Genomic DNA, 72,089 nt, shown 5'->3' on the forward strand with positions numbered 1-72,089 from the left:
GAACATATCAAGGTGCAATTCTGTGCAACAGTAAAAACTGGCCCATTAGACCATAAAACAGGCTCACAAGCAGCCAAAGACAGGCTCAAACGCTGACCTGTCAGACCAGAACGTCAGTACTAGGGTGACCAACCGTCCGTAAATTTCACGGACTGTCTGTAATTTGGACCTCACGGCCGCGAGGATCCCTTTTACGGACGCCTTTTGTCCGTAATTATGGCCATTACGAGAAGCCTCAGCCCCTGATGGGTTTGCATCGCACTCCTCCTAGAGCACAAGAGCAGTCCCACCCCGCCCATTGTCATTATGTATGCCGGCTAATTGCCACATACAGAATGACAATGGGGCAGTATGGGCTGTCAAAGCATGTGGCGGCCACCTCGTGCCTCAGTGTACAGCATGCCATTCTGTTAGATGGATAAAAGGTAAAACAAAAACCAAAGGAAATGATGGACGGAGTGTTGAACATTGCAAGCACTCACCCCCAGTCAACTGATCTGGGTTTAATCCATCACCGTTCTTTAGCCCACTCTGCCACCCCAGTTCAGACATGGCCATATGCAAATCAGTCTGACCCTGTGCCTCATGGGAACAGTCCAGCCCCAACTGCCAAGCCATGTCTTCCCTGGACCGGAAACAAGCTTCCTAGGACCGGTTTCTGGCATTTCAGCCGTCTTCAGCCAGGCTTGCTTGAATCCAGTGGCAAAGTGAGCAAGGGACTCACGTCTGAGCATACCCTGCCAACTTATGGCGAACAAAGCAAAAACCAAAGGAAATGATGGACGGAGTGTTGAACATTGCAAGCACTCACCCCCAGTCAACTGATCTGGGTTTAATCCATCACCGTTCTTTAGCCCACTCTGCCACCCCAGTTCAGACATGGCCATATGCAAATCAGTCTGACCCTGTGCCTCATGGGAACAGTCCAGCCCCAACTGCCAAGCCATGTCTTCCCTGGACCGGAAACAAGCTTCCTAGGACCGGTTTCTGGCATTTCAGCCGTCTTCAGCCAGGCTTGCTTGAATCCAGTGGCAAAGTGAGCAAGGGACTCACGTCTGAGCATACCCTGCCAACTTATGGCGAACAAAGCAAAAACCAAAGGAAATGATGGACGGAGTGTTGAACATTGCAAGCACTCACCCCCAGTCAACTGATCTGGGTTTAATCCATCACCGTTCTTTAGCCCACTCTGCCACCCCAGTTCAGACATGGCCATATGCAAATCAGTCTGACCCTGTGCCTCATGGGAACAGTCCAGCCCCAACTGCCAAGCCATGTCTTCCCTGGACCGGAAACAAGCTTCCTAGGACCGGTTTCTGGCATTTCAGCCGTCTTCAGCCAGGCTTGCTTGAATCCAGTGGCAAAGTGAGCAAGGGACTCACGTCTGAGCATACCCTGCCAACTTATGGCGAACAAAGCAAAAACCAAAGGAAATGATGGACGGAGTGTTGAACATTGCAAGCACTCACCCCCAGTCAACTGATCTGGGTTTAATCCATCACCGTTCTTTAGCCCACTCTGCCACCCCAGTTCAGACATGGCCATATGCAAATCAGTCTGACCCTGTGCCTCATGGGAACAGTCCAGCCCCAACTGCCAAGCCATGTCTTCCCTGGACCGGAAACAAGCTTCCTAGGACCGGTTTCTGGCATTTCAGCCGTCTTCAGCCAGGCTTGCTTGAATCCAGTGGCAAAGTGAGCAAGGGACTCACGTCTGAGCATACCCTGCCAACTTATGGCGAACAAAGCAAAAACCAAAGGAAATGATGGACGGAGTGTTGAACATTGCAAGCACTCACCCCCAGTCAACTGATCTGGGTTTAATCCATCACCGTTCTTTAGCCCACTCTGCCACCCCAGTTCAGACATGGCCATATGCAAATCAGTCTGACCCTGTGCCTCATGGGAACAGTCCAGCCCCAACTGCCAAGCCATGTCTTCCCTGGACCGGAAACAAGCTTCCTAGGACCGGTTTCTGGCATTTCAGCCGTCTTCAGCCAGGCTTGCTTGAATCCAGTGGCAAAGTGAGCAAGGGACTCACGTCTGAGCATACCCTGCCAACTTATGGCGAACAAAGCAAAAACCAAAGGAAATGATGGACGGAGTGTTGAACATTGCAAGCACTCACCCCCAGTCAACTGATCTGGGTTTAATCCATCACCGTTCTTTAGCCCACTCTGCCACCCCAGTTCAGACATGGCCATATGCAAATCAGTCTGACCCTGTGCCTCATGGGAACAGTCCAGCCCCAACTGCCAAGCCATGTCTTCCCTGGACCGGAAACAAGCTTCCTAGGACCGGTTTCTGGCATTTCAGCCGTCTTCAGCCAGGCTTGCTTGAATCCAGTGGCAAAGTGAGCAAGGGACTCACGTCTGAGCATACCCTGCCAACTTATGGCGAACAAAGCAAAAACCAAAGGAAATGATGGACGGAGTGTTGAACATTGCAAGCACTCACCCCCAGTCAACTGATCTGGGTTTAATCCATCACCGTTCTTTAGCCCACTCTGCCACCCCAGTTCAGACATGGCCATATGCAAATCAGTCTGACCCTGTGCCTCATGGGAACAGTCCAGCCCCAACTGCCAAGCCATGTCTTCCCTGGACCGGAAACAAGCTTCCTAGGACCGGTTTCTGGCATTTCAGCCGTCTTCAGCCAGGCTTGCTTGAATCCAGTGGCAAAGTGAGCAAGGGACTCACGTCTGAGCATACCCTGCCAACTTATGGCGAACAAAGCAAAAACCAAAGGAAATGATGGACGGAGTGTTGAACATTGCAAGCACTCACCCCCAGTCAACTGATCTGGGTTTAATCCATCACCGTTCTTTAGCCCACTCTGCCACCCCAGTTCAGACATGGCCATATGCAAATCAGTCTGACCCTGTGCCTCATGGGAACAGTCCAGCCCCAACTGCCAAGCCATGTCTTCCCTGGACCGGAAACAAGCTTCCTAGGACCGGTTTCTGGCATTTCAGCCGTCTTCAGCCAGGCTTGCTTGAATCCAGTGGCAAAGTGAGCAAGGGACTCACGTCTGAGCATACCCTGCCAACTTATGGCGAACAAAGCAAAAACCAAAGGAAATGATGGACGGAGTGTTGAACATTGCAAGCACTCACCCCCAGTCAACTGATCTGGGTTTAATCCATCACCGTTCTTTAGCCCACTCTGCCACCCCAGTTCAGACATGGCCATATGCAAATCAGTCTGACCCTGTGCCTCATGGGAACAGTCCAGCCCCAACTGCCAAGCCATGTCTTCCCTGGACCGGAAACAAGCTTCCTAGGACCGGTTTCTGGCATTTCAGCCGTCTTCAGCCAGGCTTGCTTGAATCCAGTGGCAAAGTGAGCAAGGGACTCACGTCTGAGCATACCCTGCCAACTTATGGCGAACAAAGCAAAAACCAAAGGAAATGATGGACGGAGTGTTGAACATTGCAAGCACTCACCCCCAGTCAACTGATCTGGGTTTAATCCATCACCGTTCTTTAGCCCACTCTGCCACCCCAGTTCAGACATGGCCATATGCAAATCAGTCTGACCCTGTGCCTCATGGGAACAGTCCAGCCCCAACTGCCAAGCCATGTCTTCCCTGGACCGGAAACAAGCTTCCTAGGACCGGTTTCTGGCATTTCAGCCGTCTTCAGCCAGGCTTGCTTGAATCCAGTGGCAAAGTGAGCAAGGGACTCACGTCTGAGCATACCCTGCCAACTTATGGCGAACAAAGCAAAAACCAAAGGAAATGATGGACGGAGTGTTGAACATTGCAAGCACTCACCCCCAGTCAACTGATCTGGGTTTAATCCATCACCGTTCTTTAGCCCACTCTGCCACCCCAGTTCAGACATGGCCATATGCAAATCAGTCTGACCCTGTGCCTCATGGGAACAGTCCAGCCCCAACTGCCAAGCCATGTCTTCCCTGGACCGGAAACAAGCTTCCTAGGACCGGTTTCTGGCATTTCAGCCGTCTTCAGCCAGGCTTGCTTGAATCCAGTGGCAAAGTGAGCAAGGGACTGTTCAACACTCCGTCCACCATTTCCTTTGGTTTTGCTTTGTTCGCCATAAGTTGGCAGGGTATGCTCAGACGTGAGTCCCTTGCTCACTTTGCCACTGGATTCAAGCAAACCTGGCTGAAGACGGCTGAAATGCCAGAAACCGGTCCTAGGAAGCTTGTTTCCGGTCCAGGAAAGACATGGCTTGGCAGTTCGGGCTGGACTGTTCCCATGAGGCACAGGGTCAGACTGATTTGCATATGGCCATGTCTGAACTGGGGTGGCAGAGTGGGCTAAAGAATGGTGGTGGATTAAACCCAGATCAGTTGACTGGGGGTGAGTGCTTGCAATGTTCAACACTCCGTCCACCATTTCCTTTGGTTTTGCTTTGTTCGCCATAAGTTGGCAGGGTATGCTCAGACGTGAGTCCCTTGCTCACTTTGCCACTGGATTCAAGCAAACCTGGCTGAAGACGGCTGAAATGCCAGAAACCGGTCCTAGGAAGCTTGTTTCCGGTCCAGGAAAGACATGGCTTGGCAGTTCGGGCTGGACTGTTCCCATGAGGCACAGGGTCAGACTGATTTGCATATGGCCATGTCTGAACTGGGGTGGCAGAGTGGGCTAAAGAATGGTGGTGGATTAAACCCAGATCAGTTGACTGGGGGTGAGTGCTTGCAATGTTCAACACTCCGTCCACCATTTCCTTTGGTTTTGCTTTGTTGGCCATAAGTTGGCAGGGTATGCTCAGACGTGAGTCCCTTGCTCACTTTGCCACTGGATTCAAGCAAACCTGGCTGAAGACGGCTGAAATGCCAGAAACCGGTCCTAGGAAGCTTGTTTCCGGTCCAGGAAAGACATGGCTTGGCAGTTCGGGCTGGACTGTTCCCATGAGGCACAGGGTCAGACTGATTTGCATATGGCCATGTCTGAACTGGGGTGGCAGAGTGGGCTAAAGAATGGTGGTGGATTAAACCCAGATCAGTTGACTGGGGGTGAGTGCTTGCAATGTTCAACACTCCGTCCACCATTTCCTTTGGTTTCGCTTTGTTCGCCATAAGTTGGCAGGGTATGCTCAGACGTGAGTCCCTTGCTCACTTTGCCACTGGATTCAAGCAAACCTGGCTGAAGACGGCTGAAATGCCAGAAACCGGTCCTAGGAAGCTTGTTTCCGGTCCAGGAAAGACATGGCTTGGCAGTTCGGGCTGGACTGTTCCCATGAGGCACAGGGTCAGACTGATTTGCATATGGCCATGTCTGAACTGGGGTGGCAGAGTGGGCTAAAGAATGGTGGTGGATTAAACCCAGATCAGTTGACTGGGGGTGAGTGCTTGCAATGTTCAACACTCCGTCCACCATTTCCTTTGGTTTTGCTTTGTTCGCCATAAGTTGGCAGGGTATGCTCAGACGTGAGTCCCTTGCTCACTTTGCCACTGGATTCAAGCAAACCTGGCTGAAGACGGCTGAAATGCCAGAAACCGGTCCTAGGAAGCTTGTTTCCGGTCCAGGAAAGACATGGCTTGGCAGTTCGGGCTGGACTGTTCCCATGAGGCACAGGGTCAGACTGATTTGCATATGGCCATGTCTGAACTGGGGTGGCAGAGTGGGCTAAAGAATGGTGGTGGATTAAACCCAGATCAGTTGACTGGGGGTGAGTGCTTGCAATGTTCAACACTCCGTCCACCATTTCCTTTGGTTTTGCTTTGTTCGCCATAAGTTGGCAGGGTATGCTCAGACGTGAGTCCCTTGCTCACTTTGCCACTGGATTCAAGCAAACCTGGCTGAAGACGGCTGAAATGCCAGAAACCGGTCCTAGGAAGCTTGTTTCCGGTCCAGGAAAGACATGGCTTGGCAGTTCGGGCTGGACTGTTCCCATGAGGCACAGGGTCAGACTGATTTGCATATGGCCATGTCTGAACTGGGGTGGCAGAGTGGGCTAAAGAATGGTGGTGGATTAAACCCAGATCAGTTGACTGGGGGTGAGTGCTTGCAATGTTCAACACTCCGTCCACCATTTCCTTTGGTTTTGCTTTGTTCGCCATAAGTTGGCAGGGTATGCTCAGACGTGAGTCCCTTGCTCACTTTGCCACTGGATTCAAGCAAACCTGGCTGAAGACGGCTGAAATGCCAGAAACCGGTCCTAGGAAGCTTGTTTCCGGTCCAGGAAAGACATGGCTTGGCAGTTCGGGCTGGACTGTTCCCATGAGGCACAGGGTCAGACTGATTTGCATATGGCCATGTCTGAACTGGGGTGGCAGAGTGGGCTAAAGAATGGTGGTGGATTAAACCCAGATCAGTTGACTGGGGGTGAGTGCTTGCAATGTTCAACACTCCGTCCACCATTTCCTTTGGTTTTGCCTAAAAGGTAAAACACCCATGTTGCAACGTGAGAAAACATTTTACATAAAGAAGCCTGTGAAATAAGTTAAAAAGAAAGGGTTATAGTTCTTTCACTGTCTCATCATTTTAGAACTGACTCATTTTCAATATTGTATTCATCAAAGCCATGGTTGCTGCTTTTTTATTGTAAGCAACTAACAACCATTGACAAAGCCAATAGTCCTGGCTTGTTGTTGCTGTAATGATACTTGCTTTAATATATATCTGGATGCAAATACAAAAACAACATAATACCAGTCGGGCGGAAAACTATGCTAAGCACATATTTTTAGCCAAGGTGTTTTAAGCTACACCCCTAATGACACCAAACACCCCTTTGAAGAGACCCCCCTCCCCTCCCCCCCCCCCACTTTGTTTACCCTACTTAAAGCACTGGAAACAACACCATGTCACAGTCACCTCACGTCCTGGCACTGTGCATGATGCATGACTCATGACTTCTAAGTTTTCAGGTTGCCTATGTGAAGGGGCATAGTGAACCCTACCCCCACCCCACCCCTTGCTTTAGGAACTACAGCAGGGGGGAAGTCATTGATGGGCCTCTTCTGTCTGCAACTCTGCAGACAAAGGCTCAGCTCAGAAATAATATGAAAAGGTGGGTGAGTAAATAAGTGAAGGAATGTGTGTATGGCTGGATGGATTAGTGAAATGATGAAGGGATGAATAAGCGAGTGAATGGATAGATAGTGAAAGAAAGGATGGATGAGTGAGTAGAAGGATGAATGAGAGAAAAGGTAAATAGAAGGATGTATGGGTGGAAGAGTAGATGGATGGGCAGGAGGGTGGATGGGTGAGTAAAAGGATGGATGGATGAGTGAAAGGGTAGATGATGGGTGAGTGAATGGGTGGATGGATGAGTGAAAGGATGGATGGATTGATGAATTGTTAAGTGAAAGGGTGGATGTAAGGATTGATAAGTGAGTGAAAGGGGGCAGATGGACAAAAGGATGGCTAGATGAGTGAAGAATTGAAAGGGTGGATGGATGAGAGAACGGATGGATGGATGAGTGAAAGGATGAATGAGTAATTAGGTCAATGGATGGATTCATGAATGGATGAGTAGATGGGTTGGTGGGTGTAAGGATGAATGGATAAGTGAAAGAGGGGTGGAGAGAGAAAGGGAGGATGAATGACTGAAAGGGTGAATGGGTGGAAGGATAAGTGACTGGGTGGATGGAGGAGTAAGTGAAAGGATGGCTGGATGGGTGAAAGGGAAATGGCTGGATGGATGAGTTAATAGATGGATGGGTGGAAGTGTGGATGGATGAGTGTATGGATGGATGGGGTGAAAGGGCGGATGGATGAATAATCGATGGATGAGTGAAAGGGTGGATGGAGGGATGGATGAGTGAAATGATGGATGGAAGGATACATGGTGGATAGGTTTGCAAATTGTTGAATATGTTTGGATATAGATGGGCACACAAATGGAAGGACAGAATGAATGTTGGAAGACTGAATGATAGATAAAAGAATGATTACACCTTGTAGCACCCATTATCTTAAGTAACATTTCCTATACATTGACTTTCACGTTTATATGAGTCATTGTCTCTATATAATGTGTGTGTGATGTAACGCACTCTGACACCCTGCCCTACATACTTGGGATGAGTAACACCATAAAAGAAATTAAATACGTGTTTCCCTGGGAGGCTGGAAGGGGGGGGGGGTGGTTTTGTTACTGGGGGCTGGCACTACAAACTTCCTTGTATATCCAGTAGTTTTCAATCAACAATAAAAGCCGCCTCACTTATATTCAGGTGTGGTTCACCATTATCTGGTGACTAATGTACCTGCTGGAGCGAGATGCAAGTTTTGAATCGTCTAAGGTAGCAAGCTGCGGGCATACTTAACAAGCATTGGCATAGCCAATAGGTCTCGCCTTTGGGACCTTATAAGGGTTTAGCCATGCAACAGTAGCATAACTAAATACTTATAAGGTCCCAAAAGTGAGACCTATTGGCTATGCCAAGCGGCCGTGAAAGTGATCGCGATCAAACATGAAAGCGGCCGTGCGGCCGCGAAAGTGTAAGTAATCGCGGTAAATCGCGCCTCGCGCGCCCGCGCACATGCACTGTAGCTCTAGGCTGGCCTGGTAACACTTTTTGGAGCCCTCTTATTAAATTCACAAAGCTTGAATTTAAAATAAATTAGTTTTATTCAGCATGGCACGGCAGACCTCCTTCCAGCTCCAGACTCCAACAACCACTTAGTCTTTCTCTGGAACATTACATCTACAGTTCCACACTAGAACATAGAACAACGCCTGAAGATAAACACAGCGCATGCCAGGAATACAGTGATGTTACATGCGTAACCAAATAAGAATACAACACATTCCCCTCCTTTGAAAGAAACAAACACAAAAGAAACTTAATAAACAAAACTAAAATAACATAAAATAAAACTAAAAAGAAACAAACAAGACACAACCCCATATAAGCAACTAAACAAAATCATTAAATTTTTTTGGAAAATATTTTACACGACTAGATGTTCTGACATTTAATCCAACAGGAACTTTTCCACCCACAATGTTAGAATCACCGGAAACCCCAACATTGTACTCATTGTCACGAATCATATTTCCTGACACCGGATTAGAAACAAACCTGTTTAGACTGGGAGGGCACTTTGCCACTCTTCTGACATTCCAAACCTTCCCATCTTGAGTAGCTACAGAGTTTTTAAAGACTCTTTTAATTTGTATAGCTTTCCCAAATCTACTAGAACCCTTACAAAGAATACCAGGTTTTTTGATCCTAACCCAATCACCCTCTACAAATGAAGGTGATTGAGTTTTCCATTTTTTATCAAACCACGCACAAGTCTTGCCTTGCTTACTCTTAACCTTCAAAGAAATGTCATCCACACAAACATCGTTAGAGTCTACTTTCGTGCACTTTTCTCTAAACCACCACGGACAAATCTTTGATGCTGGCTCCCTTCCCTTCAACAATTTAAACGGACTGACTTCTGTGGTGGTATGAGGAGTAATTCTGAACAACCAAAGCTTCTCTCTAACCCTGTTTAACCAATCATCTCCAAACTTAACTGAATCAACCACAAACTCCTTCAACACTCTATTAAACCTTTCAACTTGTCCATTTTCATGCGGTCCATAAAGAGAAGTGAAAACAGGTTTTATTCCACATTCACCAACAAAATCCTTCATCTCAGCCGACTTAAACTGCACTCCATTGTCTGTGACCAAATACGAAGGGCAACCTTCACGTGCAAACGTCTCTTTTAAAAAATTTACCACAATTTCTGTTGTAATTCTATTTACAAACTTTACCTCCGGCCATTTTGAGTGGTAATCCACCAACACCAAAGCAAACCTGCATTTCTCTGGAAGCATATTAAACGGCCCTGAAATGTCAAAAGCTAACCTTTGCCAAGGTACTTTTGGCCATTCCACCATTCTTAAAGGTGGAACTCTAACGCTCAACATTCTTTCACTAGACACACACAGCTCACACTCTCTTACTATTCCATCAATAAATCTGTCAATTCCAGGTCACCAAAAAAAATTCCTTACTAAACGTTTCATTGATGAAATACCAGGATGTGTTTTATGTGCAACTCTAAGGATAACTTCCCGCATCCCTTTAGGAGGAATACATTTAGAATTCTTGAAAATAAAATCTCCTTCCACCTCAAGTTCATCTGCAACCTTGCAAAAAGACAATAATTCTGATCTGATTTGCCTTTTATTAGGCCAACCCTCCATCACAAACCTCCTGACCTCCAACAAATCCTCATCCTTACACATGCATTCTTTCCACAATTCCTCACTGATATCTTGAAATTGCACTGGAATTACATCACTAATCTGAAACACAAAATCAACCTCTTTCACAAAATTCACACCACTACTACTACACGGTAGTCTTGACAAAAAGTCAGCTGTAACATTTTTTTTTCCTGGTACATACTCTGTCTTAAAATTGTACTCCTGTAGCCTTGAGGACAACCTAGCAATCCTAGCAGTTGAATTCCACCCTCCACCAGAAGAAAGGATGTTTACTAAAGGCTTATAGTCCGTCCTTAACGTAAACTTGCTACCCCACACATACAATTTGAAATGTTCAATACCCCAAACACACGCGAGTAACTCTCTTTCAATTACGGCGTACTTTCTCTCAGTCTCATTGAGTGTTCTTGAGGCAAAAGCCACGTTCCACTCTTCCCTTCCATGCCTTTGCGATAACACACCCCTAATACCGTACAAACTTGCATCTACAGTTATGATGCATTCTTCCTTAACACAAAAAGGCTTTAAAGTCGGTGCTTTCACAATATCTTGCTTGATGTTTTCAAAAGCCACCTGTTGGGTACCACTCCATTTAAAATCGATATTCTTCCTGAGTAACTCTCTCAACGGCTCCATTTTGTTTGCAAAATTCACTACAAACTTACTATAATACTCGCACATGCCAGCAAAACTCAATAATTGTTCCCTGTTTGTAGGAGCCGGAGCATTGATAATGGCATCCACATTTGACTTCTTAGGAACTACCCCATTCCCAGATAATGTATGCCCCAAATACTCCACGGACTTCTTATACAATTTATATTTACTTTCTTTGAGCGTGAGGCCATTCACTTCCAACCTTCTGCAAACTTCCTTAAGGTGTGAATCATGTTCTTCATTATTTTTAGAAAAGACCAAAATATCGTCTTGAAAACACTTTACAAAACGGTCGACATCTCTAAATATTCTAAACATTACCCTTTGGAACACCGATGCCGCTGAGGCTAATCCAAAAGGCATTCTGGTGTAACGGAAAAGCCCTTGTGGGGTAATAAATGCTGTTAGATTCTTTGACTCTTCAGAAAGACAAATCTGATGGTATGCCGAACGCAGATCCAAAGTTGAGAATACATTAGCTCCTTCCAACATAGATACCATCTCATTTATATTTGGGAGAGGATGGCAATCAATCACTATGTTAGAATTAAGTGATCTGAGATCAACACATACCCTTAAATTTTTATCAGTCTTGCGTACTAAAACAACGGGTGAAACCCACTCTGAAGATTCGATCTCTTCAATAATGCCCTCATCTGTAAGTTGTTTTAACATCTCTCTAAGCTCTTCTCTCACATTTATGGGTACTCCTCTTAGTTTTTGTACAACTGGGCGCGCATTTGACTTAAGAATGATCTTGTGTTCAAAATCTTTAAGTTTCCCTAAATTTTCACAAAATACTTTCTTAAATTTGTTTACCAAATTTCTTACTCTGACATTTTGATCCACCACAGCAATATTTCCTATTTCACACTTGTCCCCTAAAATGACAGGATCCTCTGCTCGTGGATTTAACATAATGCCCAACTTCCACTGATCGCGCCATCCTAAAACATTAACTCCTTTTTTCGCAATGTACAATTTAATATCTGCAAATCTGCCCTTGCACTGTAGCGACACCTTGAAAAAACCTTCCAAATCAATCCTTGTGCCATCAAAACTTTCAGCAACAACATCATTAGCATGTAGAACTCTTCCAACACAAACATCTTGCAATCTTTCTCTGAAATAATCTCTTGAGATTATGGTCCATGGCGAACCAGAATCAGCCATAAAATGAAGTTCAACCCCCAAAACCTCTACTATACATTTTGGAGCCTCCAACCGTATCTCTTCCTCTCCTACTGAATGCTTATTAATGATTGAAACTACAAATCCTCTTTCACATTCGTCGGACAACTTTTCTTTTCCTTCTCCATCCTGCACTACATCTGTACCACTAATGGTCGAGATAGAACCAGAAAAAGATGTGGAAGCATTATTCCTCCTTATCTCCCTGCAGACTGTACTAAAATGGCCCATTCTCCCACACTTCCTACATTGTCTATTTATAGCGGGACAACCTACAAAAGACGCAAAATGTGACCTACTACCACATCTGAAGCACATATTATGTCCTCCCATATTCACATTACTTCTGAACTGGCTTCCACCATTATATTTATTGCTTATGCTTCTCTTTTGGGCAACTTCCATACTGTCTTTCTTCAACTGCGTATTGTTCCCAGAACTATTCTTCAAAGCACACACTTCTTCCACACATTCTCCCTTCTTAGTACTCTGCTTAATGGTTTGCATCCAGCTTTCTGATTGTTCCACTGCTTTCGCATTAGCTATTGCTTCTTACAGACTAGGGTCTCCCATGACCCACAAATTTTCTTGTACTTTTTTGTTTTTTACATGTACAATAATCTGATCTCTAATCATTTCGTCTGCCATAACCCCAAACTTACAATGTACACATAAAGATCTTAACGACGTTTAAAAATCGTCAAAGGATTCCTCCTCCTTTTGTGCTCTAGTATAGAACTTGAATCTGTTCAGAGCGATACTTGTCGTTGGTTTGAAACGTTTTTCAAGCCTCAGTAAAGCCTCATTGTAAACATTCAAATTCTCTTCCCCCACTTGTGCAGTCATTTGTGGAAGTGCTCTGAAAACGTCTTGTCCTTCCGATCCTAAGCAATGTAGAAGGATACTTTTTTTCCTCTCTGCACCCATACGTTCTCCATCAATAGCTTTCATGTAGGTTAAGAACTCTTCTTTCCACCTTGACCATGGTAGTGGTGGGTCTCCTTTACTCTGTAAAAACTTAGCTGGAGGCATTTCTTTTACTACACTAACTAAGTGTCAAATGACAAAACCCCAAAATAATTAACGCAATAATAATGAACCCAACACCCAACTACCCTTACGACCAGGTTAAGAGTTCAAGTCACAAACTTTATAGAAAATTGAGAAAAACAAAACAAAATAAAAGAAGATATAAGGTTCACTCCATAGCAAACACCTCGTGTACTTCCCTAAACCAGAAAGGTAGAATGGGATGCTTGTGGACTTTCAACTACGACCTCTGTAGGCTTGATCCGTGCTTAACAGGTGCATAATAGAATGAAATCCCACCTTGACATCTTTTCCTTTATACTCTTAACTCTCATCCGCTCAACGCCCTAAACGATTACCGGCCCTTTTACTGGCTTTTCCTGCCAAACGAAATGTTTCCTTGCTCGCGTTACACTCCTTGTTGTGCAGACGCTCTTCTTCTTTCCTTGCTCGTGATGTTACTAGGCAACCTCTGCAAACACCATTAGACGTCACAACGTGTACGCCTGACGTGCGCTCTCACAGGTTCCCCTTCCGCTTGTCGAGCGCGTTGCCAGGAAACGCCCACTGACGTGCAGTCTCTCACGTTCCTCTTCCGCTTGTCGTAGTCGTTGCCAGGAAACGCTGAACCCGTCCTTATGACGCGCTCCTGTACGTCCTTGTCACGCTCGCTCTCCTCAGTGCCTGGATACACCGAACACTCCTCGAGCGTTCTCTCTTGGTAAAGTACGTTACTACTTATGTTTTCCTTTGAAAATGTCGACAATTACTTCTGTGAATTCGCCTCTTCACACTTTCCTCTCGCCACAATGAATCTTCTTTCTTCCTCTTCAAAGCTCCTCTAATAGCACGACGTCCTTCTCTTTTACTTTACTTTTCCCTTTTCTTCTTCACTTTTCTTCGTGGATTCTTCTGCTCTCCGTACCCGTGCCTTCCTGACAGGAGAGACTTAAACTCGTCGCCAATATTAAATTCACAAAGCTTGAATTTAAAATAAATTAGTTTTATTCAGCATGGCACGGCAGACCTCCTTCCAGCTCCAGACTCCAACAACCACTGAGTCTTTCTCTGGAACATTACATCTACAGTTCCACACTAGAACATAGAACAACGCCTGAAGATAAACACAGCGCATGCCAGGAATACAGTGATGTTACATGTGTAACCAAATAAGAATACAACACCTCTCAATAAGTCTCGCCAGACCAGCGCATGCGCTGGGTCAGGCGAGACCTAAAAACTAGAAGTGCACGATTGTCTCAACCTATTCTAAACTTATTTTGACTTGTACTTAAGTGGTGGTCTATTTACTTATTCTTATACTATTGCACGACCTCCTCTGACGTGTCTGTAAAACTTACCTTTTGTCCCAAAGTTTTGTCCTGAATTCTAACCTCTGGTCCTGAATTTTGACCCTTTGTCCTGAATGTTTACACTCACCATCCTGAATTTGCACCCATGCCAGTCCGTCACCCTAGTCAGTACTGCCTGATTGCCCTGTAGGCCAGTCCGGCCTGTCCTGCGGGTATCCAGCATGCCCTTTTAACGCAATGCATGCTCTCTTATGAACATTTTTATACAGAACCAAAATGAAAAAAGTCACACTAAATACTGGGAAATCACATTCGGTTTTTAAAGAAGAAATTTTGCATAATTCCACAATTTTCATACATTTCCCAAAAATGTGTGAAAATAATTTGCCAATTTTGCACATTCCTGCTGACTTGGGAATGCACGTGGTAAGCAAACTTTACTGTAAGCAGTAGGGGCAGTGTGTTTTTCCAGTAGGCCTTACCACTTGGTAAAAATGTCCCAATGCTGAGTATTGCACTGGGAAGAACAGCAGAGAGGCAGGGCACAAATTGGGGGTACACACAGGTACGTGGCGTCCACCCACTACTTTTACATGGTGGACGCCGTCCCCCCTGCCAAGAGGTTGGACGCCACATAACTATGCTGAACTTGTCCTGTTGTAAGACACTGGGACATGTTCAGCAGCGCCTGCACGTTGTCTGCTTTCAATTTCCAGCAGCAACATACGTGCAGGCACCGAGGGGTGTTTTTTTTTTCTCAACTCCAGCCAGGCCAAAGTTAAGGGGCCATCAGGCCTCCTTTTGTTTTAATATCTTGACTGGAGGTGGCCTGGAACATCACACAAATGTAAATCCCACAGAGGGGAACAAAGGCACACAGCTTGCTATCTCTTCACAGGTACTTAAGAGATGCATGTTTTTGCCTTTGTTCTGTCCCTGTATGTAAGTGCAGACACTGTAAGACTCAGATGGGGTGGTCTGTCCCAGTATTTACACAAAATAATTTAAATAGCACTATTTTATTTCTTTTATAGAGCTACGTCGTGACGTCATGTGCTGTGATGGCCAGCGTCATAATGACACTTGCTTAATGTCTAACTTGGTCAGTCCCCCCACTTCTTTTTATAGGACTTGCGCCCTGCAGAGAGGGTGTGCTGCTTTTTTCCCTAGGCGGTTTTACATCCTGATATTCCTGCAGGCCTTAGAATGAGTTCCTTCGTGTGACATTAAGATGAAAAACAAACTTGAGATGTCAATATCGGTGCAGTGCTGAAAAGGGAGAACCGCGCATTTATTTTTTAGTGCGGCAGAATGCGGAATGCGATGTTGTGTCTAAAATCCATAGCGCTTTGAAGTTGTGCCAGTGAGGTGTAGCATAAAGGAGTATAATGCACAATGCTCGCCTCTGATCTTGACATAAAATCCATACTTCACCAAGATAGCTTGCCACTGCTCGGGTAACGCTTTCGCCTGCCACGTCGACAGAAGCATGATAGCTTCGATCTCTCTGTTCAAGTCAAGATGTTTCAGAAATGGATTTTAAGTATTTTGTCCATGTTGCTTATAGAGACGGCGTTCTGCTCGGGCTATGGTTTACAGCAGCGGCTCTTGACCTTTTTGCTTCTGTGACCCCAGTCCCCCTGAATCAATACTGGAAGCCAGGGACCCCCACCATAGCAATTTCTGTGATTTGAACCTTTAAAAAAAAAACTAGAAACGATAGAAACAGAATTACATCAAATACTCAAACTATGGATTTTTTTTTAATTCACAAGAAAAAACTTATGCAAAAATCAACATTTTAATTTTTAATCAAATTGTTCTATCTAGCGTTTCATAATGCAGTTTTATTTCTAAAAGATGAAGTAATGTGCTTGACTCCACCATGCTCCAAATGAATGCTCTCTTTGGCTGCATTTACCAATGCTCCAATAGGTGCAAACCAATCGTCCATACTAGATTCCTTTAGCTGTAAGAGTGCTGCTCCCACATATCAAGATAAGGATACTAACTGAAGTTTTGGCCACCAATTTCAAATTCCCCAATGCAAGGCATTCAAAAATTTTCTTTGTTGCTTTTTTATGCATGTATACCACCTTTATCTGTTAATATTAGTCGCGGACCCCGTGAGTAGGTTTTGAGGACCTCCAGTGGTCAGCGGACCACGGTTTAAGAAACACTGTATTGTGAGGTCTGAGAAACAAGGTCGCCTTTCTTCCATCTTCAGGTCAGTGGTTCAGCGGGCTAAGGCACCCACTGCAGGGATATGTGCTTGACCCTAGTGTCACACGTTCACATCCTTCGGGGTCAACTCAGCCTATCATCCATTTGAGGTTAACAAAATTACTACAACTAACCTGGGTACCTAAAGACATTTGTTATCTGTCAGTAGCACCAAGAGCCCCACTTGTGGTGGAACATGAGCTCATTAACCATTTTATGCTAAGGTACTCTGCGGTCACTTTTCTTCCTGCAGCATTTTGATCCATTTGATAAAAAGATGTATATGCTTGGCCAGGAGCTGAGTAATGTATTGGAAAAATACTTTACACATTGACCCGTACTAAAATCTAGGAGAGCTTTCAATGCTAAGATCCAACATAGGGGCCAAAAGGAAAACACGCATAAGTAGTATGCAGATGTTACTGTGTAGTTTACCTGACAGACTGCACTCTTTTTTAAAAAAGCTGTGTAGGGAGGGGACTAGAGGAGGTCTTCCAGATTATGGGCCTGATTTAGAGTTCTGCGCATGCTTAATTGCGGGGATGACAGAGGTATGTATTTGGGGGAGTATCACCGTTTTTTACATATTCATAATTTACCAGTTTCCCTCTGAAGGTTTGTAACATACTAGGCTCTGAACCTAAGTCTCTGGCTCTTAAGGTCATGGATATATACACTAATACCCACAGCTATACTTAATATAGAGTCTGCAGCTGGTTGAGCCAATGAGGGACCTCATTACAACTGGCACATCAATCCCAATGTGGAAGGTAACAATGTTTCTGGCAATTCAGAAAACAGCCAACTCCGCCTTATAGTAATGCTATAACTCATAAGGACAGTACTGTATTCTTGAGCCAGAAAATATACAATAAACTTATCTATAGATTTGCCTTTTTTGTTATTTTTATTGTATAAAGTAATTTTTTTGTTATACATAAGTCTGTATCTATGTCCAACTGGTGCAGAGCAGACTATGGTGCTTTGACCCGAGAGGATCTTCTGTTCTCTTTGAGTATCAGTGTTGAAATTCATCAGACAGACTATGGTTTACCTGGTGACTACCGCTGAAGTGCCTGCCCCGCCCCCCATCCCCCTCAGTATCCGGGGATCTACATTGACCGAATTTTCATCTGCAGATCATTACCTCATCTGTATAGCTGGATACATTTGATACAATAAATCAGCCCCTGTTTTCAGAGGGAGTCGCCACATGTACAGCACTCTTGAGACCTCGATCGCTTCGACCTTAGCTGCCTAGGCTATCTGTGTTGGGCTAGTCTCTCATATCTTTGTGGAATCCAGATAGACGTTACATATCTACTGCGGACAACACCCGTCTTCCCTCTCTACGCTGTTTTAGCCCTGGTTTTACAGAGCCCTGCAGAAGGTGGCCCACATTTTGGTCTTGCCCGAAACGCTCATCTGCACTATTATAAGTTAAATAGGAACCAGGAAAATGCACAATCATTGCAATATCAAAATATTTGATTAGTTGATTGGTATATGGTGTATATTACTGGCAAAAGTGTATTCATCATTATCAATTCTATTGTATTGTACCAACAAATCTATCAGCGACCATACCCCGCATTTTATGATATTGCCTGGTTCCACAAGTTATACTGGTTTTAATGTGTTCCTGATTGAAAGAGTATGAATGAATAAAGTATGATTGGTATATGTTTGAATGTGAATGCAATATTTTAGTGAGAGTGAAATGTCGGTTTGCATATTTGTTTTGACATTATTTGTAATACATGTGTAATACATATATAGCAAATTTGCAATTTAAATAAAGTTGGACATAAATACAGACTTATATATAACAAAAATGAACTTTATTCATTAAAAATAACAAAAAGATAAAATTATATACAGTATTGTCCTTATGGTTATGAGTTATACCAATACTATAAGGTGGAGTTGGCAGTTTCTTTGATTGCTTTTCTCTATCCGGTTCTCTTCAGGAGCCCTCTTATGTATAGTGAACAATGTTTCTGGCCCCATCAGGATTACGAGTCCCATGGGAACACCAAGGGGTGGCAGTCTTTCACCCAAAAACGTTGTCGTCTGAATGGCGGTAAAACAGCAAATGCCAAAGGAAATGGGGATTTGGATATGGTATTCCCAATTACCCTGGTAATATTCAATTTCTCAATGGACCATCAGAGTCTAACATGTAATCCAACAATATTTTTCCCCTCGGCCTGGACTTACTGACGCCATTCCCGTGGTATTTGTAACACAGGCAGGACTAGCAAGAGAAATGCATGCACATTTTCTGGTATACTTGAGGTGGGCATCTAAGAGGCCACCATCATGAATCAGTTGAACAACTGTGGGTATACAAACCTGCCAACTGCAACTATGCAGAAATTAAGGGTGACCACATGCTGCAACGTACAATGCCTGTAGGAGGCTCTTAGGGGACTAGACCCTCCATGTTGTCTCGATGGCCATATCCTAACCTTGATTTATAAACAAGTACTGACCCAATTAGCCCATGAAGACCGGGGTATACAAAATGGAAAAAAACTATGATTTTGTGCGACTCTTTTGCAGCACTACCGTGGATAGTTAGTCACTGGTAATATAATGAACTTTTTAAAAACAAATGACAAATCATTCAATAATAGATGCAAAGAAATGAAATCAAGACCTCACTTTTCTTAACTGCAATTGTATATTTTTTGTTCACCATTACTGGCCAAACATTGTAAGATCCCAATGTTCACACCACCATTAAGTTAAAAAACCACCTTCCATTCACGGATCCTTCCTTCACCTTTAACCCTTCACTGATTTTATGGATCCGCAATGTGAGTTCAAACTTGATGGATCAAATCCAAAAATCAGGTATCTTCATTCACGCCAATCAGAAGAGAAATAAAGCAAGTATCTATAATTTTCATATCATATTTATTTTATTTTTATTTTAGTATCAAAAACACTTACACATACATTCAGTCACTCCCACTCATATCCTTCAGGAATAAATCGTGCTGCAAAATTTGAAACCATTGAAATGAACAATTGAGAAATATCCAATGTCCTTGTCTGAAGGACGCAGCCAGGTTCATATTTCACTACTTAATGACCCAGCACCATAGGAGGAATTAAGGGTCACATTCCTCTTCACTTAATGTAGGTCGAATTCAGGTCATTACTAAATCTTAAATACCAAAGTGTTCAACATTTGAACCTGAGGCGTATTTTATCTACTGGAAGAAATCCACACAAAACAGGGACTCTAAATGATGAACAGTTAAGAAGGCACTTTGTCATTTTGGTTGAAGGATATCAGTACTATTAAGATTCCTAATTATAGAAATATCCCAGGCATGGACAGAATTGCTGATTTCACAAGAGGCATAGAAAGCAGCTTCATTCTTTTTCGAAGTGAGTGTGCTTACACACTCAAGATGTGATAAGAATGCATTGCAATAGGCATAGATTTGAATATGCACAGAACTAAAGATGTACCATTCAAATTAATGCGTATATTTCTTAAAAACAAAAAATAGAAGGAAATAATGTATTCTTTCTTGAATAGCTCTTTATAACAGAATCAGCTCAATGTATTTGTTATTTTAGCAAATCAATAATTGTACGCCCAAGTCCAATAAAACACATTATGAATAATAGAAATGACCCAAAAACTGGTGCACATACTCAATACAAAAAAATCTCATAAAGCTATAGTGCAATAAAAATAGAGGAAACAGATCAGCCATGTAATGTTGATTAAAATATTTGAAATGTATGTTAACATTCAACAAGAATATACAGTTGATCTAACATCAGCTATTAAATTGTGTGGTGATCTGCAAACACGAGCAAGGCCGACTCAGCGTTGCACCTTCATAGGTTGGTAAATTGCATACAATCACGTTTAACTGTGATAGAAGGGCTCATTCAAGACAACTCTATGCTCTTGGCAAAAAGTAGAAATTGCATGTCTTCATGGGCATCACCCCACTGCCAGACAGAATGCCACTCTTAATTGGGAATTCTATTCCCAATTAATGATCATGGAAAACAGAGATAGTACCCTCAGAAACGTTATTAGCATGCAGGAGGGCAAGAATGACCTGTAACCGGTTATGGTGGGACTTATTCCGCAATTATATCATGATTTATTTTTCTATGGGAACTTCCCATTAGAGGAATGAACCTTAGTATTTAGTACTGGTGGTGGCGGCATCCCACCCTCAAGTCATTTAAGAAAAGTACATCAACTATTTGGCCAGCCATAGCCTGGATATGAGGAAAAGAACTCCAACCTCAGACAGAGATAACTGTTTTGCTGGCGAGCAATGTCAAAAAATTATCTAGAGGCAACAAACAAAGATCAGTAATTCCCTTGCATATGAAGTCCAGGGGCCATCATTCACAATCAGGCAATCTAAATGTTTGATTTACACATTCACCCAACAAAAACCTGTTAAACTCTCCAACTCCCACGCAGACACTCAAAGACAACAAATAGCAGTCACAGAAACGCTGCAAAGGCTAAAGCATGAGGCTCGCCACACCTTATGTCAAACCGAAAAACCTGACTACAACTAGGTTGTGACTATTATTGCACGTAAATCCAAGACGTAGAAGTCTTGGGGCCTTGTTGGACACGAGGCTCTACCACCTCACGTCTGTACACTTACAATGATACCATACAGCATTTATGCAGACAAGACATGTAGTCACAGACTCTCACTTATGCGGCATCCAGGATATGGAACTCATCTGCTTCCTTCGCAAATGACTTAACCCGTCCTCCTTAAGTCTACACATGCAAGCCACAAACAAAATAAAAGCAGAAAGTTTAATCATATATCACCTCAACAAAAAATTTCCCTTGACCAAAATGCAACACAAAATCTGCCCTCACAACAACAGTCATGCACAGAGCTCCTAGATTTACACATCTCACTACTAAACTACACAGGAGGCACAACAAACTCGAATGCAACTCTAATATATGCAAACTAAATAACATGCACCACAAGAGAAACACAAGCTTTTGGTTATCACCCACAACACTCAATTGAAACGTGTAGCTATACCCAAGAACACAATAGAGTAATACACTAAGCACATTTTCACTCCTCTTCTCCCACATCGCACCCATGTGGTACTCCCCTATGCAATTTCTCACGACAGAGGTTTTCACCTCTCAACATATTAGGCCATGGGGTACTCGGCCATGCAACTTCTTACAACAGGGTACTATTGTTCCCCAACTTAGTAGACCGTTGGGAACTACCCATGCAACCTCACTTGATAGGGTACTGTTCCCTGCTTTTGCACACCACACTTCCCCAGATCTGTGACACTTGGACACAAACAACCAGCATGTATCTACACAACAACACGCAGATGGATTCTATACCTTCCTCCCCAAACTGCTAACTCTACTCCATCATACCAAAACATTTGGAGTTGAAAGTAAATGCTGACACTGTAGTACCGAGACACCCTACAGGTGGACAATTTAAACTTCCAACCTATCTTGCAGTACCAAGCAGGTTCCGTACACCACAACCATTGACATAAAATGCAATTCTCATAACAATAGAGCTCTAATTTAAGAGAAATATTGCCAACCAGACACATTCATTAGCAACGGCATGCATATGGAAAATATCAAAACTAAATATTTGCTAACCTGATGAACCCCATTTGTTAGGGAACTAAGACATGCATCTAAATATCAGCAAGTTGGACAATATGAGCAACATAGAATGTCAGATGTTCCCATAAATCAATCACCTGAATGACATTTTTTATTTTTTCCAACAAAACAACTGTCAGACAAGCACTGAAGATCTTCCTAGGACTTAGAAGCAGTTTTCCTCAGGTTCCAAAGTCCCTTTTTAGCTCCACATCCCTACAGATAGTCAACTTCTTTTTCCTGGCCTGAAAACCCCAAGTCATTCAAGTACCCAATACTCCAGTAGTAGGTTATGGATACACTGTTCACCCAACAGCCTTGGCTCCCTGTCACCCCTCCAAGGTATGCAATACTCACCTCTAAAAAAACAAGTTGCACAAGTTTGAGATGCCACTACACTTCTAAGTGCATAGCGACATCTCTCCACCTCAGCTAGTCGCTTGATTCACAGCACTCAAAGCAGCAGAGCTGCCTTCTAGGCAAACCGTGCTAAGCTCATTTTGGCAGACCCAGGAGAGATGTGCCATGCTTTCCATTTAATTGAGGTGATTGCCAATAACAAGCAGAGAGCCCTTTCACCCTAAATCTATAGGAGGTGCGGTCTCGTTCTGTGTATCAATCATTCAAGGGTGCCGCGTGCTGGCTGCTCTTCTTCAAAAACAATCAGAAGCACTGAGAGTGCCCAGGATAACGCATCAAAACGGCATGTTTACGGTACTAAATAGCTCAACTCCAACACTTCCACAAGTCAACTGGTAGTCAAAACAAGAGTACACTGAAGTCCTGCACCTAGTTTCAATCTCTCTCAGTTGACAAGGAAAAAAAACTTCCTTTGATCCTGGTCCTTGTCTTGATTTCACAGTAAGGTTTATTTCCATTCACTAGGAAAACTTGCCAAAGCTCTGTTCCAAGATTATTGGCCATGTGGATTTGCTCAGTAGAAGTCCTTATCAGTCCAAGCCAGACCTTGCCCAACATCTTCACTGAGCTCTTACTGCACAGCAGCCAAGCTAACACAACTTGCCAGTGAATTTGAAGGGGGGCGGGCGACCTAAACTAGTCCTCCATGGTTACAGAGCCATGTTGCTTATCACGACAGGGCACCTCCCCTGCCAGAAATGGCTTCCAACTGTCACCATAGTCTTGCTGCATTTTAAAGGAGGCCCTTTACAACTCTTCACCAAATTATTAAAGTTGGAGGGCGGGGTCTTCATACAAGAGTCTGGAGCCACACAACTTGGCAGTAAATTCTCTATTCCATTTTAGGCCCTTGGGTTACAGCAACAGCGGATATGTCCTATCAGGGCTCCATCATCCCTCCACCTGTACCTATCTCCTTGCCTTCACTTCACACCACACACCAACGATTTATTACATCATTCACTCTCAGCATTTCAGACACCAGCTCAGACCTACAGAATCGGCACACAAAGGATACAACAAATTCCACTATATATGAGACAGTTGGTTCTATAAGAAAAGATGAAACTAGGAGCAAGATGAGATGGTACTACTGTACAGGAATTTTCATTCCCAAAGCGTAGAGTCCCACACACATCTCTGCATAGAGGAATGATGTATATGTGAGCTATCATCAAAGAGGATGTTGGCACATTTTAACAAATGTTCCCACCTTACTGAACTCTGTAATCGTCCACCCCCCTTAAACTGTGAAGATTTCTCTTTGAGGGGAGGACTCCAATTAGCCTCTGTGAGATTTTACATGAGGGACATTATGTGATCGGATATGAACACATTTCTACAATTAATTGTTTTCCAAAGGCATCTGGGCAAACAACCCCTGGGCAACTTAACCCCACTTGTTTTCTTTTTATGATTGCCTGTAGCACAATAGAGAATATGTGGTACATTTAGGACCTGTCTATGTCTAAAAGATTTCAGGTTGCCCCTTGCCTTCCTATATTGGTTTTGGAATTCTTAATATTTGCTCTGAAAAAGGGCACCTTCCCATCACTTAATTACTTTTGCATTGGAATGTAAATACTCTTGCAATAGTTTGTGCTGCTCTGCATCACTTTGAGCGACTTTTTCACTGGCACAAATCCTTAGTAAACGTTGCTTTAAGTTGCTGTTAAGTATGCATGGATGTTCTGTTGAGGGGCCTCACCCTTTGGGGGAGCATGAAGTATTCGCGATGGGGAAAACCGCTAAATCCCAGACCAAGCTGCAATATGACCAGCGCAATGCCCCCAGAACCAGTGATAAGGATGTCGCTGAAACAACACCACATTGGAGGACATGGAGCCACTTGGGGATGCAGGTCTGAAAAAAATCTTGGTGTCCATGCAGAAAAGCCTTACCAAAATAGACATCAAGATAGACACTCTTACGTTTCGAATGGACGGGATGTCGGAGCTCATCGATAAGCATGTAGAAAGATTAGACGAGGTGGAGAGACGGGTCTCGGAGGCAGAGGACATGCTGCAGACTGAGACGGTTGCCAGTTAGAAGATTGATACTCTCTTCCAGGCACTCCAGGCTAAGGCAGAGGATATGAGGGCCCCCGTTCAAGGAGAAACAACATAAGGATCGTGGGTGTTGCAAAAACAACCAACATTATAAAAATTGAACAATTTGTTGAGCAGTTACACACTGACCTACTTGGAAGGGACACTTTCTCATTGTTGAATGTGCAAATCGTTCACTGGCCCCTAAACCAATCCCCGGTCCAACCGCATGTCCCATAATTGCGAGGCTGCTCAACTACAGGGACAGAGATGCAGCCTTAAGGAAGGCACAGGAATTGGGAGCCCTTAGATATGAAGGATCTGAACTTTCTATGTACCCGGACTTCACCCAGCAGGTACAGGAAGCCAGGAGATTATGTGTACCTGCTAAAAAGAGGCTTGGAGAGCTCAATATGGAATAAAGCATGCTCTATCCAGCTAAATAGCAGATCATGTCAGAGGGCAAGATTTTTTATTTCATGGACCCTAAACTAGTTATCCAATTTATTCAAAAGAAGGAGCAAGCTACTGGGCGATGCAGCTCACCGAGGGAGTCTATTGGGGGGGACGGGACGGGACGCTGGACTCAGAGGAACAGTGAGCCCACCAAGGAGTGCAATAATGTGAGTTGTTTGGTGAGGGCGAGGCCTTTCATGCTGTACACGTTTGGTATAATGTAGGTTCCCTAATGGCACAGACTTCCATAAAATTAAGGTAGACTGTGTCACACTGTGATGCACAAACTCCAGCTGCGATTTTAGAAGCATCTGTGTAGATCAGGAGGGCAAGTTTGGTTTGTTCCATAAATCACTAAGAGCAGCTGGAGCTGCGATGAAGTTGGGCATAGGCAACATTCACCACAATGTGTGCTCCACCCAATGTTCTGTTGTTTGTTTGAGCGGAGGGTTACGGAGGGGTTAGGGAGGGGCAAGTGGGTAATATTGTAGCTACATCTGTTGAGAAAATGCATTGTGTGGGTGGGTTCTCAACTGGAAGTTTATTTCGGGGAAAATGCATGTTTAATCTGGTGACCAGGTGTACTCGGTACAGAATGCTAAATAGGCAACGATTGCGGACACAGACCGAATCAAAGCAAGGCAGGGAACCGGGAGTTCGATACGGTTGCTTACTTGGAATGTCAGGGGACTTGGCAGGAAGGTGCGGAAACTGGTTACATACGTAGATTGGGAACGACCTTTACAATTTGGTCGTTACACCACGATACATTTACATCACGGTCATTACAACGCAAGTCGTTACAACGACTTGCGCTGGATGGCGCTATACACTAAGGAATAGTATGATATACTATTCCAACACCTTCCCTACTGTTACGTAGGCTGGAGTTTGAATAGTAAATCATAGTATTCCTAAATCCAGTGCCTCTAGCGCAAGTCGTTGTAACGGCTTGCATTGTAATAACTGCGATATAACGTACCGCAATGTAAATGGTCACGTTGTAACATCACATATTCAGGATAGATGTGACCATTCTGCAAGAGACCCATCTTAGACCTGACAATAGCTTGACAATAGCTTGGTGATCCAGTATAGGATGCAGGACCACTGTAACTCTGACAGTTTCACCTTCCATACCAGGGGGGTCCTCCTGTGAGTCCGGCGGGGTCCAGGAATCGTATTTGAGGGGCTATCTGCGGATGGGAGTGGTAGATACACCCTGGCCTGCTGTTGTAAGGATGATCTTTTGTTCCTACTGGAAGGGATATATGGCCCAAACCATGATGACACACAGTTCTACTTGGAAGTGCAACTGAGTCAATGGACTGGGCTGCCGCAGATCTGGGGCGGGGACTTTAATTGTATATTGAATCCTGATCTTGATCGCTCTAAAGGTCCCCCCAGGTGAAGGTCAGCGGCGGCTCTAACATTTCTGGAGATAAAGGGCAGGGAAGGGTTACTGGATGCATGGAGGCACACTTCCCCCACAAGAGAGGGTTACACACACTATTCATCGGTGCATGATACACATGCCCGCATAGACATGTGGTTGATCGCTGGATGTCTGGCTGAACGGGTTCAGCATTGTGCGACTCTTCCGAAGACTTACTTTGACCATGCCCGAGTGTTATTGGATGTGAAGTACCGGACCAGAGCTATGCCTGCATTTACTTGGTACTTCCCACCTTTCTCTTTGCTAGATTCTGTCTTCAGAGACGAACTGGTGCAGGCCTTAGAAGAATATTTCTTACACAATGTGGGCTCAGTCGCGAGTTATTACACAGTATGGGAAGCATTTAATGTTAACATAAGGGGTGTGACAATCTCTAAACAAGCAGGAGTCCACTGCTAAATTATGGGTAGATTAACAAAACTCGAGAAAGAGATAGGGAACCTTGAGACCAATTTTCAATGCACCAGTGACCTTAGCACCCTTTCAGATATGAAGCAGAAACTTGAAAAATTCCAAGAGTTAGCAAATGACAAAATTAAACACATTGGTAAATATGCAACTGCACTTACATTCGGGGAGCACGATCGTCCAGGTGCTGCCCTGGCTGGCATATTGAGACCTGAGAGGGCTGCTGCTCTCAGCCTGGAAATCCTATCTGATGATCGACAGCTTATTCAAGGGCCAGATAATATAGAGGAGAGGCTTTGCAGTCAATATGAGGATTTATACGGAACTCGATCTTCGCCTGAGAATGCTGAAGTGGAGGACTATTTAGCCCATATAGAGATGCCTTGGCTCACCGCAGAGCACAGGGAGCATCTGATAGCTCCCCTGAGCCCTGCTGAAATTAAGATGGCCGTGAAAGGAATGCAGTTGGGTAAAGTGCAAAAGCATCGGGCTCGGATGGCTTTACGGTAGCTTTTTACAAGGCCTTCCAGGATTTATTGATGCCCCACTTAATAATGTTATATTAAGAGATTGTGCGGTCCTGTGAAATGCACCCCACAATGTGAGAAGCTGTAATAGTTACATTGCTGATGCCTGGAAAGCAATCCAATCTTTGTTTATCATACAGACCGTTGTCTTTGTTGAACGTAGACACTAAAATATACGCCAAAATCTTGGCTAACAGAATAGCTCCTATTTTGCCTGCTGTCGTACATCCTGAACAGGTGGGACTTGTGCCTAGCCGGAGTATAACGTACAACCTCAGAATGCTGTTTGGCACAATCCAGAGAGTGGACCCGGAGGTGAGGGCAGCCGCGGTGTTCCTGGATGCCGAAAAAGCCTTCAGTTCTGTTGAAATGGGGTTCATGTTTGCGGTTCTTCGCAGGATTGGGGTCTGAGAGATATTCACACATCTTGTCACTGCGTTATTTGCCAATCCAAGGGCCAGAGTGTGATTCGGTAACACAGTATCTTCTACCATTGAAATCACCACAGGCACTCTGCAGGGCGGCCCCCTTTCTCCATTATTGTATGCACTGGTGGCAGAGCCTCCCGCCTGTGTTTTACATGAATATCATGGTAGGGGAGGGATTCGCTTTCCGGGCTATAAGCTGATCATATCTGCATACGCGGATGACACACTCATCTATTTCAGTTATTATTGTCTCGGGCCTTGTTTGACAAACTGAGAGCTCTCATGCTTTTATTAGCTTGGGCAGGGAAACAGCCACGGGTCCGCTGGGAAATACTTACTTTACCATATGATATGGGAGGCCTTGGAGCCCCAGATCTCGAGATCTATTACAGAGCTGCAAAGAGCAAAGTTGCAAATTATTGGGCGCATGGCACTTCCACGCTTCCACATCTATACCTCGAGAGGGTTGCTGCGGATTCCAATATTCTTCCCCAGATGCTGTTTCATAATCCTCTGTGGCTTCACGGCTCGATCACTACTACGTCACAGGCATTTTGGATATTACTTGACAAACAGGTGGGGGCTTTACTGTATTTGCCCTAGACATCCCCCTCTGGTTGTGTTTGTGGATCCTGATGGATCAGGAGAAAGGGGCGAGACGAGCTTTGAAGAAATTGGGTATAAATATCATGAGAGATCTGTTTACGGAGGGCAGGATGACTAGATGGGAAGATCTGCAGGAGGATCTATCAACTACCTCAACGGTAACGCGATACCACTATTACAGGGTTAGACGCACACTGAGGGGGCAACTGGGGGACAAAATGCTGGTGCTGCAGGCTATGCCGGCTCTGTCATGTCTACTGCAGATGGAATCTCCCATGAAGTTCACTACCAAGTTTTATGCATATGCACAGGAGGACCGTAAGCCGGAGATGCCAAAGGTTAGAATTGACTGGCAACAGGATTTGGGAAGGCCTATCAGCACCAACAGTGGCACTATTGCTGCGCTGAAAACCAAACCCTTTCTCTGAATGGCAGACAGAGACTGATCCATTTGAAATATCTCCGCCGGGTTTACTATACCCCTGAGCGCCTGTGCCGATATGGGCTATGTGAATCTTCAGGCTGTCAGAGGTGTGGGGAGAGTGAGGCATGTGGCCTGGCTCTGCTCAGGAATACATGAGTATTGGGGTAAGATATTCAGGGAACTGGAAGCAATTACAGGCACAGGGATGGAGCTGGACCCCATGCTGGCACTGGGTTATGATCTGGGGGTCGATAAGTCAATACACTGACTGGTGGCAATGGGACTATTACTCGCCAAGCGACGGGTAGCTATGAATGGGCCAGTGGACTACTACCTACGGTGGAGGAATGGCATCTCAACATGACGTACTGTCATACCCAGATAGAGACATATAGTGACCTAATTCCCCCCCAGAATCGCCCTAGAAATTATTGGGGTCCCTGTATGAAGGTAGGATCCTTCTGCATGGTTACCCCACGTTTTCCCTGGTGTTGTTATGGTTTCTGACTAGTCTGACTGGGATCCTGCTAATCAGGACCCCAGTCTCTATGCTTTCTCCCTTAAATTGGTTATGGTGAGTACTTAGGAACATCCCAGACTGGCTACTGGTGTACCCTTATAAGTCCCTAGTATATGGTATGAGGTGCTCAGGGCATGGGTACACCAGGGGTCTCCCATGGGCTGCAGCATGTATTATGCCACCCATGTGAGACCATTCAAATTGTGACTATAAGTCACCCCTAAAGCAGGCCTTTCAATCCTGACGGCAGGGTGCTTGGTTCTACATGTGAGGGTGCCCCTGCATGAGGAGAACACCCCTACAGCCTACGGAGTCCATTCTTCCGGGTTGTAAGTGCAACAGCCATTACGTTACATAGAGTGGTCATGAATCATTAAGCAATGACCATCTCCAAGCTGGCTCTAACGAACCCTTTCGTGTTTGGTATCAAACATGTTGGAATCATACCCCCACACCGTTAACAGTGTGGGAGGTATAACGGTGTAGGAGGTTTGATTCCATGCACTGTAAAGCTCCTTCGGGAGTCCCTCAGTGCTCACGGTACCAGTCTTCTAGACCTGGACAGCACAAATTGGCTGCTGCTGACCAGAGAGACGATTCTGCCCTCCTGCTGCTGAGCCAAGTTTGAGCAGAGTAAGGCAGGAGAATAAGTATCCTGTCACAAGGAGGTGTGACCACCTCCCAGACAGGGCTTAGTGTATTGGGGCAGGCTGGGAGCGCTTGCCAGCGCCACCTAGTCTGCCTGAAGGGCACATTTGGTGCCCTCCTTGCATACTCCATTTCAAACTAGCTCAGGGAGTCATTGGCACCCGCTCTGACTCGAAACTGGACAAAGGACGTGAGAGTATCCGCCCCACTGTCTGACCCCTCCCCTGGGAGGGAACCCTGAATCTTCCCAACCCTTTCCTTAAGGTACTTAAGGGCTTACCTGTGGGTGGGTCCCTAGATTTGTCATGGGACAAGATTCATATCAAGACACCACTTCATCTTCGAACGTCTGGACACTCTGGACTTCTCTGGACCTTCCTCTGGACACCGAGACTGCAACCGGGAAGACTCCTGCTACTCCTGATCTCATTGTCCTGCTGGCCTGCTGCAATGTCTGTGCCTGTGCTCCATACAGGATCTTTCCAGGGCCTGTGGACATCCAAGACACCTTTAGGAATCTCCCTTGAAGTGAAGGAGTCACTTCCCTGCATCTGCAGGCACCGCAACGAACCTGACCGGTCTGCTGATCCTGGGCTCCCACGGACTCTGAAAGGCTCAGCAATACAGGTGGTGGTTCTTCACTTCCCTCGAGGCCTGTCCTGTCCTCTCATTGAGTTTGAGGCCAGTATCCCTCGTTGGAGCTGCAGGAACTGAACCCCTGTGCACTGCATTGACTTGCCATTGCCAAGGCTTGTTGGCTCTCTTTCTCAGAGAGCTTCGGGCTCCAAGTAGCCTGTACCTCAAGCATCTCCTGTGACCAAGATCTTTGACCTCACTGCATCTCATGCACCGTGGGCCTGCATCTTTGGTGAGCTGCTCCAGGTCCTCTCATGACCCCAGGGCCCCCCGCCTGTGGGCCCTCTTGACGGTCTTCTTTGCTTCCAGTGGGCTCCCCTGATTGCTCGGGCCTGCTCTAAGTCCCCTGCTTGTGGCAAGTCACTGGGACCATGCTGGTCCCAACACTGTACCTTTTTCACTTTTCACTTTGTTTGCGGTTACCAAGACTTGTTGGTGCTCCCAACAGACACCAACTCCTCAATTCTTGATATCTGACATGGGACAGCTTGTGAACAACTCCTAGTCTTCCACAGCATCGCCTGATCTGTACAGCTGCAGCTCCAAGGTGACCGGCAACTCTCCTGCAATATTCGACATCGGTGGGCATTCGACTTCCATGCCCCTGGTCACTCCCGAGTGGCATAGACTTTGTCCCCTATGCTTGTAGGTACTTTTCATCTTGAATCCACCTTTTGTTCCATCGGACACTTTCCACTTTGCGCCAGCAGCATCTTCCGGAAGTCCTCCATTGAATTTGATTGCGGTTTCCTACGCCACTTCGCACCTTTGCACCCGGCTTCCCTTGTGTAGGTATCCTCGTTCCTAGGGTATCCACAGGTGGGGTGGCTCTCCAAACTTCTGTCTTTCACTGGGGTTCTTCAGGGTCCGCTGGGAAGGGTCCTTCTTCTTTAAAATTGCAACGCAACTTACCTATTGACTTGAATTGAGCCCGCGGTTGTGTTCCCACTCTGTACACGGCCTCCGTGGGGTTCCTGGTTACCTACCTCGGGTGGTTCCGTGGGTCCCCGGCATTTCTACGTCCTCTGGGTACAGTATTCACTTGAGTCGTGGTTTGCATCCCTCTACTGCAGTATATGGTTTGGTATGGTGAAAATATAGAACCAAACACCGAAACGCCGCGTCGACTGTTGTTTTTAAATACGTTTTTAATAATTCATTAGATTGTAACCTATAGTGGGAGGAAGATCACGTATAGTTCCTACTGAACATGTTATACAATAAATTGATGTTTTAACCGTGATTGTTTTTATAGTATGTTTCTGAAACCGTAGATTGTACTGTGTCATCGCTAACAAGAGTCATTGAATAGTCTCTTTAGATATTGGGTCTTTCTGTCTTTATAAGATCTACTATTCTTAGGACTTAACAGGCCTAGTAAAAAGCCGTTCTGTCCAAGCATAGAAGCTAAATACTGGGAACTTTGTCTTTTGTGCTTTCCACAGCTACCACTTAGAGAGCTTTCTAAGGTTGTCCAAGACCACTAAAATCACCATAAGGGTTGTCTTGGTTCGTGCAGGGTGCTACACTTACTTAAGTGAGCACCTTATACTAAGAAAGCCTCCTACAGTCCCTACCAGCTAAACTTAGGTGCACCTGCATCAACAAATACAAAAGCGATTCCTTAATAGCGATAAATAAGGAATCGTTATTAAGGAATCGCTTTTCAGAATGCATCAACAGATTCGGGAAAAATTAGCGATTCCTTAAAAATCGCTAATATTTACCGAATCAACAATAGCGAGTATTCATGGACCACAATGCTTTGGGGTAACACGCTGGTAGGACGAGCAGAGTGCGGCCAATCGGACTTTTAACAATAGCGAGTATAGCAAACACCGAATTAGCTAATAGCGATATTGGTATTACCGATTTCGCTAATACCGATTCCGGTAATAGCGAAATCGGTATTAGCGAAATCGCTAATAGCGATTTCGCAAAAAACGGGTAGCTCTGGGAACGGTCTAATGACATCACAACCAGGAAGTACAGCAGCCCCACCCTCATTCACTCAGCAGAGGAGCAAACAGGAGCAGGAACTGGAGACAGCCTGAGCCCAGTGAATCACCACTGACAGGACTACCACCCTACCCAACCAGGATGGAGAAAGATGCACCAGCCAGCGCAGAATCTACGAGAAAGAGAAAGCGCAAGTTCTCCGACCGGGAACTGGAGCACCTGATCGAGGGGGTGAGCAGCAAACACGATCGACTGTTCGGGAAGCTGTCCCTAAAGGTGCCAGAGGCTGAAAAGCGTCGCATATGGCTGCGCATCAGAGAGCGGGTCAATGCGGTGGGAGTGATGCCCCGCAGCATCGACGATTTAAAAAAGAGGTGGTACGACCTCAGGAAGCGGGCCAAGGAGAGGATCGCTGAAAGGCTCCGGGAGGCAGCTAGAACAGGAGGGGGACCATCAACAGTGCCAGAAAACACTGCCCTGGAGGAGCTGGAAGAAGGGACCATCGAGCCAGAGGCCGTCGTGGGAGTCACACAGATGGACACCTCCGGCGCAGCCACAAGTGCCCAAGGTAAGATGCATGGCTGTGCCCATACTCAGCATTGCGTACAACCATTCCCAAACCCCCAGCACGATCACAGTGTGCATGCAGAATTGCCACACACATCTTCACTCATAACAATAGTGCATCATGGGAGTCGTAGTCATGTCAGGCCGGTGTGCATGTACAGGAAGAAAAAATATACTTTAGTCAAAACATCTGTAGAAGCTAGAAATAGACTTTAATTCAGTGAATCATATAAGGACATGTATGTAGTAAAATACACCTTAGTAGTAACAATCCCACTAACCATGCACTGTTTCACACACAGATGCATCTCCTGGAGATTCCGATGACAGCGGCTGGCTAATCATATCAGGGACACCAGCCGATTCAGACGTCGATACTCCGGCAGAGCCGCATTCACTACCTCCACCACCACCACCACCACCTGCTGATGCGCCAACTGCAACGAGACAGCGGAGACGCAGGTCACAAGTCCCACCCATGCAGGTGATGGATGCATGTCAGACACCTGCAACACCATCGGGCCAAAGTCCAACATTCGTCCCACCGCCTGCTGCACCACCAGCACGTGTCCGACTCCCACTGCGCCGCAGGTCTCTGCGCAGTACACCAATTGTAGGCGAAAATGCAAGCTCCCCAAATGGTGGCATTGAAGAACAGATGCTGCGTGTCCAGCGCCTGCAGGGGAGACACATGGCTACCATCAGCCGTCACATAGCGCGCCTAGCAAAAGAGATGCGTACCCTGACTGCGGCAGTGAGGGACATGACCACTGTGGTGGCAGAGGGTAATGGGAACCTGAGGGAGGACATCCAGGAACTCACCCGTGCCATGAGAGCAGGGCATGACAGCGAGAGAAGGAGGCACCGGCAGAACTTGCTCCGGTCCGCAGCCTCTACGAAGGCCATCACTAGGCTGTGCAACAGCACAGCTGTTTTGTCACGCCGCTCGGTGTCACTGCAGGTGGACCTGGGCCATTATTGCGGTGATGTTGCCAAGGCCCTAGGCCAGGTGACCGCTGCAGTGGAACACCTGCAGAGCGGTACTTTCAGTGCTAGCGCATTGGGAGGGGAGGACGGCAGTGAGGCTGCCTCAAGTGTGAGCAGTGTTTCCGTGGCGGAGGCCAGCACCAGGAGGCGCAGTTCGCGCTGCTCCACAGCCACAGGGACAGGCCGTGGTGAGGTAGAGGAGACACCTGAAAGGAGGCTGGGCGTTCGTAGCAAGCGCCACTAGACAAACTGAAAGCCATCCATGACCATGGTGGGGTAACCATGGTCCTCTCCTATTTGACACTTGCACACCCGTGACTACAACGGGCATGTTTTGTTACACTTGTTTTGGGGAGATCTTATTTTCTATCATGTGTGCCCACACATACCTCAGTGCTCCTGTGCATTAAACAGTAGCACCACAAATGAAATCGTCATGGTTCATTCTTACCTGGATCAGAAATGATGTTGCGTGATGTATGTCCGCCTCCTTTGCCCCTCAGCTGTGTTAGGGACGTGTGCCTGTCGGTGTTGTGCGGGTGGTTGGTCATCCCGGTAGTCGTCATTCCTGTCCACCTCTATGGGTATCCCCCTTCTGGTTGCGATGTTGTGCAGCATGGCACATACAGCTACAATCCTGCAGCAGGTGTCAGGTTTGTATTGCAAGGCACCGCCAGTCTTATGTAAGATTCTAAAGCGACTCTTCAGAATCCCAAAGGTCCTCCCTATTACATTCCTGGTGCTTATGTGGGCCGCGTTGTATCGTTGCTCCTGTGGTGTTGCTGGATTGATGTAGGGGGTGAGTATATATTCCCGCAGGGCGTATGCACTGTCACCTAAAAGATGGAAGCAAAGGCTTAGCAACGGTGATGTATATACATGTGTGGTGCTCATGTTTGGAAGAGGTATGTATACGTACCAAGCAGAAGTCCCTCTCCAAATTCTCCATTGAGTAGGCGCCTGTGGATGCCACTGTGTCTGAATATGTAGGAGTCGTGTGTGCTCCCCGGAAATTGTGCCACTAGGTTCGTGATGATGTGCTTGGCATCGCACACAACCTGCACGTTGATTGAGTGGTAGGACTTCCGGTTACAGAATATGTACTCATTGGCAGAGGGTGGACAGATGGGGACATGAGTGCAGTCGATGCATCCAATGACATGGGGGAAATGGGCCACCTGGTAGAATGCCTGTTTGTTGCGATCCAACTGCTGTGGGGTTGTGGGGAAGCTAATGTGGGTGTGTATCATTGTCAGCATGGCATCAATGAATTTGTGGAAGAAGCGTGAGAGTGCGCTTTGCGATATACCTCCGGCTACGGCGATGACCCCCTGGAAACTTCCTGAGGCCAGTAGGTGCAGGCTGCATAGGACCTGGACGTGCGCAGGAATTGCATTGGTCCGATGTGTCTGGTGCTGCAGTAGTGGTTCGAGGTCTGCAATTAGGCACATGATCATGGCACGATTCAGTCGATACTTGTCGTACACCTCATCCTCATTCTGTCCTAGCAATGTGATACGCACTCTGAAGACTCTCTCCTGGACCCTTCTCCTGCGCTGTCCTGCTGCATTGATTCGCATCCTCCTTGCAAGCACGTAGAGGGCTGCCATTTTGTGCAAGCCAACAGGGTCTCCAGGGCCAATTTTAAGGGCTTACTGATTGGTACCATCTGTGGCACATGTATTTTTTTTTCAGCTTTTTTTTATTTTTTTGTGACTTTACCTCCAGGTTCTGATTCCCCTTAATCTGCTCATGTTAAATAGCGATTTTTGGGATTTTTTGTATTAGCGATTTTTGATGCATTGAGTAGCGATTCGTTATTATCCATTGGCACTTGCCGGTAGCTAATAGTGATTTCGGTGATAGCGAGTTCGGTATTTAGCGATTATTTACCTTAGCGGGTTGGTTATTAGCGATTCTTTATTTTTCCGGGTAATTATTTTGCGATTCTTTATTTTGTCCCGATTAGTGTTGATGCATTGACACTCGCTAACGGCTGATTTTACCGACTGGATTTTTCCTTGATGCATGTGCCAGTTAGTGAGCAAAGAAACAGGGGAGGAGGTGGGGTGGCAGAGATGTCAAGCAATAGAAGTTAATGAATGGGACTGGGGGTCACCATCTCTGCACCATAAAATGACCACGATCGACAAGGTCACATTTACTTGGAGGGTTTGAAGTTGGGAGTGTCTCCTGGTACAGTACCATAGATTTCCCTAAAGTATAACGATGTAATACAGCACTGGAGCTTTTATCCCGTAGAAGGGGAGGGGCACTTTTATGGGTTTTGCTAAATGTATTTGTGGTCGATCAATTCAAGGATTGATTCGATTGTTGAGTTGTATGTAAATGAGTAATGTACCTGTTCAAAATATACTTATCACAATGTTGACAAAAAAAAATAAAAAAATAAAAATAAGTATGCATGTATGTGAAATAAATAAAAAAGTTGTCTTATGAGCAGTGTTATAATGCCACTCACTTTACCAGGGGACCCCTTGAAAGGTGAGGGCCGTGAGCAATTACCTACTTTGCCCATGCCTTTGTCTCTGGGGCTAGTTGAAATGGGTTTTAGAAACCCGTCATCCATCCATTGTGTGTATGTGTTTATGCATGTATACCTATTGCCATAGATTTAGTTGTGTGGATATGTCTCCATATATTTATTGTTATTTGCTAGGGAGAATAATATACCTACACATATATGACCATGTCATGAGTGATGTAATATGTGAGGTCATAAGCAGTGCATTGCGGGGGCGTAAGTTAGAGGGAGAGGATGTGGCTTAACAGCTACCGCCTCCGACTTTGAAGCTGAGAAACGAGGTTCAAGTCTGGTGGGAGGCTTAACCATGCTGTGATTCTGGGCAAATCACTTAGGGCCATATGTAGGTAGCCCAATACCGGTCGGTAACGGCCGATTTTCGGTAAATATACCGTTACCGACCGGTATTTAGGCTTTTGCTATGTAGGGGGATCATTTCTGTATTCGGTAATTTACCGATTCGGTAAATACCGAATACAGAAATGAGATGTAGGGGGAGTGTGTGGTGGGTGTGGGGATTCGTTATTTACCACCAACTAAAAGTTGGTGGTAAATGACGAATAGGTGTAAAAATGCATTTTTGTGCACTGTGAAGTGTGCAATGTGGCAGACATACATGCCCCTAGGGCATGTATGTGCGCCACATGTGCACACATGGACGAATCAGGGGTGCAACAGGGTGTCAATGTGACACCCTGCAACCCATGATGATGCCTCCCCCATTACCAAATCGGTATTTACCGATTCGGTAATGGTAACTGGCTTCCCATTGATTCCTATGGGCCTCCTGGCCCATAGGAATCAATGGGAAACAAGTTACCATTACCGAATCGGTAAATACCGATTCTAAAATACCGATACTTACCGAATCGGTATTTTTTTACCTACATTACATTTACCGATTCATAAATACCAAATCGGTAAAATTCGGTATTTAAGAATCGGTAAATGTAATTTACCTACATAAGGCCCTGTCACTCCGAACCTACAAAAAAATGAATGTGTCAGTCTGTAATGCAACTGGTGCTCATGTAAGGTGCGCTGATACCTTCAGGTCAAGTTCACGCTATATAAAACTGCAAAATAAAAGGATTATAGTGAGCCCAGGTACCTATAACTGCTGAATTTCTACGGTTTTGTGCCTAACTATAACGTCCCTGTAACCTTTGGTATTTTCGGTGAATTTCATTGTTTTTTTATTACTATTTCCTAACTATAACGTCCCAGTTACCTTAATTTTTTTCGTTGAATACATATACATTTTGAAATGGGCCGTGCAGAATCTCCCTGAAAGAGAAACAAATTAACTATTTTGTTTAATCAGTCCTGGATCTGCAGCTGCTTCAGAGAGACACACGCATTTACAGCAGAGACAAATTGAAGGAGCCCCTTTCGTTCACTGAAGACTGGGCCCCTCCCACGCCTGCACTGTGGGGTAGTCTGTTATCACACATACAAATAGACCTGATTCAGGTGGAAGATTCCCGATTTTCAAGCCAAAAATTGCTTTATTTTGACTGTCTCCCAGATAAAATTATGTCACCTGCAATAGAAGTCGATGGGGAAAATACATTCTCCCAATTATCTTTTTAGACTCTCCCACTTTCTATTTCTCCGATGTTAGCACAAATAGGTTACGCCCTTGGTTTTCACTGTGAAAGAGGAGGGGTGGGACCTTAGACAGATTACACTTTGTGCCAAGCCCTACCTGTGAGGCACTTCTATTCTTTTTGCCCCTCAAAACAAAAGATGAAAAGATTCTCAGTGTACCTTTGATGTCCAAGTGTATTTTTAGACGCCTTAATGGACATGGTCTGTGGAAAGACTCCAAACACGAGCTGGAAACCCTCTCTGTGCAGGGGTTTCCAGAGCAAGTATTCAGCACCTGACAATATCAGCCCATTTAAAGCTCTGTGTGTATGTGTAGGAGAAAGAGAGATTCAAGAGAGGGGGTAGGGGGAGAGAGAAAGCAGGGGTTTTATTATGAACAATGCATACCTGTGCAAAAATTGCTTTCTGCAGGTGCATTCATGTGATATATGCACCTAAACACAAGCCCTGTGCTGTGATTAGCGCAGATGTGCAGAGTACATTTTTCATCAGTTAGTGGACATTTTAAACGCTTCCTAACTGAGAATATAATTAAAAAATAGCAAGACGTGTTTTCTACCATCTTCTCAGTATGGAAAACAAGTCATAAAAAGTGCACTTCCAGACAACTAGGGGCTTAAATGGTCCCCAGAGGAATGTAAACCTATTTGTGAACAGGCGTACCTTTTCATGGTCTGGCTGCAGATGTGTTTGTTAGTAAGTGGTAAGAAGGAGTAGATCTGCACAGAGGGGAAGAAAGACTTGTTAAGCATGTGTGTGTTTTGTACGGTGTGTGTGGAGGGGAAGGAAAAAGGGAGAAAGTGCACATGATGGGAAAGGAGATGAGGAGAGAAATATGTGTGTGAGGCATGGAAGAAGACAGTGGGCATGTGGAAAGTGCTGATTTATGATGAGACACAGAAGGAGGGGGGAAAGAGAGCTAGAAATAAGAAGAGTAAAAGACAAAGACCGAGACACAAAAAAGGAAAAGACAGATGAGGGAAGAGCAAGACAATAAAAGAGCGAGAATGAGAGAGAGAGAGAGAGAGAGAGAGAGAGAGAGAATGGGAGGAGGGGTGATAGGAAAAATAAAAATGCAGCTAGGAGAGATGAGCGCGCGCGTTGAAGAGCCACAGCTGCTGCTAATATCTCGCCTCCTCTGTTCCCGGAGCCCCTCAGCTGGGTCGAGCCCTCCTCGCTGCCTTCAATGCTCTGACTCACTGGATGCGCACATATTCCGTGATTTGTTATGCAGATAAATCTATGTAAACATTTACACCGCATTGTGGGATGACCTGCTGGGTCGCAGCCGCAATTCCGTGAACAATTGCTCTCGTTAGCAGAAAATTGAGCCTGGACGCGTCACCGACCGCGTGGCAGTGTCCTCCTGGACCGGTTCCCACCCGGCGACTTTTATGTGTGACACCCACAGCTGCGTGGCGAAGTGTGCGGCCCTGGTGTGCGCTGCAGAACAGGTGTAGCGACACATGGAGGTGGCATTTGGGGGCAGCAGTGTACCAAGTGGGCATTGGGTCCCCGTAGAAAGAAATTAATGCCCCCTGGCCGCTAGTTGGGCAGGAAAATCCAGCAATAAATGGCTACTGCGCACTGGCGGCCCGAATCACTGTGACCCCAGTGACCCGACGAAATTCATTACAGACAACAATAGTCTGGCTCACCCACGAGGCTCTCCTCGCCCTGTTTGAGGCGTCTGGGCCTGCATGAGACCTAGAAATCCGGCTGTCCATTGAGTCAACAGATTGTATTGTATTGTAATTGCATTTATATAGCACTTACTACCCCTGACGAGGCGTCAAAGCGCTTTTTCGACGTGTAGCGCACTACTCCGGAACCCATGAAGGATTAGTGTTGAATTAGTATAGTGAAATATGAAAGTAATTTGAGTGGTGGATAGGTTAGTCAGTTATTTGGATTGAGAAGGATAGCGGAGGGGTAGAAGAGGGGAAAAGGTTTGCATTTATATAGTGCTTACCCATGATGGGGTGTTGAAGCACTTTTTTGACAAGTAGAACGCTACTCCAGAACCCATAAAGGATTAGTAGTGAATTAGTATAGTGAAATATGAAAGTAATTTGAGTGATGGATATTAGTCAGTTATTTGGATTGAGAAAGATACCGAAGGGATAGAAGAGGGAAAAAAGGTGTGCATTTATATGGTGCTTGTTACCCCTGATGGGGTGTTGAAGCACTTTCTTGGTGAGTAGCACGCTACTCCAGAACCCATAAGGATTAGTGGTGAATTAGTATAGTGAAATATGAAAGTAATTTGAGTGGTGGATATGTTAGTCAGTTATTTGGATTGAGAAGGATAGTTGGATCTTTCATCCCCGAGTTACCTGCTGGTTTTAAGCAGTGAGGGGTCTGACCGAGCATTGCTCGGCTGTTCTGCTCCCACATATAAAGTGTAACCGCTAATGTAACCAAACAAAAAGTCTTGAATGTTGAGGCTGTCTGCAATTTAAAATAAGTGCCTGTGTGCGCTTGTGTGTGCATATAAATGTGTGCGCACATCATTTTGTGTACACATGTTTGCATGTGAGTATGGTGCACATAATTGTGTGCATGTGTGTTGTGTACATGTGAGTGAGTGTGCACTTCAGCGTGTTCCTAAATGAATGAAATCTTATTTATGAGCGCGCATTAGTGCCTGTGAACGAGTGTGCTCAGAACTGTGTGTAAGTGTGCAGGAATCTGTGTTTGACTTTATTGTTACAGGCTTGAATCCTGCGGGTCTACTCAGCCTTTCATCCTTCTGAGGTTGATGATACAATGAGTAGCATTGAGTTGGGTAACAGTAAATATGTAACCATGCTCCAATATACAAACAGGTCTTAGCATACATTTTCAGAAACACATATATAATGTTATGCGTTCATGTGAGTGTGTGGTCACACAAGTTTCTGCCTGTACATATGCACAGGCGTGTATGTCGCTCCGCCTGAAGCAGCAACCAGCATTTCAGAATGTAATACACTGGCAAACCATTAGTTCTTCATCACCAGTAGCCAAATGAACGGCTTCTCCAGGTAGGATGTTAGATGGATTGGTGACAAGTGTGCGTATAATTGTGTGCACATGAATCTATGTGCAGAAATCTGTGCTGACCTCACGGTCACAGGTTCGAATCTAAGAGAGTCTAGTCAGACATTAGTCCTTCAGAGGCTTAAAAATTGAGTACCATTAGGCAGGGTAACGATAAACATGTTAAAAAGTGCCACGGCACCACGAGGAGTGAACATGCGCTTTCAGAAGTACATGTTATGTGTGCATGTGAGTTTGTGTGCACATTAATGTGTAATCCAACAAGGAGCTGCAGAGGGAATCTATATGCCAGACCACCCTCCAATCAACATATAATCCAACAACAAGGACCTGGCATTATTAGGCACATTTATCAATTTATATATATGTGAATACGTAGGATTACTTATAGGGTGATTTATTTATCTTTTCCCAGAGTCAGTAGTTCTTTTCATGAACTCTGACCTAATCCCCCGTGCCTTAATACCTAATAATTTAAAAATCCCACAGCAGGGAAAAATACCAGTCAACAGTCAGCTCACTCAACCGGCACCAATCAACATATAAGTGTATGCGTGTCACAAATACAGAAAGGTGCAAAAAATGTGTAGAGAAATGAGAAAGTATATCACGTGCGCACCACTGGAGGAGCTACTGGCAGGTTCTCACCAGCTTGCCCACGTACTTGTCATCATTGATAACTTTCTCATATAAAATAAAATGTGTGTCCAGTGCGAGAAAGGTGTAAAAATTGAAAAAGGAAAACAAGACCCCGTAAAGAATGAGACACAAGGAGTCTCAAATAAAATTAAAATTGGGTACAACTCACATATGCACTCCTAACTTTTTATTCCACAGGGTGAGTTGGTCCAATATTAAAAACACAGCATGTTGTTAACCATTATTATTATTAAGTATTAAGGCACAGGGGATTAGGTCAGAGTTCATGAAAAGAACTACTGACTCTGGGAAAAGATAAATATATCGCCCTATAAGTAATCCTACGTATTGACATATATATACATTGATAAATGTGCCTAATAATGCCAGGTCCTTGTTGTTGGATTGCACATGAATGTGTGCCTGTACATGTGTGCACTTGAGTATCTGTGTCTATCACTATGGTTGGGGGAGCACCCACAATTTCAGATGCTTCTCCAGGTACGGTGTTATGTGTGTGCCTTCAGGCCTTCAGGCAGCTGCTGGTAGAGGGTAGGTGCACAGGAACCGGCACCCAACGTAACCTCAATAGGGTACGGGCTAAACCAGCGGTGATCAGCCGAAGGACACCTCTCCCGTGTAGTGTGAGGGTACCGCTTGGACACATCTACTTATTGAGATTGCGGACCACTCTAGGTATAGCTCTCCTATGGTCCACCCCAAGCTCCCTTACACTGATGTAGGGTTACCATTGAGGAACCCCGCTTCTTTCTGTTGTGCACATTCACCACTCCAATCTGGGTCCTGAAGAAACGCTACTGATCACTCGGACATACATAGCGTGAAACATGTCGACCTTGTGTTTAGTTACACTGGCACATTAGGCCTCATTGTAACTCACTAACCTTCTGGTTTTTTAACCTACCAGGTGTACCACACGATTAAAGAGCCCATCAGTGGAAACCCCTAGGTAATTTTATTCACCTCTGCACGCACCTCACTATTATTTTCACTGGATCCACCCCACACACCCATATTCACCTAACGGCTTTTTTCTTAAAAAGATCTCCGTCAAAGAGACCCTTCGGGGGCCCGTCGGGCATTTCAGCGCCGGCCCCGACGAGGAGCAAAAAAAGCCCGGTGATGAAGCATGACATCCTTCGGGGTGTGTGAGGGTCACTAAGAGGCAAGACCTGGCCCTCCCCTTCGGGATTGGATCCTTGATACTGGGGATGAACCTCTGCTTCTCTCTCTTTTTCACCCTCTTTCTCTACATCTCCTCTACTCTAGACTTTATCTCCTCTTTCAGACTGGGTGACACACCGCACCCTTCACTAGGAACAGTGTCCCTTATGATTTAGCTAGCACGGACACTGGACCACAACTAGCTCCTGCCCCCCCCCACCTCTTTTTGTTGACTCATGTGTGTTGATATGCCAATGAGGAAAAGAATAGTATGTGAGTGTGTGAGAAGGCTGTTGCCAAACCTCCTTGTGAGTCACTAAAGCATGGCTATTAGTGCTGTCAATCGTGAGTGCATGTTTAGATGGATTGTGTTAGCAGCTACACTGAAACATTCATGGATGCTACTTGCAGGACATTGGCTGTGGTGGAGTCCTCGTTCCATCAGGTGTGTAATAGCAGAGACTGCTGGTTGTCAGGGATGAGTGCATCAGCTGAGATGTGTGTGTGTGTGTATGTGTGTGTGTGTGTGTGTGTGTGTGCGCGCACACACCTGTGTGGGCAAAGAGCGAGAGAGACAGAGCTGAGCATGGTGCAAGTAGGGAGGGAATGTGAGTGTACCAGCAGAGCAGTGTGCCTTACAATCAGGACTGAAGTGAAATAAAGCGCTGAAATGTGTGTAACTTGACTACTTAGTGCAGGGGTGCTGAAACTGAGGGGATCTCCACAGTTGTTTCTGTCATTTAGGAGAGGGAGTATGTGTGTGTGTGTGCGTGTGTGTATGTGATAGCTGGGGTGGCTGTAGGTCAGTGGTAGCACTGTGATGCATTGGCAGACTTGTGTGGGTGACTCAGGAATAGAATAATTATGAACATGGCAGGGTGCTTCTGGTCAGGACAAAAGTGCATTGGCAGAGCTGTGTGTGATGACTGTGTAGCAGGGGGAGGCTAAAAGACAGGACTGAGATTCCTGGTGTGGGGGACAGAGTTATAGTACTGATAAACAGAGGGTTCTCGATGTCGGGAAGAGAGCTCTTGCAGGGCTGTGTTAGGGTTGAGTCCTGCACCTAAATTTGAAACCAGGACAATACCTTGGCACTTGCACTTAATTTTTATTTATTTATTTTATTTATTTATTTATAAAGTTTTATATAGCGCGAACAAGACCCCAAAGCGTTTCAAAGCGCTTCACATTTTGGAAGGGAAGAACATAATACAGGGAAAATGGCAATGGGGGTAAAAGAGAATAACATATTTAGCTAATACCATAATGTACCAGGATGAGAACAAACATTACTTAATAGGGTATACCAGACCACCCTGAAGTTTACCGTTGGTAGACCAAAAAGAATGTAGTTAAAGGGTCATTGAGAAAGCAGACGAGCCATGACCATTTAAGGCAAGAACTTGTTAATTAGGATTATTTTTACTTCATGTTTGAAGCCAGCCGTGGGGGGGGGGGAGTCTGCGGACTACCGGTGCAAGAGGGTTCCAGATCATCGGTGCCGAGCCAGAGAAAGCTCTGAGCCTCGTTCCCTTTTTGCGAAAAGTCTGAGGTTTCAATAGGAGAGAATTTGCACTTCTTGATGATTTACCCCTTCCAGATAGTTCTAGATTTGAGCCAGGTAAGCAGGGGGTTTGAAATGGAGTTTTTTGTGCGTCAGACAGGCATTCTTTGGCTGTATTCTTGCTTCATAGGGTAGCCAGTTTAGAGATCTTAGGGCTGAAGATATGTGATCATTTCGTTTTGTACCCGTAATCAACCTGTCAGCGGCATTCAAGGAAGCCCTGAGTGGGGCCAAGGAATATTTCGGAAGGCCACAGAGCGTAGCGCTACAATAATCTAGCCAAGGCAAGACAAGCGCTTGAACCACCTGCTTGAAGTCCTCTTGTGGAAGGAATGGTTTTAGATTTCTACGAATCCTCATTTGGTGGTTAGCACCCTTTCACATTTTACTAATATAATTCTTCATGTTCAAATGCGTGTCTAGGGTGATTCAGAGAGATTTAGCTGAATTAATGATATGAGGGGAGCAGTTGAAGGTAGTGAGGTGTTTCAAACAGAGGTCTATCTTGGGGGTGTGATTAGGAGGAGAGATGTGAAGAAAATCTGTTTTGGCGGTGTTGAGCAGGAGGTGGTTCTCAGTTAGCCAGTTATGGGTATTCGTCAGGGTAGAGTTGAGTGAAGTAAAGTCTTCAGAGGAGGTGATTTTCAGGTAAAGTTGCGTGTCATCCGCATACATATGAAAAAGACTGTTCATGGAGTTTAGTGCATTTGCTAACGGTTACAGGAAAATATTAAAGTGTATGGGAGAAATGGCAGACCCTTGAGGGACCCCCATGTAGACTGTAGACGGCTGGGATAGGGATTGATTCACCTTCACTCTTTGGGTTCCTATTGTGAGGGAAGGACGAGAACCATTGCAATACCAGACTGGTAAGGCCCATCCTGTGTTCCAGAATGGCTAATAGGTTGTCGTGAATAACCGTGTTGAATGCAGAATAAAGGTTAAGGAGGATTAGGAGGCAGGATTCATTTTGGTCTAGCATCTTTAAAATGTCATCCATAATGTGAGTGAGCACCGATTCAGTGCTGTGACCGCTCCGAAAAATAGATTGAAGTTGATCCAATAGTTTGAAAATTTTAATGTGCGTGCAATTGCACGCATTTTTATAGGAGCTTAGCCAGAGTGGGGATGTTGGAGATGGGGCGAAAGTTGTTGCGATCCGATCTGTCTGCATTAGGTTTTTAAAGAATGGGTGATACCTGAGCTGCTTTTAGACATTCAGGCATCTTGCCTTGTGATAAAGAGGCGTTGATAGTCTTTGACTGAAGGGGGATGAAGGCATCCTTTATTTCTTTGAAGACAGTTGGTGGCAAAGGGTCGCTGAAGTGATTAGAAGGGTTGATACTAAGAAGGGTTTTGTAGATGCCGTTTTCACTGAGGGGAGTGAAAGAGCCTCAAGTGGCCTTGTTCTTGGTGCCAGTACTAAGTGGCTTTAGCCTCTCAGAGAGAGCAGAAAGAGCCGCAATCTCATATGGTGGAAGAAGGGCCTTATTAGATTCGAGGTCAATACTGATACGTTTAGTTTTCTCCATAAAGAAAGCAGCCAGATCGTCGCATGAAGGAGAGTCATCCCCTGAGGCAAGGGGGTTGAGTGCTTTCGTTGATTGTTGATTGACAATTTCAAAAAGTTTCTTGGGGCAATTTGAGGCTTGAATAAGTTGACATCCAAAGTAATCAGCCTTAGCAGTCTTGATTTTTTTAGTAGAGGAACTCCTAACCGATCTAAGGACTTTTAGATGATCCAAGAAAGGTTTAGTTCTCCAGAAACATTCAGCTGCCCTTGAGTTGCTGTGTTCAGAGTTTAGGTTGTTGTTGAACCAAAGTTTGGAGATTTTGGAGGAGGCATTTTTTTGTTGCAGAGGTGCTATGGAATCTATGATACCAGAGATAGTGGAGTTATAGAAGTCAGTGAGATCATTTACATCAGTCATGTCATCTTGGGAAGACAAAGCATATTTACATACGCTTGCTAGACATTCCATGTTACTATTCCTGAGGTCCCTTTTCCATTGTTTAATTTCCTTTGGTTAATCATTTTTCCGTATCACCTCCCTATTAATAAAGAAGAAGATGCTGTAATGGTCATATCAATCACAAGGTGTAATGTCCTCCAATGTGATGGTATTACCTTTTGAAATGATGAGGTCCAGAATTTCTCCTTTGTTGTGAGTTGGCTGGTCACAGAATTGGGTAAGTTCAAGATCTGATAAGAAGGAATTTAGGCAGATTACCGCTTGGTCCTTAGGGTTAGACCAATGAAGGTTGAAATCACCGAGGTAGATTTGGGACACTGAGGGGTCGTCGCTGGAAGAAATGATTTCCATTAGTTGATAAATGAAGAGGAGGTTATCACCAGGAGGGTGGTAGAAAGTATGAAGTTTGCAAACCGGGAAGTGATTACTAGAGATGTTGAGGCAAAGGTATTCAACTGCAGATGAGGTGGAGGTCTCTATGTGGGAAACAGATAGTGCATTCCAGTGTATATAACCTAGTCCACCGCCCTGCTTCTTTGAACTGTCTAGATGGATTATGTCTTGACTAGGAGGCACTAAGAGGTCTAAGAAAAGGGTGGAAAAGCAATTTAGCCATGTTTCCTTGAGGATGATGATATCTAGCTCATTGTTTTGGATGAGGTCAAAGATATCAGAGGCATGTTTACTAGCTGATCTGCAGTTGAGTAGTGCGCATTTCAGCCATACAGGCGTGTGTGATGTAGGAGTCCGAGTGATGTTCACTTGCTTGAGAATCCAGCTTCATATATGTACGTATATGATATTTGTAGAATGCAAACTTAGCCATAAGGCAGCAAAGAACTGTACAGGGGCAACTCAAAGCTACAGTCAACAAGCGATTAGAGATGTAGCTTAGGTTTGAGACCAGAAGTAGACTGTTATTCCAACGTGAAACGGTGTTCTTTAAAGGGGTGAGTCTTCAGTTCTTGTCTACATTTTTTTTTTTTTTTTTTTGTGTCCTCATATATGCCGCCAATCTATACTCTAGATGGAAACCCCATATGCCTTTCACATTGTCTGTTGGAACCGCCCTGGACTCAATGTGTGGCATTAAAGGTCGCCCAGAGGTAGGCTGTTTCCCTGTCCCACTCCCCTGTCCTACGATAGAATATCTCAGGCTGGGGAGGACCGGATCATAACAAACCTCTGGCGTAATCATCGGACCGTTATGTCGACAACCAGGCCACCAATGCCGACCACACGTTATCTGAATTCTCGTTATGGCACGCCATATCCATCTTGCTAACTTCTATTATAGTTCGTAAGCAGTCAGTAAACCTGGGGGGGACAGTTGACTTCCATTCTTTGCAAATCTCTCTCCTGGCTATAACCATCACATAGAATATAAATTGTGTGGAATAATTGTTCACGTTATAACCAGGAGGTAAGCCAAAAAAGACTACCCTTGGAGAACATATAATGGTAGTTGTTAAAACCTTCCGCAGGAAGTCAAAAATCTCTTGCCAATATTCGAGAATCTTTGGACATTCTAAAAATATATGTATGTCATCGGCTAACAAGAGTTTGCAGCGCGGGCAGCAATAACTCACACGTGTGACCCTGGACAATCTAGCGGGGGTCCAATACACCCGATAGACCGTGAACAGATGATTTCTCCTTAGACTAGCTGGTTTTATTAAACTCTGAGACAGAGAAAAAGAGTCCATCCAGATCTTACTTATCACTTCAGGACTATCTGATATCGGATTACCCCAGAGACTAGCCAACTCACTGTTTAACATTTCAGTTGCCCCCAGTAAAGCCTTATACCAAAATGAAACCTCACGTTTCCACCCTCCTCCCCTGGAGACAGATTCAAGTATCTCGAGGTCTCTCGGTCGCTGTACCGTCTGTCTTGACTACCAGGCGGAGAGTTGGTAAAACTTAAATCTTGTCAAAGATCCATTTGTGAGTGAAGCTAAGAAATCCCAGTCCAAAAGGCCCAAGTTGCCCCAAAGATCTCCCCATCTCCTCACGCCGGCTGTTTTTAAAGGTTGGGACAACTGGTCCTGAAGGCACTCCGGGGTGCCCGGGGAGTCCCAGACTGGAGCATTAGCATGGTAATATGGGATTCCCAGAGCCCTCCGGACAAATACCCAGTTCCTAAGGGCAGCCTGCAGGATCTTCAAACGGACTTTCTTATAAAATTTCTGGTCGCCAAATTTAAACAAAAAAAACTCCTGTCCCTGTGGTAGATCATGAAGCAAAGCCTGGAATAGGCGGCCCTGTGAGGTTGAATCCAATTTGTTGGTCAGTAGTCTAAAATTTTTAAAGTGAAAGGCATGACAATATGTGAATAAGTCAGGTAAGCCTAAGCCCCCGATCCTTAACCCTCTTCTTAGCTTTTTCCAGGCTATCCTGGGAGATTTACAAGCCCAGATAAAGGAACCGATCTTACCTTGAAGGTACTTAATCTCTTTTTGTGGAAATGATAAGGGGATGGAATTGTACAAAAAAGTTAATTTGGGAAGAATGGACATTTTAATAAGGTTAACACGTCCGTAAATGTTAAGTGGCAGATTACCCCATCGTGTTAATGTTTTTGTTATTTCTTTTACTACAATCTGCCAGCTCACTTTCGAAATATTTTTCAATTCTTGGGTTAAATTAATTCCCAAATATCTCATTCTATGTTTTACATTTTGTATAGGTGTAATATTATTCCATCCCATTATTTCGTTCTTTTCTCTATTTATTTGGTATCCCGAGAGCCTTCCAAATTCTTCCGCTAAATAAAACAACCTGGGTATGGCTTCCTCATGATTAGAGGTATATAAAAGAAGGTCGTCCGCATAAAGAGCAACCTTTAGCTCTAAATCTGCTATCTTAAAAGGTTGAATTACATTATCAGCCCTTATACCACAAACAAAAGGCCCAAAATAAATGTCAAACAAAAGAGGGGACAGGGGGCAACCCTGTCTCGTACCACGGGATATCTGAAACCAATCAGACAAGCCGTTGTTGACCAATACTTTTGCTCTGGGACCCTGGGGTGAGTCTTCAGTTCTTGTCTAAATTGGGGTCTTGTTGGGCCGGTCCAGATGCATATGGGATTCTTGTTCCAAATCCTGAGTGCAGAGACCAGGAAGATCTCTTCTTTTTTTTGTTTTTTTGCACTTCCTCCTCTCCAGTCACAGCTCGGTGGGCGCCAAGAGCTACCAGAGATGTTGAGCTTTCTGAGAGGATCATTTTCAAAGGCTTCAGTAGAGAAAGCTGGTATTAAGCAGTCTTGATGAAATGGGTATCCAGAGGGAATCCAAGTGCCTTGGGTGAAAGCCTAGCGTTGACTCAGTTGAGGTTCATGTCCTTCAGCTAGGTTAACAGTAGGTCCTTCTTTTTAGGTCGAGCCTAGCGCAGCCGCATGCGCTGCTCTAGGAAAACGTCCTCTTGGAATCACTCTGGAATTTTCACACGCTTGTGAATGTGTTTTTTTGGAGCATTTTTTCTATTGGGCTTTGCGTGCGTCTTTGTAAAAAGACAGCACGCAATTGTACAAAGGCGGGTGCATGCCCCACCTTTCCCAGGAAATGTATCCGCCCTCAGCCTATGGCTTGCGGTTACGAGCAGCGGTGCGCAGTGTGCCATCTGTTATGTGTCAGATTTCACATGAGCGCGCGTGTGCGCACCACTCGCGGGACGCTGCAGCTGAATTCCTCGCATCCCAATGCGTTTTGCCTTTGGGAGCGAGCAGCTGCAGTGCCTTTCGAAGGTGCTTTAGAGATTCTGACTGAATCTCTAGAATACTAGAGTAAGGAGGCACCCATGCTGAGATTGACTGCCACAGCCTTCCCAAAATAATGCCAGTTTAAGACCTCTGCTCCAAGAGACTTGACTGGATTTCGCCGCAATAACGCCACTGATCTTTAGTTTGAACAAAATCATGTGAGTAGATCACATGCAAGCTTGTATCTGAAGCAGAGGAATGAATGCTCCAAGGCCCGTGAAGGCAGGATATGTTCATGTGCACTGTCACTCCATTCGGCTGACAGGAGCTACACCAAGCGGGTGTTTGTGAAGTGGCGTGAGGAGTCTCGTCACGTGTCAGCCCTGGATCTGATATTCAGCATCCTGTCTCTTCCTTCACGGGCCGTGGGATCTTGCCTCGCCCACCACTCGCCTTATACAAGATGGAGCTCGCGCCAGTGTCTACTTTACCCCCAGGCCTGTGCCTGCCCACCGCACTGCCCCTCTCTCAAATCCAGTCACTCGATATAACGCTGCGCTGGCGACTGACTCTTCCTTTCCTCTCTTTTAATTTTAAATATCTTTTCATAGCTTTGTACAGATGTAGTCGCCTTGCCTGCAGAGTTAATGTACATACCTGGCAGGCCCGAAGGTTTAGCGGCAGGCTTGGGATAGAATAAGCCTTGTGTAGTCTGACACATGACTGACTCCAGCCCAGTTCTGCACTGTCTTGAGAAGCGCCCCTTTGTGATGCAGTCTCTTGAAATGAATTTCGCCAAATTACTTCCGCAAACACAACATCCTGTCCGCAATAAAGTTAGCAATAGCCAAATAAGCACTCAGCATAACTTAACTTTATGCTGTCTACATCCTGTCACTCTCCTTCCCCCACATGCCGTTTTTAGGTCCAGCCTAGCGGAGGCAAAAAACATACTTCTCGGTGCTCTTCCGAGGTATGTGGCGCTATATTATTTAAGGCTCGCAGGTGTGGGCATGCCGGTGGGGGATAATATACTGCAAGGCAAAACACTGATAAGGTCCCAAAGGCGAGACCTATTGGCTATGCCAATGTTTGTTCTAAATATTTTGCTGCCACTGCCTCACAGTTTCAGATAAAGATTGAACTAGATATCTCATATCTGAGTGGGGAATGCTGTCATATAATATTATATTTAGGGGTACTTTATTTTGAAATGTGGAACCCTTCATGTTTCAACTGATCTCCGAATGGCAAGGTGTAAGGAGGATGGAGGCTGGCTGGAATGAAACCTTTGTTGGCACCAATACACAATCAACTGGCACTTATTTACCATCCTCAGTATGAAAAAAACCACTGTGCTCGCTTAAGTTTGAATCTCTGACCTATCTGTAGGAATCTTGCACTAACAAGCCACATGATGGAAGCCAACAGAATCAATACGCGTTGAAGCATGCGTACCAGGCAAGATTCTCTGTGACACACCAACTAAAGAGAGAGCACAGTGGTAGAGGCCAGGTTCCACCGACTTCAGCCCCGGGCAATAGTGTGGATTTGGCTACATAGCTGAGATTTGAGGTTTTTGAACAATTAGGATCGAGTTAGGTAAAGGGCACCAGGTAGACATTCAAGAGAAGAGACTGCTTTAAATATATCCGCTCCTTTTATTACCAGAAGTGCTTGGTTTATTGCATTGTCTGGCATTTGTTTTTTTTTAATTCAACTGGGCTTTGTAGTATGTTATTGCTTGTGTGCCTGAAGTTGTTTCACCAGAGAATGGTTTTATGTATTAATGCTACCAAGAATATTTCTTAATTTTCTACGGTCTTAACTAATTCCTCTAACACCACCAATTCCAAACTATGCAACTAATCTCCAGCCCACCACATGTCCTTTTTAGGTCTCGGCTCGAAGGCTGCGCTTGCGCAGTCTCGATCCGAGATTTAATGACTTGGAGAAGAGGGGCTTGAACCCACCCCTCTTCTCCCCTGTTCTCCATTGGCTGGCCTCTTGAATGCTGGCCAGCCATTGGAGAAGAGGTCCGTCATTCGGATTAGGCCCCGTCCTTTTCGGATCGGGGGGCGTGTTTTTTGCAAGAAGTCTAATTATCTCCTCCAGCCAATGGCTGGAGGAGAGAAAAGACAAACACGCCCCCGAATCCGAATCCGCCGCTGCCTTTCTCCTCGGAGAAAAGCAGTGGTGTCCTTGTTCACTCAGCAGGCAGGCTTTTTTTCATTGTTTGAAGCAGGACTCGGAAGGAAAGTGACACCTGCTTGCTGAGCCAATGTTTGTTTTACTTTTGCAGTGTTGTTTGGTGTCGGCTAATGGCTTTCAAAGCGAGACCTGTAATCCTGCATAGTGTGCGCGGTGGCAGTCTTCGCCCCGCCCACACACCGTCGTGCTCCAGTGGGCGAGAAGAAATTTCGAACTCCATGCCCATTCAATCCTTGCCCCCGCTGCTGAAAACTTCCAAACAGGTGTGCTACATAGGCTCACATTGCGAAGGTGTTTTCCCAAAAAACCAGCTTAGAGTTAGAGAAAAGGGAAGTGAGAAGATGCCCCTCCCAGGACTGGACGAGGCCCCCCGCAGGCTGCAGTTGGCGCCCTGCCCACTCCTGGCAGCCGTGCCCAACGAGTGAATGGGAAGAAGGCGGTTCATTCACAGGCGCAGGCACAAAGGTCGTAGTGTGAGTGAGGCGCTCTGAACTGAGGGTCTGTGTGTGAACAGAGCGCGGCGCTTGCTCCACTGCGGTGGGGGAGGGGCACAAACAAACAGGTGCCCCATGAGAATACTGATCAGCGCACAACATTCAACGCGTATTAGAAGTGAGAGGCACCAGCAACTTTCACACGAGGAGACAACCTCTCCAGCCCAGGGGTTTGTGAGACATCCGGCTTAGAGAATACCCCCCCAGTCCGTCCCTCCCCTGTAAAGAAGCATGAGGGGGAAGCAACGACCACTCCAGCCCTTGTCTCTAAGAGACACTTGAACAATCGGGGGAGACAACACCTGTACTTGGACTGGTCCTTCCCAGTCAAAGCACTGTAGGTGAGGCAGAGACACCCACTGCAGCCCGCATCCACAAAGAGACACCTCGGCATTTATTGAGAAAAACAACCACTCGTTAGGGTGACCAGAAGAACTTTAAAGCCAAAAACCGGAACATTTCCCAAAAATGGAAGAAGGACTACATTTTTACTTCAACCCAGCGCACAGAATGATATAGTGCTAATTATCAGAGAAATACAGACATGGCAGTAAGAATATACATAAAATGCAGTTTTTAAAGCCGGTAGCATTTCTGTTAATTAAATTGCTTTTTTATAACAGCTGCTAGCTATCCCTTCTTTGCAAAACATAAAAAAGGCAACTCCTACCCTTTTCAGCCGTCCCTCTCCAAAAACCGGGACATGAGCTTAATTTCCTGAAATCTTCCGGGACAGCTGGCGAAAAACCGGGACTGTCCGGTCAAATCCGGGACGCCCGGTCACCCTACCACTCGTCCTCTCCTAGACAGCGTGACATTGCGCTCACTCCGGCCAGCCCTCGTGTACTAGGAAACTCTGCGTACGGGGAAGACCACTACTTAATCTGGTATCTGTAGAAAAGCAGCCGTCTCTTGTGAAAGAATATCACACCACCTGTTGTGGGCAGTCTCTGCAGCTCTGGGGAGAGACCCTCACTGACGCCTCCACGTGTGAAAGGAGGTCCAGCGCCCTCAGATGGCTGCATCCACTTCAGATATGGCCTATAATGGTGCTTCTCCTGTCTACAGGAAACCACAACTCAAGCCCTCCTGTGAAAAGCAAAGACAGAAACACTTGTAGAGGAGACAGCTACTTAAGCCTTTGCCTCCATACGGTCATCACATTACTCGTTCTAGACAGCTACTCCAGTCCTATCCTTGAATGGACGTTGCATCCTTTGAAGACCGTCATACTCTAGTCATAAGCCAGGTAATGGAAATCTTTGTTCAGGGCCCACAAATCCAGGAGCGAAACAAGCAAAAATAGGCACCTTACACTCTACCTGCATGAACTCCAGAACATACGCCAGGTGCGAGCTCCAGGCATTGCTGTTCTATAGAGACCTCACGGAGCCTGGAGCTAACCAGAATCGGTATCTGTATGTGTCCTACCAGCCTCTCCTCGTTTAGTCCTAGTGCTCTTTCACCAACCCAGACCTATTGTTCTTCTGTATTCCTTGCTCCCCGTGCTCCTGGGCTGTCATGTCAGTCCCCCACATTTCTAGTCCTCCATCTACCCCTCCAGTAGTTTTACATTCGTTTATAATCATCACTGTTTGCTCTCTTAGGCATGTTACTGACAACAAACCCTTATGTGTCCTCTCCTTCAGAACTTCTGTTTTTACCCACTCTTCCATTTGTTTAACCCAGAAGACGTCAGATACTTAGTTGTGCTCAATAACAGCCAGAGTACATCATCTGCCTAAAGAACTAAGGATGCATGTGAGCAGTTTCTTCATGTTTCATCCAGCTCAAATTATTCCACTTGCAGAAATGTGATACCTCCCTATTTGTGTACTTCCTTCCTGGTCCTGTGACAGCTGCTGGTGTTCTAGCTCCGCCTCCACACTCTTCTTTGTAAGAGCTGTCTCCAGACAATTGTTACCTCCTGTTTTTCACTTCCAGCATATGTCTCTTTATTCGGTCTATAAGTTTTGGCACATTTTCTGAACTAGGTTATTCCCACCAAGATTGGTCCTGTTCAACATGCTTGGCCTGGTCCAGCAGTCTGGTCAGTTAGTGTCCTTTTCTCATGCCTCCTTGGTCTTACCAGTTTATCACCTCCTCGGTATGGCTGTACCAACTGTCTTCCATATTTCTGTCCTTCTGTCCTGAAATGATAGCTATAGAATAATGTCATGAGCAATGCCAATAGCTCTAACTTTAACAATGCCGAGACCGTTGCATTGTAAATGCTTGTTTGTTGGGTACCTTGTGTTGACGTTGAAAAATCTCAGACTCCCCCTTCCCCCCCCTAATATTATTGCCTGAGCTACACCTCTAGCTCAATGGCCCTGGTGCTGCTGTTCCATTGCTTACTTCGACCCTGCAGCATGCCCCTAGCCTCGCAGTTTCAATGTGTACATTTATCTGACATATACGTGTTCTGTACATTGAAGGGAGTGTTGTATTTGTCTTTCAGGTTGTTTTTCTACTCCCGTTACAGGGCCAAAAAAATCCTCACCTACTGTCCCTTTCAAGCTGGCCCATCTGGAAGTGCCAGCCTGCCAGAAAAGCCGTCCCAACGCTGCTTGTAAGTTGATATGCTGTCTTGTCTTCACACACTGTTAACAGTACTCAGCACCACCATCATCCATTCTTTTTGATTTATGTGAAACACCGAACCCGTGCAATGTCCAACATACTAAAAAAAAAGCCATCTGTACAACATTTCTACTTATCGAACTGTTAGTGACAGGGACACCAACCAGTTTTAGAGCTGACAAAATGTTGCTTGATTATGAAGGATCCCAGTTTTCCATTTTTTCTGATTTTAGAGATAAATAATGACAGAAAACAATTTAATGCTGTGCCTGTATCTATTTCTAATTATGGAAAAGAAAATCGTGTTTTTTGTGTGATTCTGAATGCAGTCAGTCATGACGTCTAGGCCAATATCTGTACAGAGTAACATGCAGGGCAATGCAAATAAAAGGGTCAAGATTTTGTAAGGAACGTTAAACACCTGGCAAATAGGCACGTGTTCGTATCCCTCAGCTATTTAAACCTAATTGTAGATTTCATGATTAAATACATGTGGAAATATACTATTTTAAGCAACATTTTCTTCACAAAACGCAAAAAAATTACTCAACACAGAACGAAATATCAAAAACGATATAGCATCTAATTAATTCTAATGCACATCATTTTCCTCTTTTCTCAATCTTTAGCATATTGTAGAAATGTTGCTTTTTCCTGAGCGTAGTGACTCACTCCTTTGTTGCTACTCATCTTCATGTCATACCTCAACCAGGACTAATCCCATTTGCATAGCAAGCCTGCCCACACTTGAATCAGCAAACACAATGAGATGATGGGCGGAGTGCTGAAACTTTTCAGACACTCACCCCCAGTCACTATTACATCTGGGTTGAATTAATAGTTGTTTTTTTGCTCACTTTGCCACCCAGCCATATGTAAATTAATCTTGACCCTGTTCCTCATGCAAACAGTCCAGCCTGAACTGCCAAGCCAGGTCTTCCCTGGACTGGAAACAAGCATCTTGGTAACACCTATCATCAGCCAGCCATTGAATCCAGTGGCAAAGTGAGCAAGGGAGCCACGGCTGGATCCAAACTGGGGTTGCGTGGTGAGCAAAAGAATGATGGATTGTGCAGATCTTTGTGACTGCGGGTGAATGTTTGCATTCCTTCTCTCATTTGTTCCTTTTGCTTTTGTTGCCCTAAGTGGGCAGGGTATGCCCAAAAGTGGACTTAGTGCTCACTGCGCCACTGGATTCAAGCTTGCCCGGCTGATGAGGGGTTATATTCAGAAACTGGTACCAGGATGCTAGCTTCCGGTCCAGGGAGGACCTGGCTTGGCAGTTCAGGCTGGACTGTACTCATGAGGAACAGGTTCAAGACTGAGTCCAAACTGGGGTGGCGTGGTGAGCAAAAGAACAATGAATTAAACCCAGATCTTTGTGACTGGGGGTGAACGTTTGCATTGTTCAGCATTCCATCCGTAATTTTTTCCTTTTCCACACATGAATCAGAGCAGATGCATCTCAAAAGATTATCCTTTGAGCAATTCTAGTCCCTTGATTTAAGCAACCAAACATACATTTTTTTTTTATAACCAAATTTGTTGGCATTTTTAAGAAAAACAACAACGTAGACACAGCACCATTTTGACTTATCAGGTATTTCAAGATTGTTACAAGTGATTTCCCCATTCTGTTCACATGAGATATCAGCCAACCCGTGCGACAGACAATCAAACCACCGGTCCCAACCATTTGCCCCATATACGTTCATGTTTAGCTGGGCACCTCCTTGCTTTGTAGACAGCTTTTTCTTGGGTGGCGCACCAATCTACGCCCCTGCACTATTTAGTTAAGGAGGGAGGCATTGATTCCTTCCAAGCTGTTGCTATGTCTATTTTGGCTATGCGAATGGCAGTCCCCAGGAACAACTTATCAGCCCGGGAGCCATTTAGTCCCTCCATCACCCCCAGGAGATGGGCACGAGGATTAAGGAGGACCTCCCATCCCAGCACTTCACTCAATTCAGCCACAATGGATGCCCTGTATTTGGCGAGGATGAAGCAGGACCAATCCATGTGATAGAAGTCGGCTATTTCTACTTTACAGCACGGGCAATGTGGGGTCGGTAGGAGGCCTGCCCTGTGGAGCCACAGTGGGGTAAGATATGCACAATGAAGGTAGTAGATTTGAATAAAGCGAAGATCGGGAGTGTCCTAGGGGCCCTCAGGGCATCTCTCCAATCTTCCTCCACAAGAGGACCAAGCCATCGCACAATGAAGGTAGTAGATTTGAATAAAGCGAAGATCGGGAATGTCCTAGGGGCCATCAGGGCATCTCTCCAATCTTCCTCCACAAGAGGACCAAGCCATCGATCTTGGTGTTGTTGATCAGGGATGGTTACATTTGGAATATCCGCCCCCTTTCCCAAGTTCCCCATAAGGTTTTTGGCCTCTAATGGGCTGAATTCAGGGATGGTCGTGTGGTAAGGGACATGGGGGGGTCAAGGTGTGTCGCAGTTGGAAGTAGCAAAAGAACTGGGTGGAGTGCAAGGAATACATCTGCTGGAGGTCGCTGAAGGAGGACAGGTGCTCTCCTCTCCAGATATCCCCCTAACAAGTTATGCCAATTAAATCCCATTTCTGGAACCCTGGTAGTGTTGCGACCTCTCATAACCAAGTGTCATGCCACAACAGTGTCTGCAGTGAGAATTTTGTGTCCCAGTTGATGTGGTGCAGCACAGAGCGCCATGCCAGGGGGACTGTGCGGGTAACGGCTGGTAAGGTGCACGGAATGGGGGCCCCGTAAAGCATGTCCTGGACTCGAGAGAATCCAAGGCTTTCTAGCTCCAGACAATAGGTCGTATCCGACCATCCGCCATTAAATCAGTAGTGGATCACTAACAGGCGAGTGGCTAAGTAGTACAAGAATGGGGGTGCCATTAAGAAAAATTCTCCAGAGATCATGCTATTTCCACCTCCTTCTTGATCGTGTTCCTTACTGGTAAATTGATCTTCAATGTGTATCATCTTCATCAACTGTATTGCAATTTATGAATAAGGAAGGTGTTTCTAGGTTATGCCCTAATTTTTCACGCAACCAATGGCGTTTAAGATACAAAAGCAGCCGCCTCCTAGTAATCCCTTAGCATACCCATAATGGCCCCAAGATTCCATGCTCTCAATCACACTCTGCATGATCACAGTTGGTTTCCAGTATTCAAGTTCTATCAGCTGTTATATACCTCTCACCAACTGCATGAAAAGGACGCAAGTCTAGGTATATTGCCTCCGGCACTCGCAGCCCCAAGCCCTGTAGGTCTTTTCTAGGCCCAGGAGAATTTTGGTTATGCTAGCATTATCTTGCTTAATTTCTGGCATTTCACCGTACCCTTATTTCACAAAATGCCTGAAATTACACCATGTCACGTTATTTTCTGTCCCTTTGTGAAAAATACTATTGTTGGAGCATGGGAGATTTTGGGACCAATGTGAACCAATAGAACGCGAGCGGCTGCTGTTTGCGTCATGTGCGATATGACACTTTTTTTGGGTAAAATGTGTCCTCATGTCCAAAACGGACACGAGGATGCACTCCAAGCAAAAAATATCTCTTAATGCCATTTTTGCTTAGTGTGTAATTTTCCAAAGCATTTGTGTAATTATGCACAGGCAAGGTATGAAAATTTCACCCCCCCTAGTCTTTATCTATGTTTCATAATCAATGTTTTATTACTTCCTGCCATCCACACTACACTCTTCTTGCTGTGTGTTGGTACTATTAAACGTTAAGAGAAAATGCTAGGTAACCATCACGCTCCTCCTGCAAAAGGCACAGCCATGATGCTGTCTCGGAAGTCACAGAATGACCCCTTAGATCTCTTGCAGACTAGACTTAAGAAGTACCTGCAATAATTTGTTTAGACATACTACTTGTCTGAAGCAGGAAAGCAGATTGCTTCTTTCCTTTTTATCATACAAACACACATGAATAATTCATCAATTTATAAGAAAATATGCAGCGTGAAAAACAAACAGGGGGAAGCAAATGTAAACAGCTTCATGAAATCAAACACAATTAAAGATCACAATAAGTTATGGACCTTTGCTTGGGCCAATAAATAAACTAATTTGAAGAAAATATATTTAATAAAAAGATTTAAACTGCCTGAACTTTGGGCCATCCTAATTTTTTAATGCATTATGTCACCTGTATATGTATGTATATTATGTGGGGTGGCGAATTCCTTATAAAAACTAGCAGCACTTTGTACCATATGGGTGTGTGGTTGGAAACGTGTTGTTTTTGCTTTTAGACTGTGTGGGAAGTGTTGCATTTTTGTATGATGACCACCGAGGTGGGGTTATCTCGTTATGGGACATAGAGATTAACGTGTAAATGATAAAGGAGTGTGAGCAACAGACATGCATTTTTATAGATTGTGGTGTGGTCACAGCCCTGATGAGTTCTGCAAGTCCTTTTATTTTGGTGGGAGTTTTCCTTTTTTTGTTGTTCTCAGTCTGGGTTCCTATGCTGGCTGTGGTAGGAGGTCGTGTGGTCTGAAATCTTCTGGATTCAGGGGCGGTAACCGGTGTAGAGAAAAAGTAAGGGGAACTCAGAGATCTGTCTGTATAGACACACTGTGCTACAGTTATATTTTATATGATTGCCATTATGAGACATCAAGCAGGTGATTTTCCGAGATGCACTGCGTTATATTAACCTTTTTCTCATTATCGGTGATCAGAGTATGTATCTATTTGGGACCTGCAGGGTGTACTATGCTAGAGTCTTCCTGTGACCAGCAGTCGGTGGCAGATCTCTGGTATTTGTAGGCCTGTCTAGCTAGTACTGAGTGGTTAGTTAAGTGGGCCGGCAAAGACTGTATCTGTGCCGTTCATTTGCCAGCTCGGTTTCACAGGCCCTTTCATACATTATATGCCTGGCCTGTTGATGAGGCATCAGGTAGTGAATTGGTTTAGAGTATGTATGCTGACACAGATTACATCAGATTGTGGCTGGGAGAAGTACCAGAAAGAAAGATTAGGGTTAATGAACATTCATCTTCTGGCTGGAGGTAGCTTTTGGAGTATTTTCAGGACTGGCATCATGTGTTCCTGGGGTGATAACAGAGGAGATGTCTTGTTGCAGCATTTTTTGTTTTATTTAGCAATTTATGAAAAGGAGTGGCAGGGTATATGCTATTGACAAATAAAGTGCACATTAACGTTAGTAGCACGATACCAACCATTACATTATGGTGCACACTAAAGTGTACAAAAAGTTATGGGTGGAATGCTTGACTTATTCTCAGCCATCAATAATTACTCGGCCTGCATCCCAATCCATTGTTATTTTGCTCACCATGCCACCTCAGTTTGGACTCAGCTACACACAAATCAATCGCTCCGATGGGAACAGTCCAGCCGGAACTGCCAAGCCAGGTCTTCACTGAACCTGTTTAATAAACGTTTCAGCAACTCTTTCAGAACCTACTTAAAGGGTGGACAAGCACAAAATATGAGAAATATTTACATTTTCAGTGTGATGGCATAATCTATACCTGGGAGAATTGCAGCATGTGGTTGACCAACTAGCTTTAATCTCCAAAAGTGGTAGCCAGAAAAAACGTAAATAAAAGAAGGCTTTTCCTATGTACCTGCACAATGGATTATAGAAACCGGGCTTCACGGTGCATGTCAGGACAGAGTGGTCATGATATCTTGCACCCTTCGTCCTACTGAATAATTCCAGATCACAAATTGAGAGATCCTTCAAAGATTTCTTGGCCACAGCCTTGACACATTTGGGGACTTCACAGATGTCCAGAAATCCTCCAATCAGCACACTTTGCATGCTTTCTCAAATAGCCAATGCATCCTGTGTTAGCCATTGCTAGGTGTTACTTCATCCTCTCTTACATGGCCAGTGTTTCAGTGATTGCAAGTGCTGGCACCGGTGCTCATATTTGCGGACCAGGACTTATTTTTCAACATGAGACTTTGACACCCATCTAAAGAGATAAAGGCAGTAAAGGAAGGAGGAAGATGGGAAAACCGTGACAGAAGAAGAGAGCACAGGTGAAAAAGAACCTGCAAGAGTTACACAAAGATGTAAGGTGTAAGGTGGTGGAAGAAAGATCCAGGAGTTGGAAACAAGACTAGGAAGCCTTGCATTTTGTTAATCTGGTGGCAGGCTGTTGCGAAGAGCTTTAGGCCTTTGTACTGGAGCAGCTCAATTTTTGCTCCACTCTTACACATCACCTATTTGCATTGACTTGTACAGGATGAGACACGTTTTATTTCATATTGGCTAACAGTGTAATAACATGGGATTTCTAATATATTCATTTAATGTGTGCATACTATTTTTGAAGATTTTAGTAAAAATGTAGTTCTCGTTCATAGTTATACAAATGTTTTAAGAAGGAACACACCATTATATGAAGTTGTGATTTTATTCCATATATGTACTAATTGTGATTGTGCGTGCATCTATAATCAAAATGTCTAGTGCACTTTAAATGCTGAGCTAATTTAGCATAATTGCAGGCCTTAAGTTCCTGAAATTCAATGTTTAACTTTCACGTGAGAATAGTTTTGCTTGCTTGTTCTCTCCTCACCAGGTGCAGATACAAGGCTTTGTTAGTTAGCGAAAGGCATTGTTTATTTGTAGTGATAGTAAGGTACAGAATGAAACTTTTGGCAAGAAGAAGATATGTTAAAGAAGTGGGAGACAAGTTCTCATGGTGGAGAAGCGATGTTCAAGATCGATTGACTTTACCCAACTGGAGTAGAGTTGAGTGTTGCCAAAATTTTACAGGGGAAAATGGAAATGGACTGGAGAAGATGACGCTGGTTACCTTGAATACTTTGTGTGATGATAGGTGTTGCATTGTTAGCTAGAGAGCAAAGACCCTTAGGATTTCACGAGGTGCAGACTTCCTATGCTATTCCTCACACTGTTTGGCTTCATGCTATACTCTTCAGACTTGGAGTACTTTTACGAAAGACTCCATTACGCTGAGTACACAATGCCCTGCAAATCTCAAGCTTTGCCTGAAATCACACATTTTCCTTACATTTCTGTGATGGAAACTTCTGGAATCCGCAGGAATACACACAATTCCTACCACCCAGCATTACCCCACGTGTGCCAATAAAAAAAACTGCCCCACTTGTGGGGCTAGGCCTAGTGCCCAACCAGGAATGGATAAAATCATGGTCAATTGGGTCTTTCTTGTGACTCATATTGATGTCACTTTGATCCGTTTCTGTCGCTGGGTTGGCCCAACATAAGTGGTGCAAAGTTAGAAATCGGCACAAGTGGGACAATGCTGGGTGTTAGTTATTTTGAGATTTCCTGTGGATTCTGGAAGTTTTAATCACAGAAATGTAAGAAAAATCCGTGACTTCAGTCAAATCCCGAAGCTTACCCTATTGCTGATATCTCCACGTTGCACTTTAGAGCCTTTTGTGTCAAGGTCTCTTGACCCACCAATATATGTGAGGTACCATTTTTATCAGGAGACTTGGGGGGATGCTGTGTGGTAGAAAATGTGTGGCTCCATGCAGATTCCAAGAGTTTTCCTCAAAGAAATGTGAGGAAAATGTATGTTTTTATTCAACGTTTGAGATTTGCAGGGCATTGTGTGTAAGAAAATGGTATGGGATGCATGCAAAGCTCACCACCCTGTACTCCCCCCAGATGTCTAGTTTTCATAACTGTCTGGGTTTGGTATGTTTTTCCAGGTGGCAGCCTACCATAGCCTTAAAAGTGCAGCCATTCATTATTGCAAGTGGGATGATACTGGCAGTTAGCTAAACTCTCCAGGCCCATATGTAAAAACAACACCCTAAAGAATCAAATGTCCTCTTGCTTGCCATTGGGATGGGATGCTTTAATCTCCCAGGGGAGCATAAAGACTACTGAGGTTTTAGGTGTGAGGTTGGGTCCTGGTGGTAGCCTGGGAAAGACCCACCCATTTATTGTATTGAAAATATATATTGCTGCCATACATTGGGCTATCTGCCCCCAGAAGGCAGAAAGGGATCCTATTTGCCAAAGGGGGGGCAGAAACACTGTTGCCCCATTTAGGTGGGGTTGGGGCATGGTGCCCCATGCTGAGCAGCCCCCACCAAAACCTATACAATTAATAATCCCTGGTGTCTAATGGGCCCCCCTCTGGAGGGCAGCTAAGGGGGCAATTGATCCTATCTGCCCCACAGGAGAGGGGGGAAGGGGCATCTAATGGGTGTATTCCTTCTTGGAAGTCGCTCTCCTGTGGCATACATCAGTCAGGAATCCACTGGGCTTGAGGTACCACTGGAAAAGGGAGATTCTCCCCTTTCCAATGATACCACTCTGGTTAGAATCAGTCCTCGGGAAACTGAGATATCCCCCTAGCACTGATTCAGTGAAAGTAAAACAATCCCATTGGCTCTTTTTACTTTCACTTTTCCTGCAATGAAGTCAGCGTGCCCTGCGCGCCAATCGTCGTCGCAGTAAAAAAAGAACAAAGAAATCAGACTATTTGATAAGCTCTTCCTGAGCAGCCTGATGCAAAAAAACATAAAGGACACCCTCTGGTGCAGCGCACAAGAGTGGTATTTATTTTTCTCCTCACTGTCGGCCAATGGCCAACACATGCACCAGGGAGGTAGTGCGGGTGTCAGCCATTGACCGACACCTGCACTTAAAAGGTTAAAAATCATCAAGTCTAAACTTAACCCCTGTTTGAAAGCTCCAACATCACATTCCCCCCCAAAAAAGACATATATGTCGAAGTATGCTGGATTTTTTTTTGGGTGTTTGCTTTTTCAGTTTCATAGAGCGCAAACTGAGTCCAAGGCTATTGGTGCATTTTACATGAGCACCACATTACATTACTCAAGGTCAGTTTTTTTTTCAGGGATGGAGACATTTAGTGATTTTCCCACAATCACAGGTTGTTGAGCCACCGTCACTACTTGTACCTTGTTGGTCAGTTCCAACGTCGCCAGCTCTGGCCATTGGGATACACTTATCCACTAGTTTAGCACAAACCTAGTAGAAAACTATCAGAGCACAGTACATGGTCAAAAGCAAAGTTACGGTCAATAAGTGGTGGGATGGCAAGCTGGGTTCTGAGAGGGCAAGTGGAATGTTACTGGGTTGTGCTGTAGTGTACTTTTTGTCCTCAGGACTTGTAAGAACTACAGCTTAAAAATTATCTATAAGCTTTTGTTACATAAGATGGTGCTAAACCCATGCATGTCTTGCTAAAGCATAGAAAATGATGTTATGGTCCCTGCATGGAACAAGCATTGGCAAAGCCAATAGGCCTTGTCTATGCAAGAGTTTTAATACGTTTTGGCAATGTTGTATATCAGAGTGGCTGCTATTCAGCATGGCTAAAAGTTAGTGGGGTAAAGGAGAGTGGCATGGAGTAGAGTATCATAAAGTGGAGTGGTGAAGAGTGGGTACAGTAGAGTGGCGTGGAGAGGGGAGGAGTGAAGTGGAGTGTCATGGAGGGAGTAGAGTGTCGTAGAGTGAAAGGGTGTGGAGTCGAGAAGTGTAGAGTGGAGTAGAGTGTCATACAGTGGAGTGACAGAGTGTCATTGAGTGGTGTAGAGCAGAGTGGAGTGGAGTAGAGGGTGCTGGGTAGAGTGGAGTAGACTGTTGTAGAGCAGAGAGGCCTAGAGCGAAGTAGATTCTCATAAAGAGGAGTGGGATAGAGTGGAGTAGAGTGGAGTAGTGTGTCATAGAATAAAGTGGAGTAAAGTGGAATGGAGTGGCATAGAGCGTTGTAGAGTGGCGTAGTGTCATAGAATGGCATAGAGTGGAGTAAAGTGCTGTAGAGTGGCATGGCATAGAGTGCAGTAGAGTGTCAGTGGAGCAAAGTTTAATGGAGTAGTGCAGCATAGAGTGGAGTGTCGTGGAGATATGTAGAGAGGAGTGTAGTAGAGTGGCCTAGAGTGAAGTGGTGAAAAGTACAGTGGTTTAGAGTAGACTGGCGTAGAGTGTAGTGGTGTAAAGTGCATTGGTTTCGTGAAGTGGTGCAAAGTGCATTGCCTTAGAGTGCAGTGACATAGAGTAGCATAGAGAACAGTGGTGCATAATAGATTGCTATGGCATAGAGTGCAATGGGGTACACTGGAGTGGCGTAGAGTGAAGTGGTATAGAATGGAGTGGAGCAGGGTAGAGTGAAGTCGTGCAGGGTAGAGTAGAGTGACATAAGGTGCAGTGGTGTAGAGTGCAGTAGAGGGATGCAAAATGGTGCAAAGTAGAGTGCAGTCATGCAGTGTAAAGTGTCAGAGTGCAGGGTCATAGAGTGCAGGGTCGTACAGTGGTGCAGAGTAGAGTGATACAGAGTGCAGTGGTACAGAAAGCAGAAAGCAGTGATCTAGAGTACAGTGGTGCAGAGTAGAATAGAGTGGTGTAGAGTGCAGTGACATACAGCGCAGTGATATAGAGTACACTGGTGAAGAGTAACATAGCATGTAGTGGCATAGAGAGCAATGGCATAGAGTAGAATGTTGTGGAGTATAGTGGCATAAATTGCAGTGGTACAAAGTAGGTGGTTTAGATGCAGTGGCATATGGTCTACTGGTTTTGAGTAAAGTGGTGTAGAGTGCATTGGCGTAGAGCATAGTGGTTTAAACTACAGTCGCATAGCGTAGACTGCAGAGGCATAGAGTGCAGTGGCATAGAGTGGAATAAAGTGGTGCAGAGTGATGTGGCATAGAGTGCAGTGGCATAGAGTGTGGAGTGGTGCAGGGTAGAGTATAGAGATGCAGGTTAGTGCGCAGTGGCATTGAGTAGAATTGTGTAGAGTAGAGTGGCACAGCATTGATTGTAGTGGTGTAGCGAGCAGTGGCGCAGAGTAGAGTGGCATAGAGTGCAGTGACATAGAATATGGTGATGTAGAGTATATTCTTCAGAGTAGAGTAAAGTGGTATAGAGTGGACTAATGCCGAGTAGAGTGGAGTGGTGCAGGGTAGAGTGGAGTATCATAGAGTGGTGGCATAGAATGCATTGGTGTAGAGTGCAGTAGAGTGACATAGAGTGGTGCAGAGTAGAGTGCAGTGGCATAGAGTAGAGTTGCATAGAGTTCAGTGGCAGAGAGCGTAGTGATGCAGACTATGTTTTAGGGTGCAGTGGTGTACAGTAGAATAGCGTAGAGTTCATTGGTGTATAGTGCAGTGGTGTAGAGTGGTGCAGAGCAATGTGACAAAGTGCAATGGTGTAGAGTGGTGCAGAGTGCAGTGGCGTAGAGTTGAGTATGGTGGCATACACTGCATTGGGGTAGAGTAGATTGGCATAGTGTTCAGTGGCGCAGAGTGTGTTGGTTTTGAGTAAAGTGGTGTAGAAAGCATTGGTGAGGAGTGCAGTGGCACAGAGTGCAGCAGTGTAGAATAGAGTGGTGCGGAGTGATGTAGAGTGGAGTGGCGCAGAGTGGAATAGAGTGGTTGAGAATGCAGTGGTACAGAGTAGAGTGTTGCAGAGTTCAGTGGTGCAGAGTATCTTAGAGGGGCTTAAAGTGGATTGGCATAGAGTGCAGTGGCGAGAGGCAAAGTAGAGTGGCGGAGATGGCAGTGTTGCAGAGTAGAGTGACTTAGGGTGGAGTGGCATGGAGTGGAGTGGTGCAGAGCAGAGTGGAGTGCTGCAAAATAGAGTGCAGTGGCATAGAGTGGAATGATGCAGTGTAGAGTGGTGTAGAGTGCAGTGGAATAGAGTAGAATGATGCAAAGTAGAGTGGTGTAGAGTGCATTGGTGAAGAGTAAAGTGGTGCAGTGGCATAGAGTGCAGTGGCATAGCGTGCAGTCATGCATACCAGAATGTCAAAGTGCAGGGGTGTACAGTGCAGTGGCATAGAGTGGTGCAGAGAGCAGTGACATAGAGAGCAGTGACGTAGAGTACAGCGGTGCAGGGTAGAAGGGGCGTAGAATGCAGTAACACAGAGTGCAATAGTATAGAGTGACATAGCATGCAGTGGCATAGAGTGTAGTGGCATAGAATTGAATGTTGTAGAGTATAGTGGTATAAAGTGCAGTGGTGCAAAGTAGTTGGCGTAGGTACAGTAGCGTTGGGTGCTTTGTTTTTTAGTAAAGTGATGTAGAGTGAACTGACATAGAGTGTAGTTGCTTAGAGTAGAGTGGTGTAGCGTAAAGTGCAGTGGCATGGAGTGGTGCAGCATAGAGTGCAGTCACATAGAGTGGAATGGTGCTGAGTTGAGTAGAGTGACGTAGAGTACAGTGGCATAAAGTTCAGTGCCATAAAGTAGATTGTTTCAGAGTAGGGTGAAGTGGAATGGTGAAGGGTGGTGTATATTGGTGCAGGGTAGAGTGTAGTGATATAGAGTAGTGGTGTAAAGCACAGTGGCGTGGAGTAGAGTGGCATAGAGTACAGTGGTGCAGGTTTGATTGCAGTGGCATATAGCGGAGTAGAGTGGCATAAAGTGTAGTGGCATAGAGTGCAGTGGCGTAGAGTAAATTGTTTCAGAGTAGAGTGAAGTGGTGTAGAGTGGAGTGGTGCAGGGTAGAGTGGGGTGGTATAAATAGTGGCATAGAGTGCACTGGCATAGAGTGCAGTGTTGCAGAGTGGGGTGCTGTAGAGTGGATTGGTGCAGAGTGGAGTGGCCTAGATGTGAGTGGTGTAGAGTGCAGTGGTGCATAGCAGAGTGGGGTAGAGTGCACTGGTGTAGGGTAAAGTGGCATAGAGTAAAGAGGCATAGAGTGAAGTACCATAGAGTGCAGTGTTAGAGTTCAGTGGTGTACAGTAGATTAGAGCGGCATAGAGTGCATTGGCATAGAGTGCAGTAGAGTGGCATAGACTGGTGCAGAGTAGAGTGCAGCACCGTAGAGTGGCACAGAGTAGATTTGCGCAGAGTAGAGTTGCGCAGAATAGAGTGCCATAGAGTAGAGTGTCATAGAGTTCAGTGGCAGGGAGTGCAGTGCTACCGAGTAGAGTGTCATAGAGTGCAGTGGTGTAGAGTAGAGTGGCACAGAGTGCATTGGTGTATAGTGCAGTGGCATACTGTGGTGCAGGGTAAAGTGATATAGAGTTGTCTGGTGTAGAGTAAAGCGGCACAGAATAGAATGGTGCAGAGTAGAGTGGCGCAGAGTAGAGTGGCGCAGAGTAGAGTGGCATAGAGCTCAGTGGCAGAGAAGGCAGTGCTGCAGAGTAGAGTGTCAGAGTGCAGTGATGTAGAATAGAGTTGCGAGCAGTGCATTCATGTAGAGTGCAGTGGTGTACAGTGGTGCAGAGTAAAGTGCCGTACAGTGCAATGGTGTAGAGTAGAGTGGTGCAGAGTGCAGTGGCATAGAGTACAGTGGATCAGAGCAGATTATTTCAGAGTAGAGGGAAGTGGACTGGAGTGATGCAGGGTAGAGTATAGTGGTGCAGGGTAGAGTACAGTGGCATAGAGTAGTGACGTAGAGCGCAGTGGCATAAAGTAGAATGGAGTGGATTAGAGTGGCGCAGCATTGATTGCATTGGCATCGAGTGGAGTGGCGCAGAATGGAGTACAGTGGTGTAAAGAGCAGTGCCATCGAGTGCAGTGGCATAGAGTAGATTATTTCAGAGTAGAGTGACGTGGAGTAGAGTGGAGTGGTGCAAGGTCGAGTGGAGTGGTACAGAATAGTGGCATAGAGTGCATTGGCATACAGTGCAGTGTTGCAGAGTCGAGTGGCCTAGACTGGAGTGGTGTAGAATGCAGTGGCGAAGAGTGCAGTGGTACATAGTAGAGTGGGGTAGAGTTAACTGCAATAGAGTAGATGTCAAATTTCACCTGCAAGGTCTGAAGAAAGGTCCCACCGAACTTCCCCCACACACCAAACCTGCCCAACAATGCCAAAGCAAGAATGGGAAGAAAATGGGAAGAGGGGAAACAAGGGAAAAGACAGACAAATGTCCCACTGCTTTTTTCAGTGAGGAATGCAGTTTCAAGTTGGTCCTGTGTGTTCCCTGCATGTAAAGAACAGAACAAGAACATTAGGGTTGTGTATCAGTATTTTATTACTTCACAAAACTGAAGGTTAGGAATCTATGTAGTAATTGTGTGCACTACCTGTTAAACTCCCCTCTTCCACATTTAACTCAGTGCCTGTGTGTACAGGAGCAGTGTGCAATCTATAAAATTGAAAAATAAATAGTTTGTGTACCTAACTCAGTAGATTGAATAGAGGGATGGAAATACATGTAACAGTGTAAACACCCACCTAAATTCGAGATATTGCAGGGAAACAAGTATAGCCCAAAAAGGTCAACAAATCCATAAGATGAACAAAAGACAGTAAATATTCTTTTAGTTAATCCTCTTATTTTAAACAAATAGAAACATGCAAAAATATGAAGGGCTACCTGATATATATCTCCTTAAACCCTCAGGAGACATTAATAAGCTGCTTTCTTTATTACAGCTTCTTCTACAATGCGCACAAAGAAAATTGGATCTCCAAAGCTGTGATGACTATGATCAGATAAGTAATACTCAGAATAAATTGTTAGTGCTAAGCGCAAGAGTGCGTTACCCATTAATGCTGGATGCAATTCTTTAATGGTTGTTTTTTATCTTTTGCAGACGCCGTCCAACAAATAGGACCAGAGCTGTGAAGTTCAACCGCAAACAGAACAAAAGCAATCCGAAGATGCAGCCTAACAAGAAGCCTGATGACAAAAGCTGACTGCGGTGCATCGTGAGCCGTAAGGAGCAGGTAAGTGAAACCGGAAGCGGAAGAGACGCGTGTATCATCTAGAATATGAAGCGCTCTTCTGCTGAAGTGGGACGGCTTTATGCCTGCACCGCTCCACCTTTGCCCACACAACAGGCCGAAGGCATTGAAAACCCGACAGTACACCCCCCTCAAGAACTCCCCCAACCGATTTGGGCTTTTCAGGGTATCGTCTATAAAAAAGACATAACATACGAGGGGCATGAACATGGCCAGCAGGTTCCCAAGTGCGATCCCCCAGACCATAGCCTTTCCAATGGACCAAATACTGTAATCTACATCTCACTCTCCTAGAGTCCACAATGGCACTCACTTCATATTCAGGTTTATCATCTATTAACACCGGGGCAGGTCGCACTGGCAACCACATCCCTGCCACCACGCCTTCAGCAAAGAAACATGAAAAAACGAATGAACTTTCAAAGCAGGAGGGAGTTCCAATGTCATGGCCACAGGATTGAGAATTTCTCATGATCTTATAGCGGCCAATAAAGTGAGATTTAAATTCAAGGATCCCTTTTACAGAAATATTTTGTGTGGATAACCAAACCATGTCCCCATTCACATAATAAAGACTAGAGAGGCGATGGAGGTCTGCATTCCCCTTTTACACTGCCTTGCCTCTATCCAGATTCACCTGAGCTGTCTTCTGTATATCATGTATGAGATCAACAAACTCCAAAGCAGCAGGTGTAGGAGAAGAAACAGGAGGAGGTGAAAGCAAGAAGCGAGGATGGAATCCATAATTACAATAAAAGGGTAAAGACCAATGGAGGAGTGCATAGCATTGTAGCAAGCAGATTCGGCTGCTCATAGAAATGTGTTCCAATTGAGTGAAGAGTGCAGTAATTGGCAACTTAAATACTGCTCAAGGCATTGGTTAACTCTCTCAGTCTGACCATCAGTTTGAGGATGATGGCCCAACGAAAAACAGATGTCTATCTGTAACAGAGTGCCCAAACCTTTCCAACATTTTGAAATAGACTGGGTCCTCTATTAGACACTATCACAGAAGAAGGCCTGTGTAACCTCGCTATGTGTTGCACAAAAACCATAGCAAACGCTTTAGATGTAGGAAGTGCTGTCACTGGGATAAAGTGGGACATTTTAGTTAGCATGTCCACCCCCACTAATATGACTGTACAACCTTATGTGGTTTTTGGTAGCTCCACAATGAAATCCATTGAAATAAAGTGCCATAGATCCGTGGACGTGGGCAGTGGTGCTAGCAAACAAGCAGGGGCCTGGTGTGAGCTTTTACTTTGCGCCGAGATATGACCTTTCTGAATATATTGTTTTGTGCCTGTGTTCATATTGGGACACCAGTATTGCCTTCTGAGTAGCTGTAGTGTTTTTTTGTATTCTGGATGTCCCTTGATCAGTTGAGAGTGACACCATTCCAAAACTTGTAGTTTTAAATAGGGGTGTGTGAAAAATTCCGCTCCGCCGGCGGAGTTTGCAGAGTTTTGCGTGCTCCAGACAGAGTTCCTAAAAACGAAGTACAGTAGCACGGGGTGGAATTTTTTTCTCTCGAGCGGCACACCATAGGTAAGTTGGTGAGC

Source organism: Triturus cristatus, chromosome 7 (genome assembly GCF_964204655.1).
Source record: "Triturus cristatus chromosome 7, aTriCri1.1, whole genome shotgun sequence".
Lineage (NCBI taxonomy): Eukaryota > Metazoa > Chordata > Amphibia > Caudata > Salamandridae > Triturus > Triturus cristatus.